Genomic DNA, 72,089 nt, shown 5'->3' on the forward strand with positions numbered 1-72,089 from the left:
GTTTTTATTTTATTTTGTATTTTAAATTATTAGATATTTTAATATATATTTTTAATTAAAATTATTAAATGTTTTTAAAATTATAAACATGTTAAATTATTAAATATTTTTAATTTATTGTTATATTAAAATTAAATTATTAATATATTTAAGTTATTAAATTTTAATAAGTGTTAATTATCAAATGTTTGTTAATAGTAATAACGTCATAATTTATAATGATTGTCGATAGAGTAAGATTAATTTATTAATTAGTTTAATTAAACGAAATGTAATTAAGTCTAATTAATATACGAGAATATATAGTGGAAATCAGACATATAAATGTGACTTTAATAAAATCAAAATTATTTATATGGAAAGAATAATTATCATTACTTTAATAATTATCTATCCTTTGATTACATCTGGCAAATGTTTTAATGGGGTAATTTTATATTTAAATTTGAAAAGACGAATGGGCTTAACTATAAGGATTAAGATGTAATCTTTTAAACTTAAAAAAAATTTACACTGGGAATGGAAACTAGAAACCTTACTATAAATTAAAATATATGTGTTTTCAAGACTTGGCCAAACTGAAGAATTAACTTGTTTTTTTTTGTTTTTCATGTGTTGTCTATGTTTGGGGTTTGGGTGGTCCTAGAGTGTTGACCAGTTTAGGTTGTTACCAGAGGCTCGGGGGTTATGCGAATGTGATGACATGATGATTTGTTCTCGATCTCTTTATACCTGACCTTGGTAATGTGATGCTATGCTCTATGATGGATGTGTTTACTAGTTGTTATTGTGTTCCAGCCTCTTGAGAGGACTAAGGTGTTTTAAGTGATTGTTCTTGATGACGTCATGATTGTGACTTGTTTGACATAACCATTATGAGTCATCGATCAGTATTGTGTTTTAGTATTGGAATACTTTCTGGTTGCTCGTTGAAGAACCATTGGGTATTGTGACTTATCATTGATGCCTTCAGTTGCTGATAGAGAACTGTTGTGATCATTATGATTATTATTTGATGCTTTCCAGTTTCTCGTGGAGAACTGATGTGATTATTGTGGCTTATTTTTTTTTATGCTTTCCAGTTGCTTGTATAGGACTGAGGTGACTTTGTGTTTTGTGATTTCATAAGCCTAGGGTAGGTTATCTATGTGTAGTATTGGGAAGTGGCTTGCAATGAGGGATGGGAGACCCGAAGTGGCTCTGGGGATGACTCATTGTAAGTTGTTTGTTTTAATAAGTGAAAACATCTCACCTAAATACTGACTTAAATGAACCTAATAAGATAATTGTATGTTCTCTCCCATGCCTTGAGTGCTAGTACAGGCTAGGATGGGGTAGAGAGAACGCTTGGTTATGACCTTGCATTCCATAGTATGCCTCGTCAGTACGAGAGGATACTAGTGGCCGCAGGATCAGTAGGGACCCGGGATTCCTAAGGGATTGCTCGGGTAACTTCTACATGACTTTTGCGATGACACTTTCTCGATTGCATAGCAGGTTTCCTACGTGTCTTTGTGGTGCCTCTGGGTCTAGATGTCTATCTATGTTGGAACCTTTGCGTTAGTGTACTTTTAGGATTTCCCAGACTTAGAGAGTACTTGTGTTTTGTGTTTGATACCTTGTTTGGGACTTGAGACTATCTCCTCAGCACGGTGGGAGTGGACCATTTAGGTTCCACGCGGTCGAGTGGTAGTGCTTTTTACTCTTGCCATTGAGATCCATCCGTGGTCACCGTGGCTGGAGCTTTCTTGGTTGGCATTTACCTTCACTATGTTCTTGGATTATTATGATGGCTGGTTAGATTTTATGATAGATGTTATATCATTATGGATGTATGGATGTATCAGGTATGTTATTAGTTCATTTATTTTACTGTACTTTGTATCATGGATTTGAGGATGATGTATCTTTATCTTTACATATGTATATTCTTTTAAGCCTTTCATACCCTGTGACATGTACAGTGGATGATTGAGCATTCCGAATTAATTTGCCAAGAGGCATTCGGAGAAAATGTATATTATGGACATTGGACTTTTTGATTATTCTTTCATATGTATGTGGTAGTTGTTAGACTTAGAATTAATTAAATTTAAAAGTAACTCAACGTCTTGGGATCCTTAAGGAATGTAACCTGTTATGTATGATTGTTGATGATTACATGTTATTGCTTCCGCTACTATGTGTTTGATGTGTATGTTATACATTCTTACTTTAAAAAAAAAAAAAATGTTTAGCAAACTTAGTAGAACTTTAGGTTTATTCTTTTGGATCTCTTGGCGGGGCGTTACACCAACTATCCAATCTTTTAACATAGGCATTTATCAAATCTTTCCATAGATTGGCTCTATTAGCTTTATTGAAAAGAGGGATCCCAAGATACTTATTAGGCAAAGAGCCTTGCTTCATACCCAAAATTCTACTAATATTCTCTTGGGTGGGAATTGAGATATTAAAGAAAAAGATTTCAGATTTAGTCCAATTAATGAACTCTCTTGATGCTTTACTATAATTCTCCAAAACTGATTTAATACTCCTAGCTTCCAAAATAAAAGCTTCCCCCATCAAAAGGTTTAATTTAAAGTCCTAATTTAGAAAATTAAATTAAAAAGTAATTTTAAAAAAATAAATATTGAATAGCAAATAGAAAACATTAAATTTTGTTTAAGTGTGATTATTTAATTAAATATTAAATAGAAAATAGCAAATATGCATGAAAAGATTAATTAAATAAAAATTAAATTGTAGGGCTTTAGAGATGGAACCCTAAAAGGGAGTTAGGGCTCTATATTAGAGGTTTTTGGGTCATTATTTTACACATAGATTTTTGTAGAGCAATTTTTGAATTTTGGGCAAGAGGACTTTGGAAGCTCTCAAAGGTTTTGGCTTAGCAAGAGTTTCATCAAGTTACCAGATTGTTAGCATCAGCATGAGGTAGGGTTTGAAACCTATAATAGTATGTTTTATTTGAAAGGATTTGTTTGCTTCATGTATGTTGGGTGCTCAAATCTTGACAGTCATTCTGTTTGATTAGATCATATCTGTGCAAACAAAATGGAACCCCCATTTGATTTTCTATTGAAGAAAAATATTTAGCAAGAAAATAAATTTGCTGAGCTAGAGTTTGATGGACAACTAATTAGATTGAATCTACAATTTGTTTAAATTTTTTCTCATTTTATTTTATTTTTAAAAAAAAATGCTTGTTGGAAAAATTCGTCCTCTAGACTTGTACCTACAAACATTTGAAAAATATATATAATTTTTAAAAAATCATTTAATAAAAAAAGTTTTTAAAATGTTATATATATATATATATATATATATATATATATATATATATATATATATATATATATATATATATATATATATATATATATATATATATATATATATATATATATATATATATATATATATATATATATATATATATATCCCCTATTATTAGATTATTCCCCTGCTATTCTATAGCCTCAGGATAGGGGACCAAAGATCTATATAGGGGCTCACTGTCGAGATAGAGTGATGTGTCAGTTCTAGAAAATGAAGCATCTGAGCATTGGGTGGGGGAAGAAGTTTCTCATCGGGTTGGGCTCAGGCAGTAGGGCACTAATGAATTAATTAGTATATTCTTATCTCCCCAATAGTCGGATTAGCGACCACCCCTGGGCCATAGAATAGTAGGGGAAATATATATATATATATATATATATATATATATATATATGGGAGGGGTTTAAACCCCCCTACATGACTATCCAAAGGACGGCTTGCAGCTACCTTGAGGGCAGTGTGCGGCTTCTCTTAAGAGTAGCACATGGTTGTCTTTGGTAGGGTGAAGCTCCCTTAAGGACAGCCCACATCTGCCTTGGGCAGTGTGTTGCCAACTCACATGGCCCCATCCCTTAGGGGATTTTGATTATTATTTCTTTAATTAAAAATGTTTATTATATATTTAAAATTTTAAATTTTTAAATATTTTTAAATATTTTTTAAAATAATATGTAATATTTATAATTTTAGTTTTTTTTTAAAACAAAAAAAAGGGGATTATTATTTAGAGTAAGTTAATTTGATTTAGTAAAACATGATTTGCTAATTTTACATTTTTTTATTTTTTTTGTAAATGGTTCATGAGCTAGTTGTGTTTAGATTTAATTTTTTAAGAATAATATATATAGTTTAGAATTAATTTAAACTAGTTTATATTTAGACAAATATAATTAAAAATCAAATGCATTTGTGACACTTCAATATTTTTTTTTTTAAATATCATGACATTAGAGATTTTGGAACCTTATCAATGCTGGTCAATAAATTGTAAATAATTAGTCCTGAAGACAACATTTGATAAATGAAAATTCATGTATATTATAATGTTTATAAAATGTCCAAATGGTCAAACTACTCTTTTGAAACAAATGAATTCAACTGTGTGCTTAAGAACCTATGCTTTCCTTGTGATCTTATTAAAATTGACAAGAATAGATTTCCACAATCAATCGTAGTAGAGAGATGCATATTTTAGATTAGATTGTGTGTCATATTTTTGCATCAATGTTTTGAATCACACTCCGTGATCCATCATCGGGATGAGAAGAGCTAAAGGAAATAAATGATTAGTTGTAGACCAAACAGAGAACATATATACCCATGTCAAGATGTGAGAAGAAAGAGGTCATAAAGATCAAGGCAACACAAGGTCAACACCAAGAACGAATAAAGAAAAAGGGGATAAAAATTAGGTAGCCAAAAAGATAAAATGATAAAGAAAAAATAAAAAGATAATAATAAAAAATAAAAGCCTAATAATGATAACAATAATACTAAGAATAATAAGAAGAAGAACAACAATAATATTGATAATAATAATAAAGGAGAACCAAAATAGCAAAGAAATACAAGAACAATAGAGTAAATAATGGTACGTGAAGAAGATAAGAAGAAAAAAAATTATAAATAACAAAATAAATAATTAAAAGAAATTAAAAAATAAATAAATTATAAATAATAATAATAATAAATAAAGATATATAACAAAAAGTAAAGAAGGAATGAGCAGAGCGAAATTTAAACCGATGAGTAGAGCGAAGTTGTAATTTGACGGTGAAATTTATGAGCAGAGTGAAATTGTGAAATTAGGCAGTGAAATTACGATATTGGTAGCGAAGCTTGGTGCGGTCGCAGTGGCGACTTCCGGCAGGAAAGACTGGGATGGTGAGCGACAGCTGGATGTCTTTGGTTTCAATGGCGATACAGGTGTAGTCGCTCCTAACTTTTCTTTTAATGCGTTTAAGATGAATGGCGCTTCTTGTCCCGCTCTTTGCCTTTCGATAGAGGTCGTACCCTCTGCTCCCTCTACCAACACGCTGAAGGATGCAGGTCTTAATGGCAACCCTAATATCAACCTACTCCCTCTGTTAAACCCAAGTCCTTCTCAAAAACGGTCACCAATACTAGTGGTGTCGTGGATGTGAAGGCAAAATTTAGTGTTTCTAGTGCCCATGATGCTACCATACCCGATAAGAGCTCTATGGCTTCTTCGGCCCCTTTCTCTGTCGCTCCTAACATTGAAATGCTTGCTGAAATTATTAAGTAGAAGAATAGGTTAAAGAACACAGCAATTTTCTTCTAGGCTGTTGAATTGGATAAATGCCCTCCTAGGAAGTTTTTGGATGATTGGTTTCGCAATTTTTGGAATCTTAAAATGGGTTTCCATATTTCTTTCTGTAGGCAAATTCAAAATGGTTCATTTTTTATTTTCTTTACTAATGGTGAATCTCAAGCCGAAGTCCTGAAAAAACAATATTAGAATGTTGGCTCCACATCATTTCATGCTTTGGCTTGGTCTCTCGAGGCTGTTCATGAGGAGATCCTTGCCCTGTCTACTCCTCGATGAATTCTGGTTAAAAATGTTCCCCCCTTCTTATGGAGGTTTCTGCCTCAATTACTTGAACCCTTGGGTAAAACTATCTGAATGGATGATACTGTTAGGTTGTTGCCACATATGGACGTTAGGGTTCTTATCTCTCTGCAACCAAGAAAAGAAATCCCGTCTAATATCTCCATCAATATCATGGAGGAATTTTTTGTGTGCCCTATCAAAATCCTAGGAGGCTTAAATTCTTGTTTCTCATAATCAAGAAGAATCTGAAAGATGCCAAAAAATCTCCTCCCGCTAACTCAGCCAATCCCTCTGTAGCTCCTTTCGTTAGCAAGAACAGTCAGGTGGAGGTGCCTTCTAAAACCTTACCTAATTTGGATTCTGCCTCTCCTTCTTTCCCTTCCTTTAAATCTCCTATCTCCTTTTCGGACATGTCTATAGATACCGCAATCAAGGAAGATAGCTTCCAAACTGTTACTAAAAAATGAAGAAGAAAGGCCACTAGCAATAAAACCACGAATGGTGCTACACCTCAATTGGCTAAACACTTGAACCTCTCCTGTTCAAATAACACTCCTCAAAATAACCATGTTGATTCTCCTGTGTTGGAGATTATCTATGCTAACCCTACTAGCTCCCCCGGTCTTGAAATTGTGTGCTCCAATAACTCCAACAGGCATATTACCTCAGGACCATCTCGAAGCCCCCAAACAAAGTTTTTTAAGAATTAGGTTATGATTTCTCCCTTGTGATTATTCATGCTGCTAATAATTTCCCTAGTACGCCCTCCATGGAAGTGGATTCTCAATCAGAGAAGAATGATGATTCCAAATTGGCTAGTTCTAGTAAACTTATATCATCAACTGATGAGGCTACTGCAACATGCTCTACCCCCTCTATTGTTTCCTCATGAATTGTATTTCTTGGAATGTGAGGGGTCTTGGGTCCCCGGATAGGAAATTTGTTATTAAGTGTTTCCTTGATACCTATAAATCTATAGATTTTCTTATGTTGCAAGAAATCAAAGTTGTCGGTTTCATGCTTGAAACTAATCTTAATTTTATCTGGAATAATGTGATCAAATTTTGTACTGAGCATACTAGAAGCGGGGGTGGAATTACTTTGCTTATCAATCCCAAATGGGGGAGTTATATCACAGGCAATGGCACCTCACCTTGCCAAAGAGTTGTTTGGATCACTATTAATAATAATAATTGTGTTTTTGGCACATGTTCTGTCTATGCCCCTAATGACTCTAAGGAGAGGGCTAACCTTTGGGACTGGCTGGCTACCCTCCCTGATATCCCTTGGCTTATTGGAAGGGACTTCAATATGGTGGAATCCCGATAAGACAAGTTTGGAGGTACCTCATTTTCTTGAAAAGGCAATGAAAAGCTTTACTGGAACAAGATGATTGACTCTAAGCTTCTCTTTGATCCCTTAGTTGGCAATAAGGTTAATAACCTAGGGATATGGTATACCTGGTGTAACTTCCAACAAGGCCCCTCTCGGATCTACTCAAGACTTGACTGGTTTTATGGTAACAAGAACTAATACTCCTTCCTCCCTGAAAACCAGAATAACTTTGTCCTCACTACCTCCACTACCCTCTCAGACCACCACCCTATCTCTACCTGCATCAATCTTAACAATGCCCATGTCCACAATAGAGCTCTCAATTCCAAATTTATTTTGAATACCAGCCTTCTTAAAGATGAGGATGTCCTTTCTGCCATTCAAATTATTCGTCATATCAGCAAGTTCAATTCCCTCAATTGCTCCCAGATTGACAGATGGAAGATGAATCTCCCTGCTTGGCAATGCTTTCTTAAAACTATTGGTCAAAAGAAAGCCAAAGACTACAGATTTATTAAAAAAACTTTCCTCTAATCTCCAAGAGGTTGAGAATAACATCCAGAATGACCCCTCCAATATTAACCTCGTCTCTCGGGTGATCTTTATTAAGGATGCCTTGAGAAAACATCTACAAATCAAGATTTGTGGTGCTAAGATCAGATCCCATGCCCATTGGATCCAGGCTAGGGATCGTGGCTCAAAGTTCTTCTTTAATCTTATTAAACATAAGCATTCCAATGAATCCATTGATAGGCTTTTAGTTGACAACTAGGACACTTCAGACCCTGATATCTTAAAAAATCTTTTGTTGATTATTATAAGAATCTCTTCACTTCTAAGGACTCTAAAGAATTGTTGACCTTAGAAACAAGTGTAAACCTCTTATCCCTAAAAGATTGGCTAGAGCTAATATTGCTATTTTATTTGAGGATATATCTCTGGACAAAATTGAAAAAGCTATCAAGTCCCTTAATAATGACAACGCCCCTAGCCCGGATGGTCTCCTGGTGGAGTTCTATAAAGCTAACATTGGTTGGATCTCCAAGGATCTTCAAGACATCTATTTGGTAGCTTTAGATAATGGTTCTCTTGGACCCTCTATTAATAGTGGTATCATTAAACTTATCTCCGAAGATGGGGATAAAGCTCTTATTAAAAATTAGAGGCCTATTACACTCCTTAACATCTCTTATAAGATTTTGGCCAAGATCTTGGCTCTCAGGCTTGTGGCTATCTTGCCTAAAATTTATAAGGTAGATATATTCTTGAAAACTTAGTCACTAGTTGGGAAACCATGGATTGGGTGAACTGCTCTCACCAGAACTCTTTGATGTTGCTCCGTGACTTTGGAAAAGCATATGATAGGGTTGAATGGAATTTTATCCTCATGATGCTTGAAGTTTTTGGTTTCCCTGCTACCTTTTGTAACTCAGTTCATGTGTTGCTTAGTGATGCCTCTGCCCAGGTGGATGTCAATGGTTCCCTATTTGATCCCTTCCCCCTTGGTCGATCCATCAAACAAGATTGTCCTTTGGCTCCTACTCTTTTTGTCATAGCTTCAAAAACCCTATACTACATCCTTAGAGATAACACGTTGTCTCCTGATGTTAGAGGCATTTATCTCCCCAATAACGACGAGTTTATCAACTATCAGTTTGTTGATGATACTGCCATTTTCTTTGAAGCTAGCGCTAATAATTTTGAAGCCTTACAATCCAAGATAAATATGTTCTGCATTGTTTTTGGTGCTTGGATTTCCCAGTCCAAATCTGTATGCCTTGGATGGCAGGAGTAGCCTCCTAAATGGTTTAATCAGTACAATTTATAATGGGGTGGGCCTCATAAAATTGTTAAATACTTAGGCATTCCCTTTTCTGTTGAGTCTTTCCTCAAAGACATGTGGACCTAGATCAAAGAAAAAATTGATAAGAAGTTGAATAAGTGGCGTAACAGATCTTTATCTTTGGCTAGCAGGGTTCAAGTTTGCCAGAAGATTTTGTCTTCCTATAGTATCTACTACTCTTCGACCTAGATGTTCAGCAATTACCAAATTTTGGAAATCCAAAAAACCATCAAGAACTTTCTTTTGGCTTGATGGTAAAGGCAATAAAAAGATGCATGCGGTCAAAATGGGATTGGTGTCATACTAACAAACTCCTTGGGGTGCTTGGGCTTAAGGATCTTAAAATTCAAGGCACTGCTCTATCAGCCAAATGGATTGTTCACTGTATGGATGGTCACGATCCATGGAAAGTGCTTGTTAGGCATAATATTGAAAGAGGTAATCCAAAAAAAAGCTAAGTCTTGGAGAAATCTCCCCTTCTATGATTTGATTGTTGGTAACTTCCCGATCAGCGTTCAAGGCTCTGTTGTTTTTAGATCCATATGGAAAGCCTGGGACCATGTTAGGAAGTTTATCACCAAGAAGGATTTCCATGATGCTAAGCATCTTTATGGTGAAAGATCCATTTGGTGCAACTTACACTAGGTTGGCAAACCCCCCGCCCTCTCCCAAGGATGTTCTGCTAAGATGTGGTCTAAGATAGGTATCTCCCAGTTAGCTGACCTATTTGAACAAGATAAGCTTATCAGTTGGAATGAGCTTAGGAACAGATTTAGTATTCCAAATTCTCAAAAGAAAACTTACAATATGATTGTCAAGGTTGCTAAGGACTTGCCCACTGACTATCATGTGGAGTCTCATAGATACGTAAAATGCAAATGGCCTGATGGGGTCATTATGTCCATAATCAAAGCCAAAAATGTTTATAATATTATTGGGCGTAATGAAAATATCATTGATCATGTTAACATTGTTTGGTATTCCTTCCTTGATGCTGGACCTTGGAATAAGTATTTTGATATTCTTTGGAAAGGTGTCGTTGAACCTAAGATTAAGTGTTTTAAATGGTTCACCTTGCTTGACAGACTCACTATTAGAAAAGATGGTTCTATGAGTGATCTCTATAGTTTATGCAGGCTTCTTGAAATTGGTAAACATATCCTTTTTTATTGTATTTTTGCTAAAGAAATCTGGAATATGTTTGGTATTACTTATCCCATAAATGTGAACATTCTGAAAATTATTATTGGCAATATTGATGGGTTTAAAAAGGACTCAAAATTATTTTGGTATATTATGTTCTTTAACATTCTTTGGCAAATTTGGAAGTGCAGGAATCAGGAAAGTTATCAAAGCAACCTTAGAGCTCTTATTGAGTTTTTTTGAAAACTCTTTTTTTTTTAATTCTTCAAGTTCACACGACGATGATGATGGAGAAGGAAAAGCTGAGAAGATTCCTAAAAAATGGACATGCCACCTTCTTTGTTTACGAGCTAAAGCATGTGTATGAATGGAGGAGGAACTCAGATGACCTCGAAATGTTTGAAATGACCTGCAAGAGACTCAATCAAGAAATCAAAAAGAACATTAGCTGTAAGAAAGACGAGATCTTCATGCTAACTTAAATCCAGGAGCGAAAGAGCATTGTGTTGATGGAGGGACCCTTGGGGTGGACTGCTTGGGTTGACACCCACTATGATGTGTTACATTAGCTACTTTTCTTCTCTAAACTATGATAAACTTCATTGTGCTATGAGATTGTGGTGAGGCAAGGCCTCTTATTTTGTACTCTTTGTATCTCTTTTTGATCCACTTCTATATAATACAAAAATTATAAATAAATAAATAAAATATATTTTAAAAATATATTAAAATATTGTTGGTATTCTTATTGTTAATGATTGTTTGTGATTCTATTGGTTATTATTCTTTTGACTTGGAGCAGATATCTTTTATTAACTTTATCTCTTGATCTTGATGCTCATTTTGTACTTGGTATTTGTATGTTGACTTGGTATGTGGTGTCGGTATTGGATTAAGTGTCCTTTCGATTTTGATTATCTTTTCTTTTTGAATAGTTTGTCTTACCCTTGACGTAGTCTTTGGCTATTAGGATTCCTTTCTTAGGATTGTTTTATGATTGATTAGCAATATGTGGATCGTTCATTAACTTCCCTATACGATGCAAGTGGGGAGTGGGAGTTGGACTAGGTAAGGACACGATCGGGAGGTAGTGTATTCTTACCATTTGAGTCCCCCTCAGATTCGCAGATGTTGGACACTCGTTGATGCAATTGTACCATTATCATTCTTATTCATGTCTTGGAAACTTCTATTCAGTTGATGTATCTATGTTATCATGTGCAATGGGTGTTATTCATCAGATGTATTTCATTTTTATTAGTTGTATTCATAAACTTTCTTATGAGTTTATGCATTTGTTGTTCACTCTTGATTATGGACTTGAACTTAATATTGGAACTAATTAACGTAAACTTCTTAAATGTGACTCAACATGAAGAAACCCTTGAGGAATGAATTTTGTTGTATTGTATATGTATAATTAATGTGTATGTGTGTATTGCTTCACATTGTTAATTTGATATTGTTTTTTTTTTTAATTAAAATAGTTTAGTAAACATTGAAACATGTTAGTATATTTCTCTTGGGCTTCCAAGAGGGGTGTTACACTATTCCTAAATTAAAATCAAAATTGCTCTATGTTGTTAATCTATGTCAAAATTTTAAAATTGAATCTTATAAGAACATGTATTATTTTGTTGACGCTTAAGAATAATCAAATTATTGTTAATGCACGAATAAATGATGATAACCTCTTTAACTCAATGAGTTTGCTACTTCAAGGTACTCTTTGCTTATGAGAATGAAAGACTAGACCACATGAATTTTGAATATATTTCTTTGATGCAAGAAATAAATTTTGTTGATGGATTGTCTATATCGTTCCTTCCAAAATTGTATGCACTAATTGTATGAGTGGAAAAATGCATAGGAACTCTTTCCTCGTGGAGGAGAAATCATAAATTGCACCTCATTTATAGGGGACTTTTTGGGACCGATTAAGAATTTCTCCATACAAGAATCTAGGTATGCTCTTACTTTTGTTGATGATCCTTCCAAGAAAACTTGGATATCTTTTTGTATATCAAGGATCAAATTCGTGACATTTATACCGATTCTCATATATTTGTTAAGAGCAATCTGATTTTAGGATTAACATTCTTAGAACTTAAAATGGGAAAGAATATGCCAATAATGCAATTAATGGTTATTCTAAAAATATGGTATTAAACATAAGCTTGTTCCCTGTTGCAAGCTAAGAATATGAATTATAAATTTTAGGTCAAAGTTATGACGTGCTACATATCTCGTCAATAGGAAACCCAATATTAAATACTAAAAAAATGTTCAATTCAATTGTTCATGTTCATTAACCTAGAAAAGAGACGGATTATATGACAAATCTTGTCCTTTTATCTTTGTTGGTTATAACTAACACTAAAGCTTATAGAGTTTACCATCCTATTACTAACAACGTGAAAGTTGTAAGAGATGTTTGTATTGTAAAGAATGGAGTACATGATTCTTCTAGAATGTTGAATTTGGTGGAAATAAAATTGTGGATGTGGAGGAGAACCCCGTTGTCTAGCCCCACTCCTAATACATTTATTTCTATTTGTTCTAGGGATAGGGTGGTGATGATAATAACTCTACTTGTTACCATTCTTCTAGTGTTAAGCCACTTCCAAGAAAAATCCTAAATGGTTTGAAATTTTGATTCAAGAAAGTGATGATTACTTAGGTAGAATGGATGAACTTAAACCTAAGAGTGTTAATACTTGAATTTGTAATTATGCTTATAATTTAATTCCTTTGTCCAATGGTAAAAAATGGTTTCATGTAAATAACTATACAAAATTGGTGCAAGAGCACCTAGGCATCATATAACTACAAGAGATCCTACTGGATATTTTAATGTTTTATGTTCATTCATATGTTTGGCAATGTGATTCCAGGTAATGGAATCCAATTGTAGAGAAAGTTGTGATAAAAAAATGTGATGCTATCCACATTGTCCTACTTAAGGTCCTAATTGGTTTAATAGGTCAAAAGTTGTAAAATGGTCCTTGAAAGGGTAATAAGCATGTAAAAGGTTGTTAAATAATCATTCAGCCTTGAAGGTTTATAAATAATCCATGGAGTCATACTTGTCAAACTTGACAAATATGAGTGGTACTTCAAGGTCCAAACTAAGCAAGAAACTATAAAAATGATTGTAAAGTCTAACCAAAACATTAATGGAAGGAAAGCTAGCAATTAATTTCTTTAAAAGAACTTTATACTTGTTGTTTTGAATAGCTTTCTTAATTCTTTTGTTGCTCTAGGCCTTCCAAGACCATGTACAATTTGGAAATAATATTTTTTGATATGATAGAGCAGAACAATGCATAATCCTTCCATGCATTTGGTTCGTAGATTTGAGTAAGTTATTGAGTATTTTATGGATTGCAATTTTTAAATTTTCTGAATACAGGCAGGTTGCAACAATGTGTACATTCATGTAGTGATTGTTGTATGGGACAAAACTTATATGTCTATTCATACTTCTTGATATAATAGGTTTAGTACATTTTGCTTAGATTTTGTAGAAGTCACCTTGCTTTTGGTGAAAACTGATTTTAATTCCTCTTCAATGGAGCTACGAAAAATGGGTTTCGGTGCAAGGGATGCATCTCTCAATTCCACCATGGGATCTCCTTAATTATTGGATATGGTAGAAAAAACCTAATTTTACAGATTCTAATTGAAGCGGATGCATGGAACAAAAGTTATGGATGACTATGTATATGTCTATGAGGAAAACAAGAAGGTTAATTTGTTTTGTGTTTTCTCCTTGTAGGTGTTTGAATTGAATTTCAAACATGGGACTTCAGAGATGGTTGAATTTATGTTAGTGAATTGCTTAAAGCCTCTAATATGTTCATGGAGTGCCTTGGTGGTGTTGGTATCAAAAGATCTTGGGCGTGCTAGTGAGGATTAGGAAGGTGAAGAGTCATATTGGATTTTGGTGAAGCTTTATGTGTTGGAGTAGGAATAGGAGAGATTGAGGTGTTTGGTGAATGTGCGAGTACCATTACCCTTCTACCTAGTTTCTTGACCCATTGGGAAACTTGGCACTTGCCTTGTGATTGGTTGCCAAGACCAATAGTGGACGTCACCTTGGCTAGTTCAATCCTACTAGCATCAAAAACTAAACTAAATGTCAATTATGAAAATAGTAAGTTTAAAGTTAGATTAGTTGCCGAAGGTTATTGAAGACTAAAATTACAATGAGGCTTTTTCTCCCATTGCTAAAATGTCTATTATCGAACTTGTTAATTCTTTAAGTTTGAATACTTTAATCTCTGATATTAAGTTAATTAAAAGTTCCAAATGACAAGTTTAGGACTTCTACATTATTTCTTATAAATACAAAATTGGTGAACACCAAAAACCAGTTTTCTCCTGATGTAAATATGTTCAAGATGTCTAAAATGAATAATGAAGGTAATGAACATACACTATCTACAACCTTTCATCACACACTTGTAAGTATGCCATATATATTTGAATAATAATTTTTAACTTGCACACAAAAAAAAATCTATTTTTTCTGCAAATGGGCAAAAGCATCGTGCCAACAATATAAGAAATTTCTTCTCCTGTCAAAAGATTCATGATTAATCAACATTGTCCACATGATATATATATACTGTAATCTACAATGTGATCATGTCATAAACAAGCAAAAATAATTAATCATATGCAACTTCCTTAATTTACAAAAACACAGCAAAATGTATTGACTTGTAAGAAAGAAACTTCTATTTCTACTTGCTGATTTCTTCATTCATTGTTTCAATATTCTTCAGAAAAAAACCATGTGCTTATCACTATTCTTAAGTCAACAAATGGTAATGTCTCCACTTCCTTGTTCACATCTTGAGAGCTTTACAATTCGATGCCCTGTGAGACCTTTTGCATATATTATAGCTTCTATTAAGAGTTATGGTTTCTGCTAAAAATCTCAAACCAATGATTTTATATCTATTATATTGTAATAACTCTAAGCTATTTGTTTTAGTGGCGTCTCTACAAAAGCTTCCATATAAAGATCACACATGTGTGAAATATCGGTCGAAGTATTGATATTATTAGTACTAAAAAGATTTCTCAGACGAGACTCTTCAAAATTGTTTCGAAGCAAAGCTTCCAATCAGTATGTTTATTGGCATTACTTTATTATTAACAAAAGGGTGAACATCATCAAGTAGGGGCTCAAATCCATTGCGTTAGGATAAACACAACTGTATCGCATACTTTCTGTAGACAATATCAATAGTATATAGGTGTCTAGACTCTTAAAATGCTAAAAAATGATATGATAGCTTGGAGATTAACAATTTTCCTTTGTTGATGTGTTCTGGATCACACTACATGACCCATGATAAGCAAAAGAATATAATAGATAGTTATGGAGCAGACCTGCTCCTTATATTTGACCACTTACTCTGCTACACAACTATCTATTCTCCTCTTGCTTATCCATTACAAACAATCATTAATCTGAAAGTCTGGAAGCTATCACATTATATAACTGAAAATATTTCATGGCTTTAACCTCATTGTGTTTAGTGCAATGGCTAACCTACATGACAGTCCTTAATCATTAGACGAGTATAACATCAGAAGCAGATTAATTAATGGTCTTAAGCAAATTACAGTTTTATAAAGATTGTTCAGGAGTATAACATAATATTAAAGGATGAATCAACATTAATGCAACCCACAAACCAATAATCACTAAAGATGTGATCCAAAATCCACCTGGATCCTCCACAGATCAGTTCAAAACACGTATTCAAATATGTAACCTCCCAAGTTGAGTGAACTGTTATAGATATATTATTAAATTGACATATCGCATGGAAGATCTACTGATGTTGCTATCTTTGCATTTTCAATGTGCCATGTGACTGATGTTGGCAAATATAGCATCAACGAACTGTATTCGCAAGACGTGACTATCAAAAGTTGACACTACACCATATCCCTTGAGCCTTTTACCCATTTGGAGTTGAAATATTTTCATTTGCTCCCACTATATTTTCCCCGTAAATAAAATTTAGGTCCTGATTTTCAACATATACTGTTTTACCCCTTGGTAGCATGCATAACCTAAACCTTGTTGCAATGGCAAAAATATTTTCATTAACTTGAAAGGCATACTTGTGTACAGCCTGAATGATCCCAATATATTGAACTTTCAATTTTTTATTTACACGTCTATTCTTGCCATGGACATGGATACTTTGGTTGCTCGCTTTAGTCATATCTTGGTCATATTAAGATATATCTTGTTATTAATAAAAGGAGATATAAGGAAAGATGAATGCCAAAATACAACTAAAGCCATAATTAAGGGCACCAAGTTCTCACCTGGCCCAATCCACCTATAAACATCAGTAAGTTTGGGAATTGCCTGCCATTTGACAAGATATAATATCAATAGTGAGAATTAGTACCATGCGAAAAAAAACAGACTATACATGCAGTGTCGCAACCTGGTGCGAGTAGGCAGTACATGACTGACCTGAGTGACCCAGATGACTTCCACTATCTCAAGGACCCGTGTTGGTGTCAGTGCCTGGCAACAAGGGACAACTGAATGACGTGGGGGAATCCATTATTTGTTGGCATGATTGTTGCCCAGTTTGGTGGAAGATCGTCAGGTGATTGGGGTTGGTGCCAAAATACATGCATTGATAAATTTTCACAAACTCGCAAATAATGACTGATAACTTTCCACAAACTTCCAAAAAACATGTTAACTCTGATAGTTTTTAAATCTACAATTGGTAGAAGGCAAAAAATTCTACTGTCTCAATGGTTTACAAGGATATGACAGGATTTCATATTGTAAGAAATTACTGAACTTGTCAATTCAACGATTACAGCACTATTCCATATTAAATGATGAAGGGAAAAATAAATAGGAGCATATTTCAGCAAAGTTGTACAGTGGGCTGATACAACATATCCCAAGGCAGCATATCGTGCACAAGTTTTACAGATGTTGGCAGAAGACTACACATATGGACAACTTGGAATCCTCAAGAATAAACAAGAGGTAATGAAAACTAAACCCAAACGTTAATATTAAAGATCACACAAAAAAATATTGTACTCTTTTAGTCCTATTCAGCATATTGTATATTGATTAATGTGGCAAAAAAAGTTTGATTTTGCCTGCTTTAAGGTCTCTATGATCCTGAATCATTTCTAGTACTTCAGATGCAATTTTGATTTCTTGATTTATTCTTTGAACAAATGTAGGTTATTCCTTGAGTAAAAGGATGATCTATATTGGGTGACCTTAATTACATTTTCCATTGTTTTAGGATCTGCACATTCCAAGCCAAAAAAAGATTCAAAATAACATCTTTGCCACATCACAGGAATGCATGGGGAAGAATAAAGATGTGCTAGTGTAGCAATATAGTTGCTTTGAGCCATTGCAGATTCAGAAACAAAATCATCTATCTTGGAGAGCTGATTTGCGTCATCCAAATATACCAACCCAAAAAAACACATATAAGAAAGCAAACAATTGCATTTATATGTTGTGATAAAATTTGACTCTCCCAGCAAAAATAATAGCGCTGTCACAATGCAGGATTGTCGATCATGGTTAGAGAATTAAACCAGACATAATAAATTGACAAAAAAAATAGGACATTCATTCATTTACAACTCAAAAGAAACTGAGAAGATACCATCAAACACTCAAGGACTGGATCTAATATCTCCAATACGTTACTAATGACCTTTTTCTGCCTGGGTAAGAAAATGCTTTTTAACTTCAATAACTATATTAATATAAACCTATATCCATAAAGGGATTAGCAGTATTACTTTTAACAAATAACGCAAAAGTATTAAGAAATAATGTAACCATATATCCTCTAAACAAGAGTTCGCTCTCCAAAAAGAAAACTATCTTCTATTAAAACCAATTTAGTGATATAGGGGACTGCACCACAGCTCTCACATTTGCATTGAGTGACCAGAAAAAGACAACGGCACTTAGCTAGTTTGCAGCATGTTGAGCAGGTCAGGTCTGCTCGTTTTCATTTTTCCTTTGTAGACAATGTTTTGTTGAATCCGGTAACAAATGTGAAAGAGTTCTCCAAGGGTATCACACTGTTTAATAAACCAATGTATAACGATTACTAAATGGTCAGGGATATTCAGTAAAACTAAATTTAAAAAACCTTTTATAACAGATGAGAAAAACAAGATAAAACTTACCATGATTTTGAAGAAGCTTCCACTTTACAAACTTCTGGATATGCTTCTTCCACCAAGGAGTGCATCAATAACTTCTACACACTACAGTTCGAAGCCCATTGATATTTATGCTCTTTTGTAATCCCCCATATTCATGTCAGCACAAGTACAATGTCAACTGAGGATAATGGATTGCCTGTTGAGCTCTGGTCGTACCACAATATGTGAACCAGAATTTGATGCAATGTGCAATCCATCCACCCTCAGTGTTAGCCTGCATTTATCCTGCCAGCCACTTAATGAACTTGAATCCTTGTAGACAGCATGTTGGAACCAACTGAAAACAAAGTTGACCTCCCTATGCTTGGCTGGCAGGTGCAGGCATGGCCCGTGCCCCTTAGCGGGGCCGGGCTTGTCCAAAACTTGCTTCAGGCTGCTGCTGAAGGGAAGGCTGCGAAAGAAGGATATCTTTAATTAATGAGAACAATAACACTTTACTAACATTATGGAATCAAGATCAATGCTTGTTTAGATAGCATATCTTACATGTGAAAAAGAAGGTTGAATGCATTCATTTGGACGGACATAGACCATTGCTGGAGGGCAACCAAATTGAGAAGAATGCATATACACTGCAGATGCAGAATGAGCACCCATGTGATTAGGATTGAATGGACCCATCATATTATCCAGAGCACCATAGCCCATTGTACTTGGTGAACTTAGCCAAGGGCTACGCATGTGTTGTGGAAGAGGCCGAGGTGGAGGTTCCATGGGCATTTGAGCCCTATGAGGTGCCCCAAGCTGTGGAAATTCTGTGTTATAATTAACAGCAGGAGCATACATAGCTTGCATACTATATGGTCCCATGTTAAAACCAAAACCAGGATCAAACCTTTGAGTGTACCTGTTTAACATAAACAACCAATTTAATCTTAAATCTTTTCAACATACATACAAACAGTAATTTTGAAATCAGAGTAGCCTTCAGTACTCACTAAATATAAGAAGCCATAGACTATTGGACTAAATCATAATATAAACCTTGCTTACCTATCAGAATTGCGATCATAATCAGGGTCCTTGCGATCTGTCTCCCTGTCACGAAAAATTGCAACCCTATTGTTTGTCTTTACCTTGCTAACAGATTCCCTCTCTCCTTTTAATTTGTTTATCCTACCATTTCCAGATGAGCAGTCAGATGGACTTTTCACATGATTACTTCGAAAGTCATCCAAACTAGGTTTCTCCTCGCTTAATGTAAGAACAGAGCAACATTGCCAATTCTCAAATGTAGCAGATTCCTCCTCAGCAGATCTACCTGCCAGGTTAGGATTATTCATGCTAAAGATCCGTGCACGAGCTTTATTGTACTCCTCTTTCCTTTCCTCAACACTTTTAGAATGGTTCAGTTTTGAAGAATTCATACCAGTATTACCACTGCTATGAGAATTTTTATGTGGTCTCTGTTTAATTGCAACCTTAACAGAGAGGTTCTTTTCATCCTGTGGAAGATTCACTGGAATATCGGCTAGTCTAATGGGTGGATACCTAGTCTCATTAGTCTTGAAAACAATTATCTTAGTCCCAGATGTATCCAAAGAAACACTGTCTGTAACCACCATTGACTGCAAACCATAGTGTTGAGCAAGGCGATGCGCTGCGAGTCTAAGGTAGGAGGTGGGTAATTGGGAAAACTCAAGCTGTTGCTGGCGTGGATTTTGAATAAACCTTTCAACATCCTGTTCAATTCGTAGAACTAAGGAACAACAACAAAACAAAAAATATGAGTTAATTACCACATGTATATCAGAAGCTAAATGACTCATCCAATTCTTAACTCAATTTAAATGAATACATCATAATTAATGTTATTTCTTCAGAAGTCTGGAATTGTACCCCCAACAAAAATAAAATAAGATTCATTTAACTGCACAGAATCATTCGCATTCAGAAACCCTACAAGATGTGATGTTACATTAGAAATTTTAACAAAAATATGATAAATCCTGAAAACTACGTTTTCAAATTAACTGAAAATGCACATGAAAACAAGTTCTGTTACTCTTGTTCAAAGTCAACCAGAGATTTTGTAGTTGTATCATACCTGATGCCTACCCTTCACCAGCCACTCTGGACAATATCATCAAAGACAATTAAATTGGTTGTAATACCGATAATCACGCCCAATGCTACGAAATTAGTTGTCATATTCAGCATCATCCACTAAATAATTCTCTTAAACTTATAAAGAGGCATTCCGTCTTTTACCTAAAGATCCTAGCAAGCTAACACATTAGAATTGTTTACTTCTGAGCACTTTATCTGAATGTAGAGCTTAAGCTGATGGGATATGGAGACATGTGGCTACAGATGCACGAATAATAGAGAGAGAGAGAGTGTGTGTTTGTTCTCTGGTGGTCAATTCAGTGCAAAGTATTCTGATAAAGCTATTGACTAGTCGCATCTCTAGTAAATTTAAAAAGTTTGCAACTGACTCTTTTTTTTCCTGAAAGAAAACAAGCCCTTAATGTGATGCAAGGTTATTCGCTATAAATGTTTCCTAAGTTGCAACTTTTGAGTCCTTGACATATCAAAATTGCATGCAATTGTTGTCAGTTTGAAACACAGTTATATGTTTTTCTTCAATGATAATATTTGGCCCTTCCTACAATTCTATCAACAGTAGCTAAAAAACTATGTAACTGTCAAAAATGTCAAATAGAAAACTTCTTTTTCACATAAATAACTATCATATTTGCTTAAACACAGAATTTCACCATGAGTTCAACAACTACCTTTTCAAAAAAATCTACACAGCATCTTATTAACCCTCATTATTTCTGTATACTGTTACATAGTTAAACCTATGTTAATGGGTCATCCTGCTAATATCCCAAATTCAATTCAGGCCCCCTAAATGACCATCCTGGCCTGCAAGATAAAACCAAACTCAACCAGCTCTGCCAAAAAGTGAAACCGCTTCATTTCGCACATACTGGACATAGCATGGACAAAACACATCTAGAAAAAGGGAGCCTTGTTTTGGTCTAAAACATTGACTACTAAGACTCAGAGCATTTGTCTCTACTCTTAACCCTAAAAATGCATCTAAACCTTCATAAACACTAAGCAGGATCCTTCTACCTCATTTTAAATTCCAAATACACTAACCAACTTGTTACAGATATAGAACCAATAATTGATCGTTGCAGGTTCTCATTTGCATTTCTTACAAGTGTGCAAGAGCCCATTTGCTCAAAATCTTTCATGTACTTTTCCTGGAGAGCTAAAACACTTGAACATAGAAGACTACAAAATCAGCTTAATCGTAACTTCATCTTCCATATCAAGGAAGAGTTTAGCAAGTGCTTTTTGATACCCTCGGCTGACTCCTTTTTAACAGAAGCATATTAAGGATCTCTTTTGTGTCAACACAAAGGCAAGAAGGTAAAGTGATCATTTTGTCCCACCGCTCAGTAAGAATTGACAGCATCTCTTCAGAGAGTTTTTCAAAATCTTACCTTTTTTCATTTGCAATGAACTTAGGCTTTTCATTGAACCAATGTCACTGTAAACCTCTCCCAAGCATGGATTATCCATGTCAAAAAGAAGATCATGCTCATGATGGGCTTGATGAAAACAACATCATGCTAGAAAGAGCTGCCGATGATCATGCTAAAAAATGCCTCTTGTGCCCTCACAAGTCATCTCAAAAACATTTTTGTTGAAATCCATTCAACAATTAAAAATAAAAAGATAGAAAACAAAGAAGAATGCATACCTAAATTTTAAAAAATAAATTACAAAAGTAGAATAAAAATTGAAATTGTATTGTTTCAATAACCTTCGACAACTACAATCACCAGAATGAAACAAAAATGGTTTGCAATATGTGGTGCTTAGTTGTGAGCATTCAGATCCTTTCAGCCTCAATATAGACTTTGCTTGACACAATTTATTTTCACACTTCTCAAATACACTATATAAGGATGTTAGCAATAAATTTCACATTACTCCAGTACCCCCGCAAACCACTGAACATTTATTATAGATTCTTCCAGCTATCCAAACAGACTGATAAAGAATAAAGAAAGAATAAATTATTTATACATACATATATATATACATATAGAGAGAGAGAGAGATACAGAGAGAGAATTGAAAATACATTTAAAATATCAAATAGTAACGATGACATTTGAACCTTTGATAGTATAATACTTAACTAATTAATTATTGTACTACAGACAAGATTATTTATCAATTGATACTTCATCATTAATTAATAATAATGCTAAAGGTAATATTAATTATCAATTGTAGTTCAAAATTTCAATTATAGTGCTAGAGACAAGATTATTTATCAACTGATACTTTATTAATTAATAATAGCGCTGAAGACAATATTAATTATCAATAGTAGTTCAAAATTTCAACTATAGTGCTAGAGACAAGATTATTTATCAATTGATAATTCATTAATTAATAATAGCACTGAAGACAATATTAATTATCAATAGTAGTTCAAAATTTCAATATTAAGCACTGTATCATATATGTCTATTCTACAGTCAAGCTTCAAAAGATGATCATTACAATTACAAATTTGGATCTAGATTGAGGTCATTACTTGACTCAACATAAGTTGTACCAAAAGTAAATGACGAAAACTCCCAGAAGGGGTATATGAGTACTAGTCTCACTATCTTACACATTAGCGCTGGTAAGCCCTACAATAGATGCATCCAGGTTGGCACATCTGCAGTTATATCCCTGCTCATCATTGCCCCTTCATTGTAGTCAACTTACTTATGTAATAGAAGACAAAATTAGAAAAGGATATAAACCACGTATTCAGCTTTTTTTGAAGCCAACCAATTACACTTCACTAAGCGGACAAGCAGATATGTACTCCAATTCCATTTGATTTAACCAAGGAAGAAATTGTACGCTGTTGACATTATAAAGAAAATCCATACAACTCGAGAAATCATGAATGCAAAAGAATGGTAAGTAAGAAGAATGTTAAAAAATTAAAATAAGGGGAAACAAATAATCTTTGCCCATTAAGGTAACCACTATGTACAAGTATCTTCCTTGTAGTGCCTCTCATGTTTGCAATCTGTACCTTGTTTATTTTGATCCGAGAGATACTTGTACTCGTTATTTTTACTTTTAAGATGACCTCAGGGTCAAACGTTATACTTTGAATTCAGTATCATAGATGTTAGATTACTATGTTGTTTAGTTGATCATATTTGCATGATGATGTCATTCTGAGATGTCAATATGTTTTATGATGATACATGCTTATTCAGTATTTGTACATATCTCTGATTATGTTTGTGTTGGATTTAATGCTATGGTTAATCACTTCATTCTTGCTTTGTTATGCTTTATACAAACGTGAGTGACGTTTATGGATTGTTTCAGTATAATAGAATAAATGGTTAAATTAGGTTATTTAATGCATTTATTGATTTGACTATGTTATTATATGCAACTGCACTTGATCATGTGTTTTAGTGTGCATGAATTATATATTTGGCAGTGGCACATGGAGTTGGTGATTCAGCCATCATATTTTACCGATGTCATTCCTGTATGGTTGATGTATCTTATTTAAGTGCTTTAATTAAACCTTCAAGTGATTTGATAAATTTGGACTCATTTGCATTATGTGACTAGACCTGTAACCATGTCTGTGCATTTGGAGGTTCGCATTGTCGCGAAGGTTGATAAGGGTGATAAGGAATTTCTGTGATTTTGGGTTTTCGAGCTTTATTTTATCTGATTTGAATTTCTGGCAGCTTTGCCATAGATGAATTCCAATTATTTGGAATAGCCTATTTTTTTTTGGGTTGATTCGGGATTTAAATAGGTTTCCTAGTTAATTACCCTAATCAATTATTCACTCTAAAAGTGAATAAGTATCCAAAGAGGAAATTTATTCCTCGCTTCTCACTTTTGCAAATTACAAATTTGAGAGCTTTTTCCAAAATCCTCTTCTGGAGGATTGCGTTTCTGTTCGTTGTGAGAGCTACGAGCGTGGGATCTTCACGAGATTGGTCTCATTGGATCTAACTTGGGGAGACCTTGCTTTGCCTCAACTTTCAGCAATTTCGGCAAGATATTTATTTTCTCTGGCTGATTTCTGTTTTAGCCCTTTTGGCTGCCAAGTAGGGCTCTCTCATTTTCATGTTTCAGCTTTGTTTTTGTTTCCATTTCTGGTAGTTGTTAGGTAGGAGGCTAAGAACTAGTGTTCCCCTCTGTCTCTAATTGTTGGTTCTACCCGATTAGTTGAGTATGAATGTTTTCCCAACTTTAAGGATAAAGGTTTGGGGTTTCGCACCGTTATGCTGGCCGTTTTTTGCATACGATGTCCAAACCTGGACTTTATTGGAATTTTGTGGCTTTTGTGCCCAAAGACCAAATGGGTTTTTATTTCAAAGTTTTCGAGTTTTGAGGTTTTAAACTCGATTTGTGTCTCGCCCAATTTTCTCAAGTTTTTTTGGCATGATGTTGCTCGTGGACTTGGATTATCCATAGGATGTCAATCAGACCATTGTTGCACTTTTATGTTGCATTGGGATAATTGTCGCATCTGTCCTCCTGAGCTTTCGATTGAGTGTGAATTTGCTTGTATTCACATCCAGTCCTTGTGTTATGATCTTCATGATGGTGGTGCAGCACACGAGCACGTGCGCGTGCATTTGTCGAGTAACTTGCAAGGCCTGATCTCCCGCTTGTACTTCAGTGGAGTTATGATCATTTGGGGTTGGGTTGGGAATATGCATGCCTACGGTCACTCATCATTAGCTGAGCATGGGTAGGGTAGGGTAGGGTAGCACCATGGAGGGGGCTTCTAACTCGCAGCCTGGTGACCATTGCCCAATAGGTTGGAGTGAAGAAATTCCAACAAGTGATAACAAGTAAAAGGAGACATAATGTGAGAGCCTTCCTTTGGGAAGTTGAATCCACACAGTACCGAGCTTGGCCTTTCCGATGCCAAGCAACTCTCCATGTTGTCAGCCCCTACATAGTTATCCAATGAGTTTCTGACCAAGACCTGTAGTACTTGCATTGTCTCATGATCTTGGTTTCAGTCATCATTATTGTATGTCATGAGTGTTAGCCATGAACGTTTGCTTCATGTGTGTTTGTGGTTGGATCATTATCCCCATCAGCAAAGCGGGAGTGAACCTATCAGTTTCGAGCGGTTGGGAGGCATAGCTACCTATACCACTTCTGGGGACCAATGTACAGAGACGGTCTATTATTCCAGTACAACCAGTGCTCGATGTTTCACTTGTGATATTCAGAATTTCGACGTGTATGGATATAGTATGATTTATGCTTTCATTGGAATATATGGATATCATGTTTAGATGATGTTAGTTTATTTGATGCATTCCTGTATTATGATGTAAAGCATAGCGTTAGATGATGTGTTTTGAATAGTTGGAATATCTATTGCTTTACTTGATAGCATGTTAGATTTACTTGGTCTTATGATGTTATTATGCTTTAGTAGTGATGCCCTCATAAGACAACTTTGGCTATCAAATTGGCAGTTTGGGATGTTACGCGCGAGGGATGGCTAGGGCCTTTGAGGTGTCATGATGCTATTATGGTTGGGAGGAACCGCACATGAGTTTTGTTATGCTTGTTCATTGCAATGTTGCTTAAAATACATTTCCTTTACTGCTATGTTTCTGATGGTTAGATGCAGTTTCAGTCTTGCACTTATTGTGTTCGAGTGCCTAAGCCTCGATTTGTGGATCCAATACTCCCCGGTGTGGAGGATTTGATTTCCCTACCTTTTTATCTTTTGTTCTTTTTGTTTGTTGTTGATAATCCTCACACGAGATTGTACTCTCTTGCATGAGAGTGTGAAGTTTCACGTGGTGTATTGCAGTTCTTCATGGGGCTCTTTGTACTTGCTCACGTGAAATTCAGCACCAGTGCAATGCATTTTAACTACTGGACCAACGTGTTTCCTCGTGCGAAAGGCAAATCCTCGCATGGCTTGTTGCACTTTCTTGTGTGGAAGGGTACTTCCTCACACGAAATTGTAGGTTGGAATTCTCTCATGCGAAAAACAAGGGGTATCTCCATTGTTTTCCGGAGGACGCATTTTGGTGATTTGAGTACCCTTTGGGATTGCTCGTATTTCCATGCTCCGATAGATCTGAGAATTTAAGTTTTGTTGTCGTCTTCGGTTTTCGTCTTTCAGTTGAGTGTGTCGGTTTGGTAGTAGCGTTTGGAGATTTGTTGGATGTCGAGATTGTTGGTAAAGTCTTTTGTTGCAATCTTCATGATCTCTGTACGATGTTGTCGTGTGCATTCATACTTGTTTAAAAATATATATCTTGGCTTGTATTGAATCCTTGTTCCAAGGCTCTCCAAGCGGGGCATTACGTTACTTGTATTGCTCTTGAAGAGAAGAATATACATATACTAAGCATTATGATCTCATCCTAAGATATACTTACCGAACTCTTTCCTATTTTCCACCAATTCTAGTCTTGAGAAGATTCTCCACTATATCATATTGTACTTGTCAGCAACTTCACTATGTCTATGTGGTGCAGTTTTCCTTGCTAGAGAAAGTATCCCTATACTATAATATATGGAGATTAATACATATGCAAGGAGGTCCAAACATATGTTCATCTTGTTCCAATGATGATAAATTGATTTTTTGACACCTAAAAAAAAACTTGTTTTGGCGACATTCTCCTATGTTATTCTGAAATTTATTTTTCACATCATGGAGTTAATATCATTGTTGATTTCTACCAAACATGATCAATTTGTGTTAATAAATTTAATCACATTCATGACAAGCTTTGTTGAGACTCAAAACATAGTTCTCATAAGCCCAACAAATCATCCATGGTCAAAAATCTAATTGTGGGTTATAAAAGTACTTGATAAATTAAAAATGTGCATAAATATGGCATAGATTACTTTAAAAAACTACAAATTTGGGGAAGTCTTGAATATGCCTTGTGTGACATATAATGATTTGTCACAAACATCTAGATCCCCTCGCCTCCAATGTATATATTTTTTCACCCACTCTAAGTGCAATTTGCTTGCATCACTTCGTGTATACAATTGCTTGCATCACTCTGTGCATGGTACAATGCATCCAATAAAATTATTATATACATTTCCTCAGACAAAGCATTTGCTTCCTAGCAATTTTTACATTATCCATAATATTTTGGAGGCTCGCCATCTCCATGGACTCCATGGAAATTTTGTAAAGTAGCTATGCATTTTTAGTTTGGCTCTCAAAATCAATCACATTTGGTCACAAACATCTAGATCTCCTCCCCTTCAACACACACACACACACACATACACCCAATCTAAATGTCAATTGCCTCAACAACTCTGTGCATGGTACAATGTGCCCAAAAAATTTATATATACATTTCCTTGACCAAAGCACATGCAATTACAATGTTTGCATTATACATTAGGACTTGAAAAATATTTTGTAGACCCACCATCTCCATGGACTATTATGGTTTTGGAAATCAGTTATGCATTTTTGGTTTGCCTCTCAAAATTAATCACATTCAAAAACATTGCCCCTCTAGGAGAAATTGTAATAATTATTGAATGTCAATTTTCACAATCTTTCCATTCATGGGAAACAATGGGCACTCGTGCTTCAATTCATGAATCCCAATTTGATTTGAGTGATGTCCTTGCTAAAAAACAACTCCCAATAAGGTGGTGTGCAACTTTTCATACCCAAGACCTATGTAACTATACAGGGTGCATCATTGATTGTTGCCACCATTTCTTGTCAATATCTTTGATTGTTGCCATGATTGGCATAAATGCATCATGCAATTATATTATTTGCACTACCACTTTGGAGTGCCTTTAAAGAAGGAGACTCTATAAGTGCCTTCAACAATGCCTTTGTTCCTAACAGGTGAGAATTTAATTTGCTCTCTGACTCAAACCATCAACTTATTTTTGTTATCTAACGAATGACTTATTATTCTTTTGGCAAACCCTTCTTGTTTCACACTCCACATATTTTAATTTCATGCCAACTTGTTACACACAAGTGAACTTTCACATGCCAATTTGAACTCTAAAATAATTACAATTCCAAATACAAGCCCAACATCTTCGAAATTATTCATACATCTAGCATATTTTTATAGAGGGGATGATTAGTAATATTTTAAAAATATTTGTCTCAAGATGCAATAAACTTGAAGTAGTGGTCATTTTAAAGAGATTATTGCTATTAAAAACAACAAAATTTTTAATTAAGTTAAAACATGCAACCCTCCAATATGTTAAAAGTTACAATACTTGAAAACATTTTGAAAATCCCACAAATTTGTACCTCTAGGCCTTGGAAAAATCGATAGAAAATTAGAAAAATTTTGTTTAAAAATCAATATAAAGAAATCATTAAACTACTTGCCTTAGATCAATGATGTCATCCTGCAATACAGTCATTCCTCTCATACTTTTCAATTGTTCTCCTTCAAATGTACCAATAGTCTTCCAAAATGCAAAAATGGCAATGTGAAACTAGGTTTCTTTTTGTCAAACAACAAATGTAACGAGGCTCAAGCATGTATTCATTTTACTGCTTAATCTTTACAAATTACTTTTTTAATTTTTGACATTTTTAAAATTCATGCTTGTGGGTCAAGGGAGAGCACTTAGGGGCATCTTGAACCAGCTAAGAAATGTCCTTGCCAATATTATTGCCACCCTGAGGGAAGAACTTAATAACTTAGAAAATAGCACAAATATATAATGCTATTAATAATCAATATATAACTATGACAGTCAAATAAGCAAGATAGTTAAATTGGTATTTTCCAAAAAGAATATTGAATTGAAAATTGTTGTTGGGAGCAACAATATAATTAGATCTCATTGAAAAAAGTGGTCTTTTGGAAATCTAAATCAACATAGGCTTCACAAGAGACTTCACTAGAAGCAAGAGGTGAAAACAACTATACTTCCACAATGCCACAAAAGATCATGGTTCTCATAATAGGATTGACACAAATCATGAACAATTCCCTCCTTGTTAAGCTTCAGGGCATTAGTAGTGAACTTCTCAAACTACTTGGCAAACTTGAAGGTGATTAGTTTAACAAACCAAGATAGATTGCTCAAATAAATTCTTTTGTAGCTCTCTACGAGCAACAATTAAATGCTAGTTAGCAAGCTTGAAGGTGATTGGTTGGATGTACTAAACTAGATTGCTTGAATACATTCTAGTGTGGAGCACTTGGAATAACTCAATGCTAGTGGTGCATATCTATGAGGAGGAAGTGAAAACAATGGTGCCCCAGCTCCATCCAAACAAGGCTTAAGTCTCCAATGGTTCCCAAATTAAATCATCATGATTAAGTATAATCAAAAAAGAAGTTATGGAAAGCAATTGAGAACTTTGGAAAATCAAGGAAGTTATTAAAAGATATTAACACAACCAATATTGTGTTGAATCTAAACAAAACTCCCTTCAAAATCTCTCTATGATTTCAAAATCGTCTATAAGATGATTGCAAATAGGCTCAAACCCATTTTAACAAGAGTAATTTAAGAGTAACAAAGTGAAATTGCAACAAGCAAAACAATCACAAATCGCAACATCATCACAGATGAAGCAATTCACTTGATATTTTCTACTTATCAAAAGTAGCATGGCAATAATGGGCCATAAGTAAATCATATTACAAAGCTAGTTAGAGATACTAAACAACGAACATAGGAGAGTTTGGTTTTTACAAACAATGTGTGGGTTGGATTTATAGGCTATGTTTCTATGCCAAAGTTCTCCCATTGGTTGATTAATGGGAAATAGCTTCATTGAAGCCAGTAAAGGTAAATGCCAAGGAAACCTAATCGAACTCTTCCTATATTCTAGCACGATTGAGGCATTACAAAGGTCTATACGATACAATTGCAACATGAGAAGTTTGGAAAGGAGTTCAAGTAGCATGAGGTTTGTCTATTCTTACTCACCAAATGTTGGCCATAAGTAAATCATATTATAAAGCTAGTTAGAGATTCTTAACAAAGAACTTAGGAGAGTTTGGTTTTTACAAAAAATGGATGGGTTAGATTTAGAAGCTACATTTCTATGCCAAAGTTCTCCCATTGGTTGATTAATGGGAAACAACTTCATTGGAGCTAGTAAAGGTAAATGCCAAGGAAACCAAATCTAACCCGTCCTATTTTCTACCACAATTGAGGCATTACAAAGATATATCAATGCAATTGTATTATGAAAAGTTTGGAAAGGTGTTCAAGTAGCACGAGGTTTGTCTATCTTTACTCACCTATAACTATGGATGACACCATCCACTAAAGGTTGATCTCAAAAGATTAAAGCTAGAAAGACCAAAAGCGCCTTGAATATAGACATGTCACAATGTTCAAACAAATTATTAACCAAGCTATTTCTTTAACATGTTTTCTTTTGCACAATAAAAACATCACCAACAAGTGTGTCCTGACTTGATGCCCACAAGATAAGTATTTCCTATAACTACCTAGTTATTCCTCTGTTCAAAGGAGCAATGAGAAACAAACTACCAAACTATGTGAGGAAACTATTAGCACATACTAGTCTCAATCAAATTTGTTAAAGGGAAGATAGCTATCTCATTGAAGGAAGATACTAATTATAAAAATTGCCATTTTAGCAATAGTTGTCTATATGTCATCATGCATATAGTGAATGAAATCAACTAGGGGAAGGCTTCCTTGGAAGCAAGGAATGAAGAACAATAATCCTATAATACCACAATAGTTAATAGATCTCATAATTAGGATCAATGCAAGTTGTAGAGGGTTCCCTCCTTGTTAAGCTCAAGGTTATTACAAGGAAACTTGTGAAGCATATGATTAGCACATGCAAGTCTGAATTAGATTGATCGAAGAAACAGTGTCATTTGAAATTAAATTTTAACAATTCCTCACATGGAAACTCTAAAGCTTTTAGAACAAATTGCATAAACCAAAAATATAGGAAACTCATATGAAGAATTTTGAAGAAATTGAACCACCAAAAACAATACGTATGAGTTTCAAGCACTGCTTATCAGACTCAAATTATGCAAAGGAAATGCAACATAATATCAAAATAAGAGCTTCAAGGATATGTGTCAATGCAATTCAAAAGAATGCCATAGCAAATTGGAAACTAAAAGTGTCTTAGGAAATCTCTAGCAAACCCTAGAGAAAATAAAAAGGTTCCACATTTCACAATCCTATCAAAAGATTAAGAAAGCAATATATAGATTAGCGAACCATTATGATGAACAAATCAAGGAAATTTATATGGTTGTTGATAGCAAGTCTTATAGAACAATTTAGGAGGCTTATGAATGTAAGAAAATCCAAAAGAGTGGTTGTCAATTTACATATTTCACCAATCATTAAAAGTGAAAACGCAAATGTATCCTGAGTGTGCAACCAGAATGCAATGTCACAACAGAGGAAGGCCTCCCCAAACATGAGATGAAGAATCAAGAATGACTCCTTATCTATAAGGCCGCAAAGAAGTTCAATTAAGATTACAGAATACCATACATCTCTCACTAGAAGGATGGAGATCAAAGCTTCTCTAAATGTGCAACTATAATAACCAACCTATTTGCACTCAACCATACAAGTCCTACATTGTGTCATATCACGTTGAGCACATAATTGTTGCAATCGACTCAAAGCCATACAAGAAGTATGCAAGGTACAAACATAATAAATTGTTCATCAAGCATTTCCTTTCAAATATGATCAATGCTTCAAGGTAGAAGAGCCAAGGCTCTTGGCAACAAGCAACTTTGTGCCAAAAACATACAATAATGAAGTTGTTAAAGCAATAGGCAAACACAACCTTCAAGCAGCCATGAGGAGTTTTTCAGATTTTAAAGATCAGAAATAATGCTGCTGTAATGTCCCGTTTAATATTTTTTTAGAGTTTTGCCTACTTCCTTGAATGGCAAGAGAATTCTTTGTATCTAATTCTTTAATTTGTTATCCTTTGTATTAAGGATTATTATATTGATTTCCAATCTGATTTAAGTGCTTGGTGGCCACCAAATGATTATGCCAAGGGTTTAATAAATCAATCAGTGAGTTAGATGATGATATCAAATGATTAATTACTCAGAAAGAAGATGATTATGTCCTATTACAAGAATTCTTTAAATGATGGATGCAAATGAAAATATACCACTATATCTTCTATATCCTCAAATCAATAATGATACCCATTGTAGAAGTTCCAATATATTTGTGATTCTAGATGTGTCTCATTATACAAGTAGTGCACAAAGATGTAATAATGTCTGCTACTGATCCTCATCAATCTGACTTACTCTATGATCTAATTCTGATTCCAATAATGGTGTGGCTTGGTATGGTGTTGATTATCTATAATGTCCCTTCCTAGGATGACCCTCTACCCTTGATTATCTATAATGTCCCTTCCTAGGATGACCCTCTACCCTTGCTCAATGTTAGTTGAGGATCTCTGTATGATCTTCTTCCAACTGATGGCACTCATTGCTGCTGGTTTTATGTTTCTGATGCTGATCGATATCTCTGTTGAATCTATGTTTTCTACTCCTGATCAATATTCTTCTTGTTTTTCTGTTTCACATATGAGCAATTGACAGTACAAAAGAAGGATGCAGTAAAACACACCTAAATTCACCATCACAAACTAGCCCATTCCAGCCCAAAAAACTTCAAAGTTCCAAGTCCGAGACACAAAACAAACCCCAAATTATATATCGCCTGCAGCCCTTACCATAAATACAGGAACAGGGCTATCACTTCTATTACAGATATACATATCAAAACTAGGGACAATGATATATTCTGTCAAAAATCTTCCCCTAACTGTACCAGAATACTAACATCCAAGAGGAGAAATATACATAGTAAAACCTATTGAGCAGAACCCAAAACCAGAATTACCATTTTGGCCAAAATAGTGTCATCCTCCCTAATAAGAAACAGATCACACATCCAAAGTATAAAGACATCAGGGTCCAACAAGACTGTTTGGCTAGTATCCCTCCAGCTCCAAAGAGCTATGATTTTGCGCCGCTCCCTCCTGTTCTAACAGGAGAGATGATGCTGAAATTGATCTCACAAAACCTTAAACTATTGCAAGCTAAATAAACACATACAGAAAATGGATTATACACATAAACACCAGATATACGTGGGAAACGCTTTCAAGAAAAAACCAACCACTACAAAGCCAAACCCAATTGTATTATCCGCAACAAAGTTACAATACAATCTCCATAGCCACAACTCTCCAAGAGTAATCAGCTGTAACATCTAAATCCAAAATAATTCCGGCAGCAAAACAATGCCTGCAAACAATTCTCTCTGTCTCATGATTCTCTACAACAATGCCTTGTACATATAGAGTTTTCGTACAAGAGGAAACAATTTCTAAAGAGTAAATAAAACAGTAAATCACATCAACATGTGATAAGGCTGATTCACCTTATCCCAACAATCTCCCACTTGACAAAGACCTAACAGGAGTCATTGTATCACAAGATACGCCCCAAGCCCCATAGAATCAACACACCATCTGAACTTCTTAGTGCTCACTAGCTTTGTCAATGCATCTATAATATTCTCCAAAGTAGCAACCTTTTCCAACTTCACCTTTCCATTTTCCACCATATCATGAACAAATTAATATTGTACATCAATGTGCTTTGTTCTAGCATGGAAAGTGACATTCTTTGCTAAACAAATAGCACTCTAGTTGTCACTACAAATACTAATATGTCCTGCATCAAAAAACCAATAAACACACTTTTATGTGTAATTTTTTTGAACTGCATATTTTTTGAGAAATATGCAGATTTATCAGATTATAAGCTTATTTTGGCAAAAAATAGTCTATTTTGACTTATTTTGGCGCTTGTACTTTGTTGGATCCAGCACCTAAAGTAAAATAAAAATGGAGTTTAAAAATCTTAATGTGAGAGATCTAAATTCATTAGAGTCATTATTTTGGTTTATGTTGGGTTTATACAAAAGTTGTAATGTGAAAATGCATAAAGTGCATAAAAGTTGTCATAGTTGCATAATTATTAAAAGAATATAAGGAGATGGTTTAAAAGGTGATTTGGAAGTTATAACCAACAACAAAAACTATAAAAATGGATGTATGGTCAAACCAAAGCATTAATGGAAGGAAAGAGATACATTTGAAACAAATTTGGTGAAATTGTGAGTTGTTATTTTGATTGATTTTTTCAGTTTTAGTGTTGGTTCCAGGTCTTGTACGGCTATGTACAGCCTGGAAACCATGTAAAATCTGTATATCTGGATAGAGTAGTCAATAACCTTTCTTTTGGATTTGGTTTGGATTTATTTCATGTAGAAATGAAGGAATTATGCAAGTTTTGGGAAACGGTGTTATTTTCAAGTTTGAGAATGCCCAACTACAATCAGATTGAAAAGTTTGGTACGGCCACAATTGGATGAATTTGGAACTCTAATTGTATTCATTGGAAAGATATATGAACTATCTTTCATTTCCAATTGGTTCGAGTCGTGTTCATTTAGATTTGTGTAAGTTATAGGTATTTGAGTGAATACTGGTTTTTTATAATTTCCATTGAAGGTACAGGAAAAGATGTTATCTTATAAAATGATTTATGTATTGGATAAACCAATGGCTTACAAATTATGGAACTAGACTCATATAAGTTCAAGTCTAAATTAGTTTGGAATCATTTTGAGATATGGAATGCCCTAGGAAAGGTTACTGGTTTTGCTTCTGATTTATAACAGAAAATATGGGTCTTGGTTTAGAGCACATAATTTGTAATTTTTTTATTGGATTAGTCTTAGCTTTGGATATGTTTTAGAAGGGAAGATTTGGAACAACTCCTCCAAAGGGTTTTGCAAGAACATGTCAAGACTGAAAGTTATGAGTAATTTACTCGTCTATAGAAATCAGATTGTATCAAATGGAGATGATGTCTTAATTGCCTAAATGTCAGGTTCTCTATTGAAATCTTTGAGATGTTCTTGGTTCCTTGAGGATGTACCAGCCTATTGTGAAGCCTTTGAGTTGAACTAAGGTTCCTTGGAGGTAAATACAGAGGGCTCTGCATCATATAGCCTTATTTTGATAGTTATAATCACTGAAATAAGAAGTCCACTCTGCTTTGTTTTGCAACTGGCAATTGTACATGCACCAAATGCTTATAACATGGATTCTTCCTCAAGAATAGGGAGGATTCATTGATACAATCTATGATATTTTTTAAGAAATATGCAGATTTATCAGATTATAAGCTTATTTTGGCAAAAAATAGTCTGTTTTGACTTTTTTTGGCACTTGTAATTTGTTGGATCCTTCAGTGATCTTGTGTCTTATCTGTTTGAGTCTGCTATAGCCTTATTTTGATAGTTATAATCATTGAAATCAGAAGTCCACTTTGCTTTGTTTTGCAACTGGCAATTGCACGTGCACCGAATGCTTACAACATGGATTCTTCCTCGAGAATAGGGAAGATTCATTGATACAATCTATGGCATAATTTCTTCCTAAAGGGAGGAACATCATTTAATTTTCTTAGTGCAATTTAACATTGATCTAGGAGCATCTTTCATGGGTATATGTACCTTCTGCATTGGGGGGGCTACTTTGTCTCTCTTCCTACTTCCCATTTTGGGGAGATGTCTTTATATTTAGAGATTGTACGCAATCAACTACCATTGGTTCTTTGCTTGTCACACCTTCTATTGGGTATCTTCCTGATTAGTTCATAGCATCTTCATCAACCAAAGACATGGTAACACATGAGCACACTTTAAAGATTTCATTAGGACAATTCCCCTTCCTTCATCCCACAATGGGAAGCCTTCTTGCATCTATACTGAGTGTATCTTCTTCCTAAGGGGAAAAATGTTGTTTGTAGGCATTGCACTATGTTTTGCCTTCAAGCACTCACTCTCCTTGAAGGAGATTATTTCTTACGAGGAGAATATCATGTCTCCTTGTTTCCTTCATATGGGAGGATTCTTGATTGTATATGCATGATGATGTGCCATAATAGAGGGTCTCATTTACTCAATCCATCCATGCATCATGGGGAAGGGCTTTTCCCACGAGGCTTTCCCTCCTCTTCTTTATGAGAGATAGCATATATATTGGTGTTGCATATTGTACATGTTTACCTAGCATGGCCTAGTAGCCTAGTAGTTGGGACCCATCGTGCAATGTCATCTAGCATTGTAAGCTTAAGTGCATTCCCCTTGGTTGCACTTAAGGGGTGTGGCGGTGTAGTTAATTAATTATAATTACACTTTACTTACATTTACTTAGGCTTATGTATTTTCATAACAGTTGTCATGTATTTTATTTTAGCCTATGTTACCAAATTCTTCCCTGGCAACACCAAAGTCTATTCCAATTCTTGCAAAAGTCTAGTCCATATCATATTATTGCAAAAGTTTGCCGCAAACCTACAAAGTATGTCACAGACTTCCAAAATCTGCCCAAATTCTATCAAATAAACTCAGCACCAATTTTACCATTTTTATGACAAATTTGCATTTCTGCGGTAAGACACAAGCAAATTTGGCCAATAAATGGTATTTGGACTTTGTAAAAGTTTTTTGGCTCTATATTGCTCAATCCAACCCTCCAATCCTAAAAAAGACCACTTAAAAGACCAAAAAACTAAAAAGTAAGAAATTTCATTTGGACTAAAACATTAATATATATGGTGGTGTATTTTGCAATGTCTCTTTACTAATAGCATAGCAATGTATGAGCTTATTTGCTGCTGCATATATATACATATGCATGGTGGTGTATTTTGCAACATTGTTTTACTATTAGCATAGTGGTGTAAGAACTTATTTATTGCTGCATTATACACATATACATGTACATACAAACATATATTTTTTAAAAACATGTTTTTGTATGGACCAAAACAAATTCAAACCCACCCAAAAAAAATGAACGAATTTCGAATCTGACTCTTGAACTTGCACCTACAAATCCAAACCAGCAACCTAGATTTTAGCACATGTAGTAGAAATCCACTAACTCATACCTCTTTACCTGTGAGATCCCACTTTTAGTGCTCTTATCGCAATCATCATCATGCCATCGTTACAAATTGTGTTATACAATGGAGGATGATCCACCTCTGGTGAACATGTACTCACCCCTAGTGTGATCAATTATCACTTGCATATCTCTACTTATAATGCATTTCCTATATGTTCAAGCATATCTTCATTGTAAACCATTGGGATATGTTCAAGCATATCTTCCTTGTAAATCACTGGGGCATTATATTTCATTATTGAATCCAATCAATTGATCATATCATTTTGTCTCTCACTTCGTACTATTCATTGGGCTCCTAGATTTTGGCATTTTCATTCTTTGCCTTTGGCAAATTTTTACAATATGAACAGTATGAAATTTCATCAATTAATGATATTATGATAGAGACAGAATTAGTTATCAAACTTCTCATTTTTGGTTGTTCTGCACTCCCAGAACCCCTAATCATAATCAAATTTCTTATATTCAAGAGATCCCACTAACTGGTGGGGGTTTGGGAGTGAAGACACTAATGGGCTTGAGGGGCAGCCGTGATGAGGCGGCAACAATTTTTGGACACATCTTTGTCTTTTTTTCATGAAGCTGAGTTTATGCCACAAAACTGCCAAGTACTTGATAAAAACTCAGTAGGCTTTCATGGCTAGTTTTTAGTGGAAAAATTCTCAAGTTTTTAAAAATTCACCCCAAGTACTCTGCAACTTTGCATCTTGGTGTAAATAATAAGTTTTTGCTTCCTTGTTTTTAATCATCTGATGATATGAGCTCCCCCACATATTGAACACCACACACTAAAGAGCTTTCTGTGATACCACCAAAGCTGTGAATGTAATTTTCAGTGAAAATAAAAAATTATTTAAAACTGGAGCCTATCTAACCTGCACTGAAAACAAACCTTGAGCACCATATAGAACAAACAGTATTCCATTAGGTTTTTAAAACAATTACTTCTGCACAAAGGCGATATCCAAAATTCTTCCTTATCCGGAAGAGCTTTAAAATAAAATATTACTGCAAAATAAGGCTTTGAGGGCAAACAAAGATAATATGGAAAGTCTCATGAAGACACCATAAACAGGTCAAAATTGCAATTCTGAAGATTGATCATGAAAGTGATTTCATTATTTCTTCCAAAGATGGATATAAAATAAAGCAAGAGAGGCCAAGAGCTCGCATGACATGAACTCCCAACAAGATCTTGGGGTTTTAAAACGTGTGGCCTCTATTTAGTAAAGCCTTTAACCACTATTGACAAATGTTAATGCTAATGACGAGCTAAATATCATGTCAAGATTAGTATAGACATATTTATTATTTTTTTAATTCTATGCATCTTCCATTTACAAATTCAAACTTGCACATGAACAAGTCAAAATTGCACTACCCTTCGATACAGCATTATATTTGCTCAGATCCTAGGTGTATGTTACACCCCTACCACTGTGAGCAAAATCAAACCCCAGAGACACTAAAGCGCCCCATAACCCACCAGTTAAAAATGGTGATGAGCATGAACATTCACTAGTGTGACCTAGGATCAAATGATTCTCTAATCCAGTTGGCCTGTGGTGAGATTTACTGAACATTAAATGTCTTCAAGTGTAATCCAGGATCAAACACCCCTCGCTGGTACAAGCCAGCCCACAGACCCAGTAGATAGATACATTTTGTGAGAAGTAATGAATTTGGGCAAGACATGAATCGGATGTATAGTCTTGATATTGTATCCCAAGCTTATCCAGATAAGCTATATACTCACCCAAGTCTTACCAAGCAAACAGTATCCTGGAGTAAAAAAAAATCAACACCGACTTTACTCAACATTTATAATGTTATACATGTGGCAATTACACAACAAGAACTCTATATCACCGTGTAAGGCAATTACACATCAAATCTCCCCTCCAGCTGCTCTCAATATTTACAAACCACATTTTCATAACCCTTGAATCGTCGCTAGAATATTTTCTCACATCAACTGTTACTCTAAATCATCTGGCTACCAAAAAATATGTATTTCCTAAGACCCATCATCAAATACTACAAGCTGGGAGGTCATAAATTATCACAAAACGCAAGAAAAGCAAAGAAGCAAACAAACCATGGAATTTCTCTCAAGCCGTACAACGCACTAAATTATAATAAAACCCTGTTTAAAGCCTCGCATTCAAAAACCAAACATCCCACCCTCAACTCCAGCCCTGCTCAGCGCCTAAAAGTTTCTCTTTATTTCGGGTGTTTTAATTAACAATCAAAAATTTAAACCCTAATACTGAGATTTTAAAGAGCTTACCGGACAAACGCTCCCGAGGGTTCTGAATTGCTTCTCTGAGAAAAAGATCCACCTGATTTATGCGCTCCTCAAGGTCGGAATTCTTTACGCCGTTACTGGCATTAATGTCGATGTCGTTTTCATTAGTTTCCTCGGGCGCCGTACACACATCCGCCTGGTGGCTTGCGCAAGTCTTGGAAGAGAGCAACAATCTTTGCATGCTCTCATCCAAATCGGCCAGCTCCCACGAATCGGGAGCTCCCTGGTCATCCACAGGCTCGTTCCTGGACTCCATCCACCTTCAATTTTCTGCTGCTGCAAAGACAGACCTTCTCACTCCCCCAGAAAGTCTTGATTTTTTATGTTCATAACATCAGCGATGGCGTCTCACTTGGGTTCCATAAACAAGAGAACAAACCCTCTACAGGGAATGTGAACGTATTGCCCTTCCCCTCCAAAGGGCAAGAGAAGGAAAACCGAGAGGTTTGTGAAAGTAAATCGACTTTCTTCGCCTGCCCTAGCTATAATAGTAGAAGATGTGAGTTCGGGGTGTTTGCCGTTGGTCAAAGGCTCGAATCCCCGCTGTCTTCCACCTGGACCTCTACGTCCCTGCGATTTGCCGCTTTCTTAGCGCCGCGGCTTAAAACCATTTATAAACCAGCATTCTTACAGTATTTGATAAATAGGTATTAAGAATTGTTTTGGACGCCGGTTTTACGGGTTTCGAATAAATGGGAAGACTTTTCAGCACTTCAAATTTCGAGTTTAGCAGGGCTAAGCAAAGGATTCGGAGGCTAAATTACATAAAATTATCAAATATAATGCATGAACTATTAAGATTTATTATAAACAAGTGCTGGCATGTACTTGTGGTTTAGTTATAGTGAATAGAGTATATGTATTATATGTAGTTATAGTTAATAGAATAGAATAGATTTTATATTTTATATTGATAGGTAAATTAATAAAAGTTTGTAGATATATTGTATTAATTAAATAGAATTAAGATGTAAAGGTTCACTACATTCAATAGTTAATTTATTGTTCGTTAAGATTTAATTGTTTAAATTTTTTTATAGTAAATTTTTGAATAAATAATAAAAAATTAATTTACATTAGAATGAATAATAGATTAATTTCATTGCTATTTATTACAGTTTCTATATAACAAAAATATGGTTGCTTAAAATGCAATATGAGAACTCACGAAAAAGGGTTCCTATTATAACACCAAAAGTATTGAATCAATCATATAATTTCTATCCTATATAAAATGTATAATTAAATAAAAAAACTTTAGAAAGATTTTTGTTATTCAAAAATAAATATATTTGATTGGCTAAAACTAATAGAATTTGTGGAGAAACTGGATACAATAGTAGTTGCCTTCCTACTTGGGTGGATTCTTATAAAGAGTTTTTGTAGTAATTGGATCTTTTTGCTTGTTATGATACTTTACATGTTGATTATGCTACTCTAATATTCTCAGTGTGAGGCTTTGGTTCTCGTTTATACTTTGCAATGTAATTTTTGTTGATCTCCTCATGCTTAATAGAAAATAATAAATAATATTTTTAATTATATGAGAATTTTCCTATTTTTCTTCTTATATTTATATATTTATATTAATTTTTAAAAAATTAAGGCTTAGTATATGAATTTAAGAAAATGTAATATATTATTTATTATCTTATTTAAAATATATAGTGATTTAATATCTTTTTAAAATAAATTATATAAAGTTAGAAATTTTGATTTGTTAAAAATATTTAGAATAACTCACAATTTCACCAAATTTGTTTCAAATGTATCTCTTTCCTTCCATTAATGCTTTGGTTCGACCATACCATTTTTATAGTGTTCGTGGTTGGTTATAACTTCCAAACCACCTTTTAAACCATCTCCTTATATTCTTTTAGTAATTATGCAACTATGACAACATTGTCTAACTGTGATACACTTAACAAGTTGTAGTTCAATCCTTCAATATAGTATGCATTATCACATGAAATTTTCTCTATAAGTTTAATTGAACATTTTCCTTTGATTTGACATGGAGCATCATTACCAAATCTAACATTGTTTCCATCATATTGAGTAAAGGTAATGAACTTACTCTTGTCTACTGTCATGTGATGTAAGCACCCATTGTCTACGATCCACCTGTCATTCTTGTTCACATAGGTTACCAATGTTATTGCTTCATCTTCATCTGATTCATCCTTTATGGTCGCATGGATTACTTCATCATCATTCTCATCATATTCTTCTTCAACAATGTAGCATATTTTGCCTTTGTCCTTGTAATCTCTGCTATCATCTTCTCTTATGTTCTTGTACTTGTTTCCTTCTTTGTAGTTCTTCTTTTGTGTACACCTTGCAACAATATGTCCCACTTCATTGCAATTAAAACATATGACAAGGAGCTTACCTTTGAATTTACCTTTGCCTCTATGGAATCTCCTAGCCAATAGTGCTTCCAATTGATCCACATCTTCCTCATCTATGCCGCTATCACTGGATGCATGTTTTCATTTTCTATTCTTCTTCTTTGATGTCACCTCCTTAGTATCTTTCAATGTCAGTTTGGCCTTGAAAACATATTCAAGTTTCTCATGTTTGTAGTTGTCAAAGTTGAACAATTCAAATGCAGTAAGTCTTCCTACTATTCCTTCAAAGGTTAGTGTGTTTCTTTGTACACGCCTCAACTTTTGGATGGCTAAAACTTTAATAGCATAGATAGAGACCAGAGTTCTCAAGAATTTGCTATTAATAGTCTCTTCTTCCAATTGACCACCTAGACTTCTTATTGCACTTACCATTCTTTCATTCTAGATCCATATTAAGCAACATTTTCACCTTCCTCCACTTTCATGTCATCAAACTTTCTTTTGAGGCTTTCTCTCTTTGCTCTTTGAACATTCTAATCTCCTCCATAGATATCTGACAGGGCTTTCCACATCTTGAATGTAGTGTCACATCCTTTGATGTCATCAAATAGGCTTCTTATTGCACTTACCATTCTTTAATTATAGATCCATATTGAGTAGCATTTTCACCTTCCTCCACTTTCATGTCATCAAACTTTCCTCTAAGGCTTTCTCTCTTTGCTCTTTGAACATTCTGATATCCTCCATAGATATTTGATAGGGCTTTCCACATCTTGAATGTAGTGTCACATCCTTTGATGTCATCGAATTCAACAAAATTGAATGCAAAGGCAATCTCCAACATTGTCTAATTGTGCTCCTTCCTTTTGTTCAAATCTTCTGTAGTAAGAGGTCCAACTAGGTCTACATGTTCTATTCCAATTGAGGTTTTTGCATAATCACCTATTGATCTAAGGTGCAATTTCATCAGACTTTACCATGCAATGAAGTTGTCTTTGTTGAGCTTGGGAACTTCTCTTTTGGACATATTGATCTTCCTGCTTCTAGTACCTTGAAACTAAATCAACAAATGGCTCTAATACCAATTGTTAGAAATTCTTTAGAATAACTGAGAGGGGGGGTGAATCAGTTATTCAAGATCCAAATGTCTAATTTAAAACTTTTTCACTAAGTGTAGTGAGCCCATTCAACCATTCATTCATCCAAGCTTTAACTTTCCTATTCAACAAGTTATTGTAAATTAACATGCAAACATAACACACAAAAGATCAACACATAACACAATGATTTACATAGAAACCCAATTTTTTAAAAACCACCAGTAACATGCTACTCAATTCTTACTCTTCTAAAGTGATGCCCTGTGAAAGGCCTGCCCTGTTAAAGGCTTATAACACACTGTTAAATGTGACCTTGTTAGAGGATTTATCCACCTTGTTAGAAGTGGGCCTAGTTAGAGGGCTTTAGAACATTCACTTGGAATGCCACCCTATTAAAGGATTTACAAATGGTTGTTAAACCAACCTAAGTCCATAGGATTTTCAAATCTAATACAATTGCTAGAGAATATTAGAAAATCTTTGACCTGATTACAACGTACAACTTAACTTGCAGATTTCATATCACTCTTTAGCTCTTCACATTGCCTAGCTTTTAGTCTTTGTAGCTCTAACAGCTTGTCCTCCTTTCAAACTTTATCTCCTTGAGTCTTCATGCTCAATGTACCAGTGTAATCATCTCTCTGACCACATATCAAAGTAGAGCCTCTATGTTCTATTCTTCCTTCTCCTTGACACCCTTCTAACCACTTCGCAATTTGGCACTCCAATAGCTCTTGCTTCTTGGTCTATGACTCCTTAAATAGAAGTTTGAAATTTATTTTCTTGCTCGATTCTTCCATCCTTTAATTTATGTTCAAATATTAGGTAGGATTCATTGAATCTAACTCATATTTTGTTCCGTCTAGGAACTTCTTGAATAATCCTTTTAAATTTGCTAAAAAATGGTTTACATAAAATTTTGTGCCACCAACTCATCATCCTTATCCTCCAATTGGTTCACAAAATTCAAAGTAACAACTCTATTAGCTCATATTTGGTGAATCTTTAACATTTCCAATAATGCAATAGCTCGGCACTATTGAAATTCTGGTGCTCAGCACATATTGTGTTACTCGGCATCAACTATGTTTTACTGATGCTCGGCACCTACTAAGATTTTATGATGTTCGACACCTATTACTTTTCTTGGCACTTGAACTTCACTCGACACCTAAAATTCACTCAGCACACACTATATTTTCTTTTTACTCGACTTCAACTGATAATTTGCTCGGCTTAAACTGGCCTACTCGACACCCACTAGTGAACTTAGTTTAAGCTTTGCAATCAACATTGTTACAACTTATTCCTCTAATGTTTCTAAGTGTAGCCAACTTCTGTATCTTTGAGTGTGTTATCAATACACCATTTAACCATTGTCTTAGCTGATCCTTGCACTTCATTACAATAGCATAACTCAACCTTTCCCTTAGGTACTTTTGTTACATCTTGTTGATTAATTCCTCTTCACCAATCAACTAAGTGATAGTACTTGGATCTTATAAGCAATTTTCATTCCTACAAATAGCAGGTTTGACATCAATGACAAAACAATGACTGAAAACATTCTTTATCAACCAACTTCCTTCTTTGCATCAATCTCCCTCTTTGGTCTTTCAACAATGATCTTTTTAATCAGATTTCCAACAATAATTTATTTATAATATATCAATAATTATATTTATAAATAATTTGTTTTAACATACTATAATAAATGTATTAAATTAAAATTATAGTTATATAAAAACTAAAGGCAAGTACTAAGTCACTATGAAGCACTTGTTTTTATTGTGTGATGTGGAAAGAAATTATAATGCATTGATGGGGTATTTGTGAGAGCTTTGCTTGCTTAAAATTTATTTTTATGCCAGAGTTGAGTTGTCTTTTATTTTTTCTCACATACTTATAGTTTTAGATCAATACTATCTTTTTATTTATCTTTTTCCGCTTTTGTTTCTATTTTTATTACTATATTATCTCTTATTTATGTTGTCCTATTTAAAATTTATTTTGTTTAATTTTTTATTTTAAATAATATGATTCTTTATTTTTTATTGTTATTTTTTTGGAGATTTAATGTTTAAATTATATCTAACAATACTTGCATTTTCAACATAAGGATGTTGCAATCTTGTCTATTATCTAAAATCCTCATTTGTTGAATTGAACTAGTACCTCTAGTCACCCAACTATATTATTGATATTATATAATCAATGATATATAATGGTAATCATCGCACAACTTATTTTGTCATCCTTACAAAACCAAAATAACTTTCACAAAAACTAATGACAAGAATATATTGCATCAACAATGTGAGATGGTTCAGGAGCACCTAGGTTAGGAACATAGACCTAGTAGGTAGGAATAAGGAGTCACGAGTGAGTCATGAGTTTGTGTGGGGAGCAAGTAGTTCTTTAGGAAGTTGCATTTGTTGTTAATCAGGTGAAAAGTGCAAAAGTTGTTTTAGAGAGCCAAATAAGAAAGTTAGATTAGGTAGACATGGGAATGGTCAAAATATGGCCTAGATGTCTTCCATGCATGTTTTGGAGTCATATGGTATGGTTGTACCAAGTTAAAATTGCTAAAATGTAAAATTTGCATATTGACAATTTTGCAAAAAGTGCAACTTTTCTTGCAAAATTGCAAGATTGGTTAAAATGGTTATTGGGAGGTTACCAATGCTTGGGAGTTGGTTGAGTTAGGTGCTAAATATCTATATGAAGCCCTCTAAATCATTTTGTACTGTTCAACAGTTTGGCATTGTACGACATCCTGTAGTAGACCAACAAATGCATAACAGTTGGAATGAGAACTTGAGTTTTTTATTCCTATGTGTTTGGAGTACGAAATTTTGGTTCCTAGATAGGTTCTATTATTTTTTTTCTAAGTTTATAGTTTTGGTAGGAGTTTCATTCAATCCATCTTGTGTGGGCAATAAATGTTTTTGTAATCAGGCTGCTTGTTGGCTTGTCTTGGGTAGTCTGAACAAAAAGATGTCTACCAGCATTCCCCATGGTTGAAACCTCATGAAACCTTGAGGAATGTTAGTAGACATCTTGTAGGATATGTGGAAGGAAGCATAGGATCAATATTGAAGGGCCAAGCCAATTCCTTGGAAGCCCTAGGCAAAACTATTGAGCCAAGGAGAAAGTGAATCTTGCAAGGGTTGTACTGTTTCAGATGAGTGGGTGTTAGGATCTAGTAAGGCATTGCATGGAGCCACTACATGTGGAAGGGAAAGTCTCCAAGTTCCTTAGGAAGGTAGGAAGAGTGATTTGGTTGCTAACTGGTCTAATAGGCCACCAAACCCTAGTAAACCCTAAAAAATAGAGTTAGGGCATCCCATAGGAGTTGAGAGTTTGAAACCTCAGGAATCTCAAAGGTCTTGAAAAAGAGTATCAAGAATTGAAGTTCTTTGGAAGACTTCTTGAGTAAAGGCTTGCACAAAATCCATTTTAGTTAGTTTGGAGGGCTAATTGGGGGCTAATAGTCCTAATAGGAGATTGTGAAGAATTCTAAGAGATCGTATTGAAACTTAGTGAATGAAGGGTGGAAAATGGATGGAAAGGATCTAAAACACCCTAGGGAAAGCCTCCATCGCCTGCAAGAATATATTAATCAATTAGGAGGTCAAAATGAAATGCCTAGTTCATGAGCCAAACTTGAAAGATAATTTAGGATATGGGAAAAGTTGTTCCTATTGAAGTTGGGATACCTTGTGTAGTAAGGGATAACTAGAAGGATTTATCCATCAACTGCATTACCCTAACCTAGTCCTATCAAATTAGTACCAGAGTAAATTTAATTTTGGGAATAACAATATGTGTATGACAATGAGGGATAGACCTCCATAGGATCCACCATGGTGACAAATTCAAAGCTGGTTAAGAAGGTTCAAGAAAAGGATGAGGAGAATGTAGCATTAAAGGCTAAGATAATAACTTTGGAGACAACTCTCGAGATAGCAACTCTCAAGATTGAAGCAGTGACTAATAAGGTCAATCGGTAGGACGAACGCAACAAAATAAGCAACATGTGTCTAATAAAGAGGAGGCACCCACACATGATCCTGAGATAGTAGAGGAACCTTTCCTTAGGGCCATCAAAGCATTGAATCAGAAGGCATTAGAAGGTGTACCATTTTTTTGTGGAAAGTTGGATATTGACCATGTCTTGGAATGGTTGGAAGGCATGGATAACTACTTTGAAAGCAAGAATGTCACAAAAGCACAAAAGATGAAAGTGGCCAAGGCAAGGATGAGAGGAGCAACTCTCACATCGTGGAAGTTTGTTCAAGATGAAAGGGAGAAAGAGGGTAAAAATCCCTATGCCAATTGGAAGATTATGGTCAGCAAAATACAAAAAACCTACCTTTCATAAGAATTTGAAATGCAGATGTATGCTAAGAGATGAAACCTCAAGCAAAGAGAGAATGATGTGGCAAGCTATGCTAAAGAATTCTACAAGTTGTGCCTTATATCCAAGGTAAAAGTAGTTGAAAGCATCAAGGTAGCAAGGTATGTCAATGGCCTGAGGTGGAGTATTCAGGAGGAGATTTAGTTATGGACTCCTAATATAGTACAAAAGTGTTATCAACTAGCACTTAAGGTTGAAGAAAAGTTAAAGAAGAAGCAAGACTTCAATAATAAAAGCAAAGGTAAAGGCAGGGAAAAAAGTAGCCAAAGGGGGAATTTTGGTGGTGGTAGAGGCCAAGCAACTTGACCCCAAGTGGATAGTAAGGTAAGTGAAGCTAGTGGTTCAAGCAGCTCAAGGGGAGGATTCAATAAAAGAGGTAGAGGTAGAGGTGGTAATAGTTTTAGGGGCAGAAGTAATAGTCAGGGTAGGGGACCTTTATATTTTGCCACCATGAAATGTTACAATTGCAACCAACTTGGACATCCTTCTTATAGGTGTCCAAGGAAGACTTCCTCATCAGGGAAAAGGAAGGTGGCCTATGCAAAAGAAGATGTTGGTGGTTAGAAGGTAGCAAATCTCCCATTGGATTCAAAGGAAGGAGAAGATATGATGTTTAGGAGGGCACTTATTAGAGTCCATGAAAGAGGAGCCAAGTCAAAGGAGAGCCCTGCTTAGGATCAAATGCAAGGTGCAAAACAAGGTATGTAAGGTTATCATTAACTTTGTTTCTACTAATAATATAGTGTTAGAAGAGGCAGTAGATAAGTTAAAACTTAATAAGTTGCCTCATAACAATCCTTATAGGGTCACATGGAAGGGTCAACATGTAGAGGTGAAAGAACAAGCATGGGTAGACTTTAATATTGGAAGGTATAAGGACAAAGTGCTTTGTGATATACTGCTAATGAATGCATGTCATCTCCTTTTGGGGAGGCCATGGAAATATGATAGAGATGCACATTATGATGATAAGAAGAATATCTACAAGTTTAAGAAAGGGGAAGAATTTTACACTATTCAATCCTTGTTGGAAGGGGAGAGCAACCCAAAGTTGGAACTTAATGGACTCACGGTAGGTGAGAAGGAGTTCCTTAACACTATGAAAGAAGAGGAAGGCATGGGGTATGCTATCATTATCAAGCCCCAAAATGTAAAGAACACAATCAGATCATAGTTACCTAGGGAAGTGCAGGAATTGTTGAATCAATTTGAGGACATTATAGGTAGTGGAGAGCACACCTTGCCACCTAAGAGAGCTATCAGGCATTAGATAGACTTCATCCCTATAGCAACCTTACCTAACAAAGCATCTTATAAAATGACACCTGTCCAACATGAGGAAATTGACAAGCAAGTGCAGGTGTTGTTGGACCATGGCTTAATAAGGAAAAGTGAAAGTCCATGTGCGGTACCAACTGTTTTGGTACCAAAGAAGGGAGGTACTTGGAGGATGTGTACGAATTCAAGAGAAATCAACAAAATAATTATCAGGTACAGATTTCCAATCCCAAGAATTGAAGAATCATTAGACCATTTGGGCAATGCAAAGTACTTCACTAAGATTGACTTAAAAAGTGGGTATCATCAAATAAGGATTAAGAAGGGAGATGAGTGAAAGATAACTTTTAAGACTACTAAAGGTTTATATGAGTGGCTAATGGTTCCCTTATGTTTGTCAAATGCCCCCTCCACATTCATGAAGTGTTCGTTGATTACTTGGGTAAGTTTGTTGTAATTTACCTTGATGGTATCTTAATTTTTAGTAGTACAAAGGACAAACATTTAAGGCACCTAAGTCTAGTTTTGAAAAGTTTATTTGATGCTCAACTCACCATCAACTTGGAAAATTGTGATTTCATGAAGGAGGAGTTGGTCTACTTGGGCTTTGTCATCTCACAAGGGTAGCTCAAGAAGGATCCTAGCAAGGTGGAGGCTATACTTAGTTGGCCAACACCCAAATCTGCATCTAATATAAGGAGCTTCCATGGATTAGCCCAATTATATAGGAAGTTCATTAAAAAATTTAGCCATATCTGTGCACCATTGCTGGAGACTATTAAAGGTAAGATTAGAGCTAAGTTTAAATGGACTGATGAAGCTACTAGAAACTTTGAGGAGTTATAACACTAGATTGTCACCCAACCTATTTTGGTTCTCCCTAGCTTTAAGAATTTGTTCATAGTTGAATATGATGCCAATAACCTTTCTATTGGAGTAGTACCTAGCCAAGAGGGTAAGCAAGTTGCTTTTCATAGTGAAAAATTGAATGAAGCCAAGAGGAAGTATTCTTCCTATGACCTTGGGTTGTATGCCTTGGTCCAGCCCTTGGGGAAATGGAGTCATTACCTATTACTTAAAGAGTTTGTGGTCTTTTATGATAATCAGGCCTTAAGCTTTATCAATTCTCAAGACAAGTTGAGTCACAAGCACATGAAGTTGGTGGAGTACATTCAAGCCTATACCTTCACCATTAAACATAAACAGGGCATTGCAAATAGAGTTATAGATATACTTAGTCATAGATTCCTGACTGTACAAGAAGTGCAGATTAGAAGTGTGGGAATTGAGAATTTTAAGGACATGTACCCTAATGATCCAAATTTTGCTCAACCTTGTAAGGTGTGTATGGATTAGGCTAACCATTTTCATCATGAATACTCTAATTTTACCTTGCAAGAGGGCCTCTTATTCAAAGGAAATCAACTTTGTGTGCCTAGGGGCTCTATCAGGGAAAGCCTCATACAAGAGAAGCATAATGGTGTTTTGAATGGACATTTTGGCATTCATAAAATAGTAGATTTTGTGCAGAGATTCTATTACTAGCCTACCTTGAGCAGGGATGTGAACAAACATGTGGAATGTTGCATTGTTTGTTAGAAAGCTAAGGGAGTTGCCACCAATGTAGGGTTGTACCAACTATTGCCCATTCCTCAAAGGCCTTGGGAATTCTTGAGCATGGATTTTGTGGCGGGGCTACCTCAAACAAAGCAAGTTTTTGACAGTGTCTATGTCATTGCAGATAGATTCAGCAAGATGGCTCATTTTGTGCCATGTAAGACCACACATGATGCGTGTGCCATTGCTAATCTATTTTTTAGAGAGGTGGTGAGGATACACGGCTTGCTTTCTAGCATAGTGTTTAATAGGGATACTAAATTTATGAGACGTTTTTGGAAGACTTTGTAGCATAGATTGGACACTAATCTGTCATTTGGATTTGCCTATCATCCTCAAATAGATGGGCAGACAGAAGTGGTCAATAGAAGCTTGGGAAACCTCTTGAGGTGCTTGACCAAAGAGTATGGTCAGAGTTGGGACCACATCATTACACAAAAAAAAAAGCTTATAATGATACTATCAATAGATCCACTAGGAAAAGTCCCTTTGAAGTGGTGTATGGAGTGCATCCTAAAGGCATTCTTGAGCTCAGGGATACAAAGGTAGGTACAAACGTCGGTGGAGTAGCTAAGGACTTTGCTCTTTTAATGAAAGAGGTTCATGACATGGTCAAGCAAAGTTTGGAGTAGAATACAATAACCATGAAACAAAGGGTAGATGCCAAGAAGAGAGATGTGCAGTTTCAAGTTGGGGATTATGTTATGGTCCATCTCAATAAGAACAAACTCTATAAAGGTGAGTCACATAAAATTTAGATGAGGAAGGTGGGGACATGCAAAATTCTGGCCAAGTATGGGGCAAATGCTTATCAAGTTGATTTACCAGCAGATATGGGGATCTCCACCACTTTCAATGTGGCAGACCTAGTAGCATACAAGGGTCCCACTCCATCTTCCACTCCAGTAAAGGATGCAGACCTACAGGACATTATAGCTACCCTACCCAAGCCATCTAACAACAATTTGCAAGCTGAGACTATTCTAAGTTTCAAAGTACACAAGGTGACTAGAAACAAGACCTATATGAAGCATATTCTCAAGTGGTAGGGCAAACCAGACTGTGAAGCTACTTGGGTTGAAGTTCTCTCTCATTCCCTCTTAAAGTCCTAGAAGGACTTTTCAGCTCATTGGGGGAGTATGGTGTAGGAGAACCTAGGTTAGGAACATATACCTAGTAGGTAGGAATGAGGAGTCATGATTGAATCATGAGTTTGTGTGGGGAGCAAGTAGTTCTTTGGGAAGTTGCATTTGTTGTCAATTAGGTGAAAAGTGCAAAAGTTGTTTTAGAGGGCAAAATAAGAAAGTTAGATTAGGTAGACATGGGAATGGTAAAAATATGGCCAAGATTTCTTCCATGCATGTTTTGGAGTCATGTGGTATGGTTCTACTAAGTCAAAATATTGCTAAAATGCAAAAATTGTCAATTTTGCAAAAAAATGCATATTGACAATTTTGCAAAAAGTGCAACTTTTCTTGAGAAATTGCAAGATTGGTTAAAATGATTATTGGGAGGTTTCCAACACTTGGGAGTTGGTTGATTTAGGTGTGAAATAGCTATATGAAGCCCTCTAAAGCATTTTGTATGGTTCAACAGTTTGACATTGTATGCCATCTTGTAGCAGACCAACAAATGCATAGTAGTTGGAATGAGAACTTGAGTTTTTTATTGCTATGTGATTGGAGTGTGGAATTTTGGTTGCTAGATAATTTTTATTGTGTTTTTTCTAATTTTTAATTTTTGGTAGGAGTTTCATTTAATCCATCTTGTGTGGGCAATAAATGTTTTTGTAATCAGGGTGCTTGTTGGCTTTTCTTGGGCAGTCTGAACAAAAGGATGTCTACCAACATTTATCATGGTTGAAACCTCATGAAACCCTAAGGAATGCTAGTAGACATCCTGTAGGATATCTAGAAGGAAGCATGGGATCAACACTGAAGGGCCAAGCCAATTCCTTGGAAGCCCTAGGCAAAACCAAAGGGTATTCGACTAGAAATTGAGCCAAGGAGTAAGTGAATCTTGCAAGGGTCATACTGTTTGAGATGAATGGGTGTTAAGACCTAGTAAGGCATTGAGTGGAGCCACTACAGGTGTAAGGTCAAGTCTCCAAGTTCCTTAGGAAGGTAGCAAGAGTGATTTGGTTGCTGACTAGTCTAGTAGGCTACCAAATTCTAGTAAACCCTTAAAAATAGGGTTAGGGCATCCCATAGGAGTTGAGAGTTTGAAAACTTAGGAATCTCAAAGGTATTGAAAAAGGGTATCAGGAACTAAAGTTCTTTTGAGACTTTTAAAAGAAAGGTTTGTGCAACATCTATTTTAGTCAGTTTGGAGGGTTGATTAGGGGCTAATAGTCCTAATAGGAGATTGTGAAGAATTCTAAGAGATCGTATTGAAACCTAGTGAATAAAGTGTGGAAAATGGATGGAAAGGAATCCAAAACCCCTAGGGAAAGCCTCCATCCCTTGCAGGAATATATTAATCAGTTAGGAGGCCAAAATGAAATGCCTAGTTCATGAGTCAACCTTGAAAGATAGGTTGGGATATGGGAAAAGTTGTTCCTAGTGAAGTTGGGATACCTTGTGTAGTAAGGGATATCTAGAAGGGTTTATCCATCAGCTACATTACCCTATCCCAGTCCTATCATGAGATTAATCAATGGTTAAATATAAAATTAAAAAATGAGATGGTTTTCCTTATGAAGGTTAGGTTAGAGATATGATTGGACAAAATTGTGACACATGTCTTAATTGTATGTAGTGATTCAACTACCTCAATCAAATTTATTTATTTTTTAAGAAAAGGGATAAAAAATATTTCGAATTGGAAGAAACAATCAATTACATATGTATGCCCTTAAGCAAGAGCCTATCTAAGCTTTCCAAATAATCAAGAGGTAGATCATCCCTCCCACCAATATCCCAGTCTACTGTAAAAGTTTCTATATGATGTAACCTTTATTATTATTTATTTAAAATCTTTTATAAGTAATACATATAAATGTAAATTCATAAACTTGATAAAAAAATTAAATTTTAAACCAAGATCTTATAAAGAAGGAATAGAGTTTATAGACCAGATTGAGACTCAACTCACCTCATTGAATATTTTAATGATCATAAACTCCTCTCAAGATTAGGGATTTGTTTTAAGTTTAAAAATTATGCAGTATATATATTTTTTGTAGGATTTTATTCTTGAATGCACTTCATGAAAAAATTGATTTGTTCAACTCTCACAACTCTTAGAACTTTCAAATATCAATCAATATATGGTCAAATGTTGCCACAAACATTGTCATTGCTATAAAATTGTGGTTTAGCAGAAGAAACAAGCATTTATAAATTTGAAAGCTAAAGTTATCTTTCATATGAATAAACAAACTTAGTTTAGCTTGTCTAGAAAACTTAGATCAAGATTTTCACTACCATGGCCTCTTTTAACATTAGATTTCATACACATATTCATAAGTCCCTATCATTGTCAAAGGCACTCGACTAGTATTAGTTAATATTTGATGAATTCAATAATAGTTATTGTGAATGCTTGTCTATTACAATTGTGTTTCCTTAGTAATTTGTGTACAAACCAAAAAAATAGACCAATTAGTTAAAACTATAAACAATATCTAAAAATTTATCAATCCACTCTACCACTCTAGTACTACTAGCTACATTACATCTTTCTATTTAATGTTTTGGTGTGGTGTATTTTCAACATTTTTCTCAAATGTTTATGAGAACGACTTTCTTAGACAATTTGGGTAACAAGGATATTTATATTAAAATTTTCAAATCTAGCTTTTGTAAAGACATCATAAAACACATAAATTCAGAGGAAGTTAATTTTCACATTTTTTTTTCCAATTGATTTTGAAGATTACAAGATCTAATTATCTTATTAGATATAAGAGACAAGAAATGTCTCATTAAGTATAAGTTTTAGATTTAACCAAAGATTTCTAAAAGCATATCATGAAGTTTTACATATTAAAAATAATTATATTAGAAAACTTAATTTTAATGCATAGAAAGTTATTTTTATTGTGTGATGTGGACAAAAATTAGAATGCATTGATAGGGTATTTGTGAGAGCTTTGCTTTTTTTTTTTTTTATGTTGGAGTTAATTTGTCTTTTATCTTTTTGTTTATCTTTTTCCACTTTTATTTCTATTTTTATTACTATCTTATCTCTTATTTATGTTGTCCTATTTAAACATTATTTTATTTATTATATATTTTTAAAAATAAGATGAATTTTTATTTTTAAAGATGTCAATAATGTTTAAATTATATGTTGCAATAATTGCATTTTCAACATAAGGATGTTGCAATCTTGTTTATCATCTAAAATCCTCATTTGTTGAATTGAACTAGTACCTCTAGGCACCCAATTATATTATTGAGATTGTATAATATTTGATAAATGATCACAATCATTACATGACTTATTTTGACATCCCTACAAAACCAAAATAACTTTCACAAAAAATAATGGCAAGAACATATTGCTTCAACAATGCGAGATTGATCAATGGTTGAATATAAAATATAAAAAATGAGATGGTCTTGATTATGAAGGTGAGGTTAGAGATAGGATTGGAAAAAATTTTGACATGTTTTTTAATCCTATGAAGTGATTCAACTACCTCAATCGAATTTATTTATTTTTTGAGAAAAGGGGTAAAAAATATTTCAAACTAGAAGAAACAATCAATTACATATTTATTACCTTAAGAAAGAGGTAGATCATCCTTCCCAACAATATCCCAGTCTACACCATTTTCAAAGGCCCACTTTGCCAAACAAACAACAACCCCATTCCATTCTTTGGGAACACGACAAACAAAGAAAAAGTCCAAAGAATCACATAAAAGCAAGATTTGTCTAACCATTGTTGCTAATTTCCTATTGGCCTCCTCTAATTTTTTGATTTTTGGACATATCCACAATAATCTAGGAGTCCAAATCAATAATAATTGTTCTCCATCTAGTAGATCGACCACACTAAATTGTAATCTTAAGAGTTGGGGCCTCCATCAAGTTGTTAGAGTGGTAGCCCTTATAGGTAGAAAAAAGAATACACCATTTTCAAAGGCCCACTTTGCCAAACAAACAACGACCCCATTCCATTCTTTGGGAACATGACAAACAAAGTAAAAGTCCAAAGAATCACATAAAAGCAAGATTTGTCTAACCATTGTTGCTAATTTCCTATTGGCCTCCTCTAATTTTTTGATTTTTGGACATATCCACAATAATCTAGGAGTCCAAATCAATAATAATTGTTCTCCATCCAGTAGATCGACCACACTAAATTGTAATCTTAAGAGTTGGGGCCTCCATCAAGTTGTTAGAGTGGTAGCCCCTATAGGTAGAAAAAAGAATACAATAGCACCCCCATCATCCCTTCCTATACCTCTAATTCCAACATGCCTAGGATTCCCACAAGACAATCCATCTATATTAATTTTTATAATTCCTGGAGAAGGAGGTATCCACCTACACTCTATGTTAATTCTCTACTTGACATGATTGGGTATATTACTCACATCATATCCCAATTTGTTTCTCTCAAGTTACAATTTTTGAATGATAACCAACTCTCCTAGGTTCATGCTTTTTGACATATCACGCTTTGTGAAGATATTTTCCTAGAGCCCGTGGACAATCTTCTACCACAACTATAAGATCCATAGGTGAGAGTCACAAAAAACCCTACGATTCCTTTCCAAACACATGTTTCATATAATAAGGGAAGGCCCAATAGTCCAAGCCACTTGAAGAAAATAAGTCTCCACAGGGGTTCTTCCCAAGCTCTCCTAAAATTCAATTAGGGAGGTAGCATGAGTGCATGCCTATTGCCAGACCTCTCACCATCTATGCCATATTTCACTATAAAATGGGAGCAAGAAAAAATGGGATAAACTTTCCTCATTATGCCTACATAGATAACATATAGAGGGGTTGTGGAAACCACTCTTGCATAGATTCTCCCTAGTGAGACATTACCTTTGAGCCACCAACCACATAAAAAAGTTACATTTAGGTCATGAGAAACTATTCCATGCCTAACCTAGCATAGTCATCAACAATAGTGAGTTTACTTTTGGGATATAAGAAAGCATAGATCTATCCTCCTTGTGACTAGCCAAGGGCCAATCATAACCTCTACCTGAGCTACATGCTTAAGACTTTAAAATTCTCCACCTCAATCCAACCAACCTTAGTGAAGGAATCACAAAGAGTTTGAAGTTGAGGATAGCTAGGGATGATGGGAGGATGACCATCCCAAGGTTCCAACCAAAACAAAACTTTAGAGCCCCAATTACATATCCAAAATAGACCATCTTTGATAAATTTTGCACCCCTTTTAAGGCTTTTAAGGGTGTCCCAAATACAAGAACTCCTATCCACAAGCTCATTCTGGGGAATCTTATAAGGGTCCACCCTGAGGAGGTATTTGAGGGACAAGAGCTTGGCTCAGTCCTAATCTTGATATTTACAGCACCTCTAGTCCAACTTAGTCACCAAGGCTTGGCTAACAAGATAAGGACTAAAGACCAAGACCCCACACATCACAATATGCAAATAGAATCACATTTAACCAAAATCCACTTAAAAGAAAGAAAGCTTCCACACCATAGAAATCACTAAGCAAGAGCATCAAATTCTTATACAAAATTGGATAGAGGAGTTTAAACAATTTTTTTTTTAAAATAAGAAGAGCCTGCACCACTAACTTCAAAAATTTCACTCTACTAGTGAATGATGACCACCTATTAGTTTAGATACCAAACTTGCACCTGAAAATGTCCAAGATACCCTACCAATAGTCTCTATGTTGAGCTCCCAGACACAAGGGGACACCAAGATACCAAAGAGGAAGAGAGTCAACTTAAAGAAAAGGATTCTCATAATCCTAATTTGAATAAGGTGAGGAGTATTGAAGAAATATATAGAAGACTTATCTTCATTGATTTACTAGCTTGAGGCTTTCAAGTAGATTTCCAACACTCCCCTAAAATGTATTACCTTATGTAATTCAAAATCTATTCCTCTTCCTCCTTAGGTTTAGTGTCCTTTTAGTAAATAGAGTCAAAAAATAATCGACAACTTCCTAGGAGATATCCTCGTTAGAGGAGAGATGGGTTCCATCATTAGTTATGATAAAAGTCATAGAACTACCATATCTTCTAGCTTTAATAGATTTATGGAAAAGGGTAGTATTTTGTTCCACTTCCTAGAGATAATCAATCCAAGATTTATATTTTAGGAAATCTCTTCCCAAAATCCCCATTCTTTTAAATCCTTGAGGGCTAGGGAATTAACCATACTATATTCTAAAGTCATCACATAACCTCTAATTTGGTGAGTGACATCACCTAACTTGGACTAAGAAACCAACTTTTACATTTGTAGATTCCCAAAACATTTTTTATTCCACCTTTTGAGTTTTTATTTTACATGTTGAAGTCTCTTCTCAAAGGTAAACATGGTCGGTCTACCTTCACTCCACCAACTAGCCATAAGATATTTCAAGAATTAGTGATGCAACCACATCAACTGAAACATGAACGGAGGAGTTTTTGTAGTCTTAAAGTGAAAAATAGAGATCTCGAAAGGCCAATGGTCCAAATCTCTCCAGTCATGAATTTATGAGCTAGTAGACAAGTTATCGCTCACTTGAAAGCAAGAAACCAAAAATCTTTCTAGCCTCTATGAAATAACATCATCACCACTTCTCCTATTGTTCCATATAAATACACCATTGACATCCCTCACATAAATAATATTTATGGAGTCAAGGTTGTTAGAAATGTTTACAATAACTAAGGAGCAGAGGTGGAGTGGGGTGAATCGATTAAGTTTCTTAAGTACCATTTCAACTTTTAAACATAAAATTCTTAATGTTTTGCTTATCCTATTATTGCTCAGTCTCTGTTATTACTCAATCTCTACTATAAACAAAATTTACTATTCCAAATATAAAATGCTTTGTTGAATATAAAATGCAAAACATATAAAGCATTCAACACAGATTTGACACTAGGATTTTTATGTGGAAACTCAATTTGGGAAGACCCACTAGCAACATGTCACCAATTTTTTACTCTTTCAAAGTAAGCTTTCTTAGGAGCCAACCCTGTTAAAGGTTACAATGCATACTATTAAATGTAAACTAGTTAGAGGATTTAATCACCTTCTTAGGAGTGGCCTTGTCAAAGGACTTTGATCATTCCATTTAGAATGTCACCTTGTGAAATTATTTACACAAACTTTCAAATGATTGTTAGGTCAACCTTTGTTAAAAGGATTTCAATACAAATTGTTTACAATGATTAGAAAGAAAATAATAGGTGTTGATCTATCTGATTACAACTCACTTTACAAGTTCAGATCTCTATTTGGTTTAAGTGATGATTCACTAATAAGTTCTCCATTGTCATCTCTATTCTTGATTCATTTGGAAACACTTTAAGCAACTCATCTTCCTCATTCAATAACACTAAAGCCTTCTTGCTCAGATTTCACTTATCACTATTAATAACATCTGCATAAGTAATCTCTTTTAGCTCTACATTCACTCTCACACTTATGTGTCCTTGATCCACCTTTCTCTATATGCCTCTCTACACATACACACTTGCACACATACATTATTTGGCTATGTACCTCTTTAAATAGGCAATTCTTACTTTACCATTTTCCATGATCACCATAGATCTTAGGGTTTACGATCAAGTTCAACACAATTCACTATATCTATCCATCTTCTTGATCTTCTTCTAGAAACTTCTTTGGAATCTGTCTATTAGGTCTTTACTTAATCCTCTCCTTCATCAACTCATCACTATTATATTCAACATGGTTTACATCTCCCAAGAAATCAACTGAGTCAAATAGGAATCATGATTTCCTTGAATTCATTTTCAACGGTGTTACTCGACAATCACTAAGTCCTAACGCTCGATCATCACTAAACACTCAAGCACTGTAAAACTTTCTGGCTCGATATCGACTAGCTTGTTCGGTCGATATTGATGCTTAGTCAACACTAGATTTTCTTGGCACTAATTGTGGCTCAATTGACATTAGCATCACTCAACATTCCTTTTCCATTTACTCCATTACTCAGCTTGGCTTAACTTTATTGACATAAACAATCACTTTGCTTTATCAAAGTCTATCTAATCAAACGTCCATTATAGCCTTCTTTTCATAACTCAACCTTTCCTCTAGGTTCTATTGTTATGAGAAATTTCTCAAATCCTCTTCATCAATCAAATAGATACCACATTTAGATTAGGTAGCAATATGTCTCATCAATAGATTTGACATCAATGGCAAAACAACAATTGTTCGAATTGTATTTTGCCAACAAAGGTTGCTTCTAAAAATATGTGAACAAGGCTCTCACCTGCATAACCCACCCTTTTTTCATCCAAGGATTGAACATACTTGATATGATCCCAAAGAAGTGACTTACCCTAGAGGTGTATAGGAGCATAAACACCAGAGGGCAATCGTCTTTCCTTGGTTTCAAAACTAGAAGCAACCATAAAAAAAGAGGATCTGCATGAGCTCTACCATAAGGGGGAGATCTTCCTTGGGTTATAAAGGAAGAAGTTCTCCCTGAGCTACTGTGGGCACCAATCTCTTTTCATTGGCCTTTACACCATACCTAAGTCGCATAATCATCCAAACCCTCCAACGATAATTTTGTATCTTGAATAAAAATAACATCAAGAGACCAAGATTTAATTAATATGTGAATAAGAATTTGTTTAAGTATGTTGTTAAACCCCATAAATTTCATTAAAGCACAATCATTTGTTGGTTATAGGCTTCACTGAACCTGACTCCACCCAAGTTTCAGCAACGACTTTCAATTAATCTTGATTTATCTTTCGTTTAGTCCATAGGGTTTATTTGCAAAACTTTTTTTTAGCATTTTTGTTGTTGTATCCAATAACTAAAGGAGTCTTGTTACTTTCCCCTAAGTCAAAGTTCACCTTAGTGGAAGAAAGAAGACATGGCTCTATAGTCACACATGCATGGAGTTGTGGCCCATTATTCTCCTTATTTACCTATACTTGAGATATTATATCTATCAATGTTTATTTCTCTTGTTGATCCCTAAAGGAAGGAACCAAATCCCCTATCACTAGATCCACCACTTGACCCACAAGAAGAGTCAAACTAGTAGCACATAAAACATCTAGTATCCCATCTTCTTGAATTGAGTTATCCAAAACATCAAACCTGTTAAGATAAATATCATTTTGTCTATCCACCCAAGTTCTTTTCTTCCCCTTACTTTTGTTTTAGACTTGATAGGAATAAGTCCTTTCTTATTAGAAGATTTATTAACCATAGGGGCATTTCCTTTATCATCACTAAGAATGGATTAGGGAGGAACATATGGCGTTGAAGAGACATATTTATTCCTTAGAAATAAATTTTGCACCTAAATGGTAAAGTATCGTAATCTGACTATTGGGTCCATGACTAGGAAGAGCCCAAATAGATTTCCATAGAGTCTGGAAAAGGATTATTGAGGTCAACTTCAACACAAATACAAGCATAAGTTATTATCTTACGATCTTGGGTTTGCATTGCAACATCCACTATTTTACCAAGTAGAAGCAAAATTGAGTGGAGAATATCTTCCTCCCATAATTCAAGTGGGAGCTCTAGTAATCTAATACACACAAGAACTTGTGAAGGAATTTCCTCTACTGAAGTGAAATCACTATTCTAAGGTTGGATGAAAAGGCATACCTAATTGAAGAAAAAGTATTTTACCAAGTAGAAGCAAAATTGAGTGGAGAATATCTTACTCCCATAATTCAAGTGGGAGCCTTAGTAATCTAATCCACACAAGAACTTGTGAAGAAATTTTCTCTACTAAAGTGAAACCACTATTCTAGGGTTAGATGAAAAGGCCTACCTAATTGAAGAAATAAGGACCGCCCTCAAAAGCCTTGTTCCTACCAAACATGCTAGAAAAAATAACCAAGAAATAATTATTTTCTACCAACAAAATTTTCCATGTCTCCTTTAGGATTCCATACTTGATGCACTCACAACTCCAAAATGGGTAAGGAAAGACAGAGACCCATAAACTTGTAGATTAGAGCATGGTTATACTAGTACTTAACATCTTCCAAAACCTACTTGGGTTGAATAACTAACACTAGATGATCTAGGGACCTCTCCAAACACCCATTCACCTTTTTTGTCTAGAATGAATCTTTTGAAACAAAAGCTCTTTCCCCAGATTGGGATTTTCCAATATTCTTATTCCCACTTGTATGTTGATTGGCCTCTAAAAGACCATTGTTTTAAGATCTTTTTATCTTGTTTTTAAGCAATTATATTGTAGAAAAAATCATGACTTTATGATTTTAAGCAAATGAACTTATGTTTTCATGTATATGCTCTATATATGATGAGGCATTAAGTAGAAGTATGAATAGTTCAAATATACTATAATTGCTTGAATCTATGGACAAAAATGGTATAATGAAGTGATGTTGCACACTAATAAATGTTTCCTCGTTTATGCTATGTCTTGGGTGGTTTTCCTCCTACAGCCATAGGATTTGCAGGATTGGTAATTTGAACTTACACATTTTCTAATATTGATGATAAAATAAATATATGTGTGTGGAAGTGGTGTGCGTGTTGAATGATTTATAGGTACTTGCTGCGAATATCCAAGAGTCAACACCTTAGCGTTAAAGTTAGAGCCAACCAGATTGCTTAATCATCGCGAGTGGAGCAACTCATTATATGCTTTCTATTGGAATAATGCATGAATGTAGCTTCCACGACTTGCTATATTCCTGGAGGATTTATTCATGGTTAATGGCGATTCTGTTTCAAACTTTATTAGTCTATAATTAATCCTCATTAATGGAGTCATCATAGAGATGGGGAGTAGTTGTAGTTTCCTTTTAAATAATGTCTATTGTAGCTTCAAGAGGATTTTTTGAAAAGAAGAAGATAGGTTCATAGTAGTCGAGTGTGATTCAATTTTTTGTCAAGTGTAATTCCTTCACCATCAATGAATATAATGAGCAATTCAAGTCTATTTCTCTTCTATTGATTGTCTTTTCTGTTCACTCATCTAAGGGGGCCCACTTGGTGATTGAACCATTCCATTAGAATAGATTTCATTTCCTTGTTTGTTTCCTTGCAAGATATAATTATGTTGCTTCTATAACCATTGATAACATAATCAATGAATTATTCCTGTAACATAGGTGAATAGATAGGTTTATTGTTGTAAAATTAATTTCAAGCTTTAAGTTAAGTTGTTGTTTTAGTTGCTAGCATAGAAATCCTCCAGTATTTCCTTCACATTAGTTGTAATGACTTGAAGGAGAATTAGAGCACAGACTTTGTAGTCATCCTCTCAAGTTTACACTCCCAGGTTGACAAATTAAATGAAGTCAGTGTGCTATTTTAAGTAAAACACATGATTTTGTGTGACCATGGAATCACTATGAAAGGATTTCCAATCCTTTGTTCTTAAAGTAATAAGATGACCAAATATTTTGGCGTTGTTGTCAAGGAGGTGTCAATCTAGTTCAACCTTGAAGTCATTATGTTAGTTTAAATTTTGCATTATTTTGCATGCATAGAAGAAGAGACCTCCTTGGGAGATTTCTTCCCCGTAATATTTAGGCAGACATTTTTAATCCTGAGCCTGAAGAACCTCATAGTGAGAATGAAGAAGAAGAACCTTTTGAAAATCCATTCACTGATGCTCAAGAATGAATACCTTCATCCTCTGACAAATCCTTATATTTGAATGATCTCTTTGCTGAACCTGAATACCAAGATAATCCACTTGCCCTTGTTATCTATCAACCACCATAGCCAAGTCCTCCTCCTAGAATGGCTCAACCTCAGCCTGTATTTTCCTTTGTTATCCCTCTTTAGCAAGGTAATCAAAACTTGAAGAAGATGCCTTTTGTTGCACTTCTAAAGTTCTATGGCCTAATTATTGAAGACCCTGAAACCTTCCTTTTTGAGTTTGATATCATTTCTAGGAGTTATGACTATACAACTGATGCTCACAAGCTAAAGTTGTTTGCATCCACCTTAAAGGAAGCTACTCTGAGATGGTTCATGGGGTTGGGCACCAACGCTGTAGTAGATTGGCTTGCAATGAGCAACATGTTTCTAACAAAGTACAAAGAATACTACAGGCGTCAAGATTTGAAAGGGGATGACATTTTCAAAATGTCCCAAAAGGATGATGAAACCTTGGAAGACTATGTTTCATGATTCATGTTCAACCTACAATGTAATACACAACATCAATTGAACGAAGAATCAAAGAAACACCTTTTCCTGAGAGGTGTAAATGATGGAATTATTGAAGCTTTAGATTTAATGGTAGGGGGAGATATCACTTAGAAAAACTAGACTGGTATATAGAGTATATGACTAAATTATTCCAGAGCCACTGTGAAGAAAGGTAGGGGACTTGGAGATCTACCACATAAGTCTAATGGCAGTTCAAGAGTACCAAAGATGGAACTATCTAATTTACTATCAGATTTCAAACAAGACATCATTAATGATGTAGCCACTCAGCTGGATACCATGCAGGCTAGAAGGAAAAAGGATGAAGTTGATGCCATGTTAATTGAATTATGTCCACATTGTAGGGAAAAAAAAAGGCATTGTAGATGCAAGTCTGTTGCAAGCCTAGAGACACAACCAATGCCTACTAAGTTTAAAGCCATTGATGAAAATGGAGAAGTGCTCTACATTGCTCAACGAAGACCATAGGCTTAAAGACAAGGTATGCCACAAGATCCTCTTCAAAGTTATAATAGTAACAATTAATGACAAAATATTGGTTTTAGTGGAAATAATAACTGGCAACAACCTTAGTAGGGTTGGTAGAAAAACTAAAATTAGAATACCAAACCTAGTTAGCAAGCTCTAATGCCACCACCTTAGTAGTAGGCTCTAATGCCTCCTTTTGTAGCCACTAATGCTCCTCCCAAGTAGACTCAACTACTAGTTCAACCTAATCCTAATCCCAATAATACCAAACAACCATCACAATAGTAAAGCTATGCTATTTGCTTAAATGATATTCACTTAAGGTCAAACACTACTATTCCTTCACCCCAAGAGCCTATAATAACTGAAGTTGAGGATTCCTTGACTAAATAGGCAGATGTGTCAAATCTAGAGACCTCTCCTATAGCTAAAGAACCTCCATTTCCTCATAGGTTGATGGAACAAGATCAGCCTGCAGAAAACCACATAGTGATTGATTTTCTCAATCAACTCAAGAAAATGAAAATGCAAATACCATTACTTGATGCTATCAAGGAAGTCCCTGCCTATACTAAAGCTATCAAGGAAGCATGTATCAACCAAGAAAAAAGAAGAAGGATCCAAAAACTATTCATGTCTTAAGACAATTATCTGATTTGATGTTGGCAAAATTAATTGTACCTAAATATTCCGACCCTGGGAGTCTTGTGGTTACTGTCACCATTCATGGGATGCAAGTTCAAAATGCTTTAGTTGACTTAGGAGTATCTATAAATGTCATGACAAAAGAGGTATTGTCTTGATTGCATATCATTAGTCTTAGAGAAACACAAACCATACTTTAGCTTGCTGATAGTTCTACCATCAAACCAGATGGGATGATAGAAGATGTCATAGTCACCTTGAATTCCTGGGAGTATCCCATAGACTTTGATGTCCTTTCCCCAAAGGCTAACATGGGAGAGTATCCTTTAATTTTAGGATGACCATGGTTGGCCATTGTAGATGCCTATATAGCTTGTCAGTCCGGTAAAATGAAATATCTAATGATATCCATACTAAGAACCTGACCTTATACTCCCTTGCTTAGCCAATATTGTTAGATGACCAAGTAATCTAGCTAGACTTGGGTGATGAAGATATGCAGGTAAATTCCATCCATCAGCTAATGATGATAGGTCGAGAGTCATTTGTAGCCTCTTGAGAAGAAGATGAGATCATTTCATCCATTATCATGAATGAATATGGAGTAGAAGCTCAAGTATGTCCTCAGGCAAAATGTATCCTAGAAACCATATCCTTTAACACACCCCAATATCCATAAACATCCCAATTAGTTCACTCTTTATTACCTCATGAGATGGATTCTTCTCCTTTTGCCCAGTTATTTATGACATATAAGGTTATTAAGATGAAAGTTGGTCTAGAAAAGGAGCTGAATGTAAACAATGCCTTATCACCTTCCCATCAGAAAAGTATGTTGCAGTTACTACAGAAAAATAAAAAAGCATTTGCTTGGGACTACATGGACATGAAAGGACTAGACCATATGGTTTGTACTCACAAGATTTACATCACTCCTGATTTTAAACCCGTCTGGCAGCCTTAGAGGAGAGTTAACCCTATTCTAAAGGATATAGTTAAAAATGAACTACATAAATTATTAAGTGTTGGTTTTATCTACCCCATCTCTGATAGCCAATGGGTTTACCTTTGGATATTGTACCAAAGAAGGGAGCAAAATGAAGAGTTTGTGTAGATTATAGGGAGCTCAATTCAGCCACTAAGAAAGACCACTTTCCCTTACCATTAACAAACCAAGTTCTTGACAACCTAGCTAGCAATAAATATTTCTCTTTTCTAGATGGTTTTAGTGGTTACAATCAAGTACAAATAGCTCTAGAGGATCGAGAAAAAATAACTTTCACATGTCCATGGGGTACCTTTGCCTATTTAGTCTTACCCTTTGGCTTGTGTAACACTCCAACCACATTCTAATGAGCTATCATAAGTATCTTTTCAAATATATTTGTACATGGATGATTTTACTGTTTATGGGACTAATTTTGAGGAAGCAAAAGCCAATGTAGAGATAGTGCTCAAGAGATGCCAAGACTATAACCTTTGCCTAAATAGTGAAAAAAAAATTGTGATGATGGAAGAAGGAGTAGTGCTAGGTCATTTCATTTAATCCAAAGGCATCCAAGTAGATCATGTCAAGATTAAAGTCATTAGTGCCTTGCCTATGGTAGAGAAGTAGAAGGATGTCTAAAGTTTCCTAGGACATGTTGGATATTATAGAAGATTCATCAAGAATTTCAGTCAACCAGCAACACCCCTTTATAACTTGTTAAAAAAGGATTTTGAATTTTCCTCGGATTCTGCACGTGCTACATCTTTCTTGCAGTTTAAAGGAGTCCTCACTATAACACCAATTTTAAGAGGACCTAATTGGGGACTGCATTTCCACATCCATACAGATGGCTCAAACTATGCTATAGGTACAATGTTAGGCCAAAAGATAGACTTAGTTGAACATGCCATTTATTTCATCAGTAAAAATTTGGATATGAAATATTTGTTCATACTAATCACTCTACTATAAAGTAGCTGGTGAATAAGCCTGCAATATCAGGAAGATTAGCTCATTGGTTGTTACTTATGTTGGAATTTGATATCATCATAATAGATAAACCCAACAAAGCTAATGTGGTAGCTAACATTCTCTCTGGGTTGCATGTCCCTAATGATCCTGCAACCATTGATGACAGTTTTCTAATCGAACATCTGTTCCTTTTATCAAAACAAAATCCATGGTATGTAGATATTGCAAATTACTTCACCATATAAAATATGCTAGCTCACTTCTCTGCCAAAGAAAGGAAGTTACTCTCTTAAAAGAATTTTAATTATTCTTGGATTGTTAGATTTATGTTTTATACTAGCCCTGATCAAGTAATCCATCAATGCATTAGAGAAGATGAAACATATGATATCTTGAGAGCATGCCATGATGAACCCTGTGGAGGTCATTTTGTAGGCAAAAGGACAACCTTTAAAATATTGACAACTGGATACTATTGACCAAATTTACACAAGGATGCATCCAAATACACCAAGAAATGTGATAAGTGTCAACGTATGGGAAGACCCACTAAATTTGATGAAATGCCCCCATAGCCTCAAGTAGTTGTTGTACCCTGTGATAAATGGGGGATTGAATTTGTAGGCCCTATTAAACCCTCTTCACAAGGTAAATCCCATATGTTAGTTTGCATTGATTATGTAACTAAGTGGGTAGAGGCCAAACCCATGAAACACCCAAGGGATAAGAATGTTGCAAAGTTCTTGTATGAATCTATTTTACATGGTTTCAAGTCCCCAGGAAGTTGACATTTGACCAAGGAGCTCAGTTTACATCTAATCTGATAGCTACTCTCATGGAAGAATATACTATTCTACATGGTAAATCATCACCTTACCACTCATAAGCTAATGGCCAAGTAGAAGTCTAGGTAAACTCCTCTAGTGAATTAGACATGTCCAAGAGATTGAAAATTTATTGAAAAAGAGTATTGGCATTCTCAGATGGGAGTGCACCTGTGCACCTTGAAGAGGAGAGCATGTGCACACCCTTTGGAGGCACAGAATTGTGCACCTTCCAAAGGTGCACACATGCACACCTTGCATGGGTGCACAAGTGCGCTCCCTCCCATATGTGCTTTACCAGGGTCTATATAGAAACTTATGCCCCCTATCCTTCCTCACATCCTTTTTTCTCCCTCTACTATTTGTACCTTCGTAATGTGTGCTCCCTACTTGATCTCCTCCTACACACAACACAAACAACGTACAAGGTTAGCACTCAACAAAGGTACACACATGCACACCTCTAGGCTTCAAGAAAGCCTAAGCAAAACCTAACAACCTAAAAACTCAATACTAAGACAATAGGAAGGTGCTCACATGTACACCTCCCCAAGATGCACCCACCTTCCCTCACAAAATTAAACAAGTAAAGTAAAAAAAATGTTAAATGCTAAAGGCACTAAGGAAGTGCACACATGTGTACCTCCTTAAGGTGTGCATGTGAGCACTTTTTGTGCTCACTAAACACAAACACAAGCTTAAGTTCTCCCTTGTCACCATGCATACTACGCACATGCACAAGTGCACAATTGTGTACAAAAGGCTACTCAAAGGCCATATAATTGCACCAATGCACTTATAAGGGTGTGCTAGGTGTTCTATATTGCATTTTAGGTCATTTGAGGAGGATTTAACTATTTTGGTTGCATTTTGATTGCTTTTGACTAGTTTTGGAGTCAATTAGGGTTTATTTTAGGTCATATATTAGCTTTTCAACTAATGTTGCCATTGATTGTGTAGATCAGATGGCATCATAATCCTCTTCAATGGTGGAAAAGATAGCCCTAAAACCAATAGTATTCAAGTACTAAGGGGCACCAAGGAAATCCTTGTTTCAAGATGGGCATGTTGAGATTAGAGACACAAAACTCAGGCATATAGATTGGAACACATTGCTTATGATCTATAACAAGCCTAAAGAATGATCTGCAATGGTGTCAACACTTATCTTTTCAGGCTTTGTTAATGCGACATCACATCCAACATCCATCCAGTTCTTAGAACTCATAATGACTCTTGTAGAAAACTATGTTACTGAAGAGAAGGTCATTAAGAGTGTTACAAGAGAGATAGTCCTAGATCTCTAACTAAAAAACATTAAGAAGGTATTCCATGTTCCCAAGGCAGACCAATATTTGAAGATAACCTATGGCAAAGCAGAGAGATGGTATCGAGAGAATGAAAAAGAGGCCAGAGAAATAATTCAATCCTCTTTCCTGATTGACTGAACATTAGTGGATCGTAGAGTTAGAAAAGTGGACATGACAAGGGGGTTTATGAAGGATGACATTGGATATGCAATTGTGCTTTTGCGTAGAATCATGGGACTTCCTACACTAGGACACCATCAATCTGGATGGTCCACTTTATAGAAACCATTAGGATGGCAAAGATGTCGATTGATTGGGCTATTATGCTTAGTGATAATTTGCATGAGCAACTTGTATTTGTCAAAGCCGATCCATAATTCTATATGATATCATATATGGTGTATTTATCGGTAGCAAGAACCACAAACTACCTAGGCCTCTATAGGAAAGGGAGCATACATGATGCTAATGCTTGGCCCTATGTGGTATATTCACAATTGGCGAAGAAGAAACTCTCAGAGTAGAGTGTGGAATACATGGCAGTGAATGATGGCTACATCTTCATAATCATCAAGTTCATAGAGGGTGATTATGCCAAAATAATGTCAGTAGAAGTAGTTGTCAAGATCATAGAGATTAACACTTGTTACATTCAGTTTAAAACATTCACCTATCTTAGGGTAGGAAATACTGTAGAAAAACCAAAGAAGCTCCCAATGTATCTATTTGATAGGCTAATATTGCTGGAGATTACACGCCAACTCACTTCTACATATGACACAGTGAGAAATCAACACAAGAAGACATGGGTTTGGCCCATCACAATTGGTACTTTTGAGGTGAAACAAAAGTAGGATATTATGACTTTTGATTTTGAGTGGGATCAATATCCCTTGGAAGAGTACAACTCCCCTCGCCCCTGATTTGACAATATTCGGATGGTATAACACCTGGCAAGAAAGTAGTTTGTACATGAGGATGCATTAGAAGATCATTGGATGAATGCTATAGATGATTATGATATCGAGATAAGGGATAATTGTAGGATGACTCTATATCTAGTAGAAAAAGTGTTGAAGATAAAGATCCATCTAAAGGTTGTAGAAAATGATATTGAAGATATCTTGGATCCTTTATACAATAGGGACAAGATCTATGACCAACCGATAATGAATACAAAAATTAGAAGGGATGAAAATGCATATATAAATCATTGGGCTAGGCATATAGTCCAATTGATAAAGGAATGGATCAAGAAACCTTTCAAAATAGATCCAGTTCCTTAGGATATTCTTCTACAAGCCACGACACGACCAATCAAAGGAAAATGTGCATTAATCACAATGGCAACCTTCCTTGCCCAATCCCTAGTAAGGCTGGAAACAATGCACCAACATGAGAGGGAGGTTGAGTACTTTGGAGCTAATAGGGGCACAAAAAGGAAAATAGTACTTTCTAAGGCCAGGCAAGAAGCTCAAGCCCATGTGTCTCAACAAGAATAGGTACAACCTGAACAAGTAGAGCCTCAAGCTAAGCCTGAAGCTCAAGAGCTTGCACAAGAGCCACACGCACCTCCACAATTGGAATAGGTAGAGGAAGAGAAGGTAGAGTAGAAGAGGGTACCACCAATGGCAATACAAGAGGAAGAAGCCTCCCCCTCAGCTCCCAAAATGACAAGGGTTGAATCAACTATGTCAAGAAAATGAAGGAGGTGATTAAAGAAGAAAAACACTCCTCCCCACAAGTGCTTGAAACAATCCTAGAAGTGGAGGTGGAAGAATAAGGGGATAAAATTGAATTTGTCCCTTAAGCCAAAGAATTCGCTTGGCTAGGGCCACAAAGGAAGAGAGGAGAAGAAGCTCCACAGTGACACCTCCATCTGCTCCAAGGGATCTTATCTAAGTATCAACATCAAAAGATGAGTAACAATAATGGATAGATGATATGGAAGGGTAAGAAACTAATATCGTCAACCTCTCCGACTTTGACTTCATTCCAGTGGGTATTGAGATGGTGGGAGAGAAAATAAGAGATACTCCCACAAGTAAACCCTTAAGAGAGGACTAGAATCAAATGCTGTCTCTACCTCAACGATCTCTAGGCATTCTGCCACCACCATCTTAGAAGTTGGCATTTCTAGATAAGGGATCAGTGATTCCACTTCCTTAGGCTACAAAACAAGAAGAACAAGATATAAAGGAAGGGGAGTCCCAACAACTACATGTCGATGAAGTATCTAAGGAAGGGAAAATACTTGAAGAGTATCAACAAACTCCTCATAATACAAAGGCTAGGACCTTATCCCAACTAGATATAGAGACTCAAACTATAGATTTTTCTCAACGAGAAAAGACTCTAGAGAGGATTGATAAGGGGAAGGATCCTAGAGTAGAAACAATCTCTTCAGTGTACATGTCTCCCATGGGCACCACATCAATATGGCTAAAGAGGGAGGCCATGTTTTGCCATAAAAGGTAGCTGGACCTTATAGTTGAGGAGGGAGTAAAGGAATTGGTGAAAGCAATCAAGAAGCCTAAGACATCTACGGGTGATGCATGAACATTGACCTTCTGTTAGTGAACAGATTTTCCTCTAAAGAAATGAATACAAATTAAATCTAAATGCCCAAATAAGAAGATTGAATCAACACTAATAGTTGGATAGGTTATCATTGGATTGATAACCTTCCTCTAAATTTATTAGGTATAGCTCCCCATACATGATTTATAATGAATTTAAATATGGATGCTTTTAACCAAAAAACACAAAAGGTTTACAAACATCTACTCGTAAACATGAAATAGATGTGAAAACTAAGTGACTGAAAAGAAAAGAACAACAAATAGCACAAAGTCTATTTGCATGTTACATTATAAAGAGA

At 35.2% G+C, this 72,089-nt stretch overlaps 1 protein-coding gene across 1 annotated transcript; it reads right to left on the reverse strand.

The window, feature by feature from the left end:
* Positions 1 to 18,000: 18,000 nt before the first annotated feature.
* On the reverse strand, positions 18,001 to 40,351 carry LOC149532107 (uncharacterized). Its single transcript, XM_089811544.1, has 5 exons — positions 39,878 to 40,351; positions 19,494 to 20,199; positions 18,987 to 19,347; positions 18,462 to 18,891; positions 18,001 to 18,353 (listed from the first exon to the last, which is right to left on the reverse strand). The coding sequence occupies exons 1-4, from the start codon at positions 40,149 to 40,151 to the stop codon at positions 18,838 to 18,840; spliced, it is 1,395 nt and encodes a 464-aa protein (XP_089667670.1). The 5' UTR covers positions 40,152 to 40,351; the 3' UTR covers positions 18,001 to 18,353; positions 18,462 to 18,837.
* Positions 40,352 to 72,089: the final 31,738 nt, after the last annotated feature.

This window comes from Cupressus sempervirens, chromosome 11 (assembly GCF_028749045.1).
Source record: "Cupressus sempervirens isolate cs-2001-9-10 chromosome 11, ASM2874904v1, whole genome shotgun sequence".
NCBI lineage: Eukaryota > Viridiplantae > Streptophyta > Pinopsida > Cupressales > Cupressaceae > Cupressus > Cupressus sempervirens.

Excerpts from the sequence above, each read along its gene's own strand:
- LOC149532107 (XM_089811544.1), bottom strand. The coding sequence starts at position 40,151 with ATGGAGTCCAGGAACGAGCCTGTGGATGACCAGGGAGCTCCCGATTCG. Across the intron at positions 19,348-19,493 it reads TATGATCGCAATTCTGATAG|GTACACTCAAAGGTTTGATC; the intron begins GTAAGCAAGGTT and ends TATGTTAAACAG. Across the intron at positions 18,892-18,986 it reads TTCAACCTTCTTTTTCACAT|CCTTCCCTTCAGCAGCAGCC; the intron begins GTAAGATATGCT and ends CTTCTTTCGCAG.